This window comes from Rhododendron vialii, chromosome 11a (genome assembly GCF_030253575.1).
Source record: "Rhododendron vialii isolate Sample 1 chromosome 11a, ASM3025357v1".
In the NCBI taxonomy this organism is placed as follows: domain Eukaryota; kingdom Viridiplantae; phylum Streptophyta; class Magnoliopsida; order Ericales; family Ericaceae; genus Rhododendron; species Rhododendron vialii.
Window position 1 is genome coordinate 31,057,213 of NC_080567.1, and position 71,103 is coordinate 31,128,315.

The window sequence follows — 71,103 nt, forward strand, 5'->3', positions numbered from 1 at the left end:
TGCACCTTCCATAAGACAGGAGTGGCTAAAGGTGTAACACTGGTGAATGGAATGTTGCTGCCCGAAAAATTTCTCATTTTAAAAACGTATCCAATTAGCAACAAAGAACCCAATCATGTATCCAAAAAGGCCATAATTAGCCAAGTAGCCTGCCAAAAGTTTCAAAATATCAATACTGCATGAAACTTGCATCATTTAATCATATAGATTTCAACATATATGAAAAGGAAGATTTGAAAATAAATCAAAAGGAACAAAGTAAATTACCCGGTTAATTCCACTCTATTTGTTATCAAACGTTGTTTAGAAGAACATGGACAGTGGATAAAACTTTTAAGACTCTAACCCAATTGAAAATAAGCAGTCATCCGATGGTGGAACCCCAACAAACTTCTCACCATTGGCCCCTAGACCCGCTTAACATGACGAACCTTCCAGATATGCAACAGCTAATTCAAGTAACCATTATGAACCCAGCAGCAACAACGACATTTGTAATTGCAAATTCAAGAAAGCAGATGTCCAGCAGCAATATGAGCATTTTAAAGTGTAAAACCAGATTCGAACATGTCAAGCAAGCATAAGATCCCAGAAGATCCAGGTATTGAACATTTAACGGACACAGAATAGTAGGGTATTGGTGCCAAGATCCACACTTTCAAAAGATTGATCAACTACATAGTTCTTCAAGCCAAACATCAAGTGGACAAATCCTGCAAGGATGAAGTTCAACAGTAGCATCCAGCAGTCTTGGGTCCTTCAGTTCTTCCGCTCCGCCAGTTCTTCAGCTGCAAGACAACAAAATAGTTGATCCATGAGTACCACAACCACCTCAAGAATGTGCAATTTGAAAAAAAAAACAGCGAATGTAGCATACCATAATTTTGAGGAGTCATTTCATCTGCGGCGGTCATATGGGCCAGACCGGTCACGACTATATCGATCCCCTCCCCCACCACCAGAATCCCTGCTACGTCCCCCTGAACGGTCACCATTTCTATCAGGACCATAACGTCCTCCTCCTCCACCACCACCACCGCCGCCATACCTATCTTCCCTGCCACCATATCTGTCACCTCTGCCACCCTCACCAGGACATTCCCTAGCAAAATGACCAGGCTTGCCACACTTAAAGCACTCTCCACCACCAGATCCGCGACCACCACCACCTCCATAGTCACGGTCGCGACCGTGATCACGGCCACGGTCACGGTCACGCGGACGATCGCCATCACGATCTCTGCCAGATCCTTGGTTAGGCTGAGCTTTCTCAACGGTGATAGTGCGCCCATCTAGTTCCATCCCATTCATTTCTTCAATGGCATCTTCCATTGCATTTTTCTCATCAAAGGTGACAAACCCAAATCCACGAGAACGTCCAGAGAACTTGTCAACAGCAACCTATGACAGAAAACATAAGGCACAACAATTTCAACGGCACTTTGAAACGATTCACAATATAACAACCTGAAAATTACTCAAAGAATGAGGCACATCCTCTTTTAACTATTTCATGTTCTATGAAGGATAGGCGAAAAAGATGGGACCAGAGAAAATACATGTGATACTGACATTTTCTAGAAAAATAAAGGTTAAGCGTGGAAGGGAGGATTCTTCTAAGTTCTACCAACCAAAATTAGTTCATTCCAGCATACTGGCTTTTTGAACAGAAAACCTTAGTCCCTTACCCAAGTATTCAAGAAAGTATCATGCATTTCACAAAGTTAAATGTATCCTATAAATACAGATACTACAAAATATGCAGAGTAACACTTACTATAAGTAATCATCTGTGTTTTTCCTACTAAAAATTTGAATATAAGCGTCAAGTGTTCCTGTTTTAAAAATTTTCTTTCAGGATTAAGCTATAACTGCAAGCAGCATCTCAATGTCACAAACAAATGAATGAGCACGCCATATATTAAAGGAGTACCAGACATACACTGGCATAAAAAAAAAAATCCAAGGACGAGTAGGTGATTAGAGAGTGAGAACTATATCTCATATTTTGACGGTCACACACTACACACTATTCAAGTAGTTAGGACATCTCCAAGTGACTGATAAATAAGGATTAGCTTTGTTGGGTTCGGTTTAGATTTGGACACCTGGACAGTGGACACATTCATATAGTTGTAATCTGCTATGAGTATTGAGTACACCTATATTCCTACATCTCATCTCATATCTGATATGCGTGATCAATATAGGACAGAGTCAAGTGTAGCACACCAGCAACAGGTTTACTTGTTGATTGATGAAACAGATTAATGAGATACTTCTTGCTCTCCACTGAGTATTTCGCTTTTCAAGCTATACAAGGCAACTTATGGACTAAGATGGGGTTGGTTATAAGAGTGGCAAGAATGGGGTGGGATGGAAACATCATTGCTACATATAACTTTTTAAAGTTAATACTGACCCTTGGTTGGGGGAGAAGTGTGTTATGAACGGTGCAGGATGGAAACACTGTTGCTAGACATAACCCTTTACTTTAGTATTGCCTCAACTCAAGATTGCTTTCCTTACTACTATCATTGGAGACACTTAAACCCAAGATCTTTTAACAAGAAAATGACAGGAGAAGAAAAGAAAAAGATATTAGCAAACAATATCACCTCCTAAAAGGAAGCACAGTGTTGATGAACATGAACAGGTATTACCTTAGCCTCTACGAGATGGCCAAACTTATCAAATGCAGCTTTCAGACCTCTATCAGATGTTGACCACGAGAGGCCGCCAATGAAGCAGCGGTACTCCAGTTCTTCTGACATATTTTCAACTTGTTCCAAGAAGGAAAAAAAATCAAGCAAGAAGTAGTATGTAATAAACTTCTACCTATGCCTCCTAATTGATGCAGAAGTGGAAGGCAAATGTAAACACATGATACATGCCAAATCACTTCTAGAAAGGCAAAACATAAAGTTAACACATTACCATGGTAAATAGTTTTCTATCTCCACATGGGACAACTAGAAAAATAAGAAACTAAAATACACAGGGAAATACACCAACTTGCCAAGTCCACCGTCTTTCTACAGCATCTGAAACCAGCCAATCTTTAAGTTTTGAACTCTAACAACGAAAGGATCAATGTATTCCTTAAGATTTGCTCATAGATTATGACATATGCCACCACTTGTAAAACAAAGAACTCGGGGACTAAGTAGTGCAGATTTCAATAGCATTTACATACATGCCCCACAATAATTTCCATCAAACGCTTCAAAGAAATGCAACTTTCAATTCTAACGGCCCCTCTAAAGATTCATGCAATCAGGTTAAGCACTAGAGGATCAAAAAAAAGAGAGGTTAGCACTAAGCACTAGCAGTGACAGCAGTTGACAATACGTTATGTGGAATGAGGAACTGTAGGAACATATACCAGAGTCCTACGCAAGGCTGTAACCATTTTCTTAGCCTACAAATATCTGCATCAGTGCGCACGCTCGCACACATCTCATTATCATCATCAAGATTCAAATAAAATTAGCACCATCCCATCACCCTATTTTACACGCGCGCGCACGGTGCTCAGAAAATTCATAAAAAACAGTCTTCCATAAAAATTTGCTACTTACCCCAAAATCTTGGAAATACCTACCCAAAAACCCAAAAAAAAAAAACAGAAGAAAGAATAATCAAGGTCAACGAGCGATCCACGAACTTTCAGATCCGATGCTTGCAATCAACAGCGAAAACCGATACATGTAACATAAATTCAGCTGAAAAACACATCAAACACCTATAACAAGCATGGATCTAATCACACCAAAGCACGAGAAAGAACGAGTAATTGCGTAAGACAGACAACAAATTCCACATGTTTTATACAGAAGGAAAACTAATTAACGCTAAACATCCGTGGAAAGAGAGCATGAATCGACAGGTACCTGCCGAGAATTCGCAATCAGGTCTCTGACGGGAGAGGGGAAAGGCTCTTGGGTACTTTGCGTCGCTACGAAGAAACGAACCCTAATCTATATATATAGTGGTACGGGGACGCGTATGAGATTATAGGATACTTGTGGAGGAAAAGTTCAAAGTGTTAAAAGTTGTACTACTCGTACTAAAATTTGCAGACGGCTCAGTTTGGTCCTTATGAAAATATTAACGGTCTTGCTATTGTCAGCCCATTGGACTGACGATATACACATTAAAAGACAAAAAAAATACATATTTCTGTGTACTTTTTATACTCTTTAATATACATTCACACACTCATTATCGTCAGCCTAGACTGATTTTAGAATTTTTCAAATATTAATGTGGTCCCTGAATTATTGAAATTTTCCAAGTGTGGTTCAATTGGTAATTGCCTTTATTGTTTTTCCCCAGTACTGCTGAGTGAAAGAGTGTTGAATCAAATAGTGAGGAGGGGGTTTAGGGTAAGGTGGAGATATTTTCATGCAATTTTGTTGAAATTCATCTTAATAAATTACTCCTACTTTGACCTATGCTAACTTGTTTCATTAAGACCGCCTTTTATGTGAGCTCTATATTAAAACATAATTTTTCAAGATGTTTAATTTGCACATATGAGAAAAAGATAATGTATAATGCATTTAATTTCATACATTCCAACCAAAATCACATTAGATTAGTATTTATTTGTTATTTCGATAGTTAAACCATTTTTTTGTCTATTTCCGTAAGCATCTTTTACTAGAAAATAATAAAGTGATGTAGTAAAATATCTCAACCAAAAAACGAGCCAATATGTACAGCCTGAAGGTCATATAGTTTGGAACCCGCAGCATCTTTACATATTAGATGTGGAGTGTTGTTGAAAAAATTAAGATCAACATAGTATGAGTCAATGGATGATGAATTAACATGATACTCGAATGAAAGAAGAATTTGATATGAAACTATCCCAAATTGATTGAATAATACTTTCAAGATTGATGTACGAGCTTGGACTCGAAATATAATACCCTTTTTTTCCCTCTAAAAAATACCCATGCTAACGAATTTAGGTGGTGTTCCGATTTACCCCCTTAAAAAATAAGTACTTATTTGTAATTTTCAAGCTTATTGTAATAAAAAAAAATGCTATATGGATCTTATTTGAGAGATCTCATTGAGATTTATCAAACCCTGTAAAAAATTATTTTTATATACTCATTATTTTTAAACTTAAAAATAGATTCTTATTTTTAAGTACTTATTTTGAAATATAGAACGGAGTGGTAGACCTTGCAAATTTGAATTTGACCATCCTCCTCTCACTATCCCAGACCCACATGATGCACTGCCCGACTGCCGTCACTTTTTTAACGCCTGTTAAGAGAAGGGTCACATTGAAATCATATTCAAAGTCCAAGGATGAATTCATCGAACTTCGAAAAATGACCAAACTTGGTACCGGGGTGAAAGTGGAACTGTGGAAGGGTAAAAAGCATAATTTCCACGCCGTATATATAATCTCCAACGAGCTATTTAAGGAGAGGGAAAAAAAAATCTATGACCAGTGAAACCCTCCTCCATTAACGGGTTAAAGGGTTCTGGGTTTTGGCCTTTGGTAGCATTCCTTGCCTCGCCGTCGGCTACCGGCGCCGCCGCCCTCCGGTGGCCCCCATATTCCTCCGCCAGTCGTAATCTCGGATAAAATACAGCAGTGCTATTGTATTCGTTCACCCTTTGGGAAGAAGGCAAGAAAAAGAAATCACAAAACAGAGAAAGGAATTATGTGGTATCTGTGTGTGTTCTACCACAGATTATTGGATTACCGAAAACCCGAGGTCGAATCGCTGGCCGAGCTCTTCGGCGTATTCAATAGCAGGGAGAGTGAGAGTGGCAGAGAAAATGGGAACCCAGAAAAGAAGTGCCTGCAGTGGAGGCTACCTCAGTACCACCACCCAGACTCTCCATTCCACTTCGTTGATCTTCCGTCGGACGACATCGCCCGTAAAATCGCCAACCGAAGTGAGTCCTACCCATCTTTTGTTTTTTCCTTATTGGATGATGTATGGTGGATTATCATTTTGTTGGTTATTATAAAATGGTGTGGAGATTATGTATCTTTCTTTTGGTTGGTGAGGGGAGCATTGGAAATTAGAAGGGTAAGTAAAAGAAATGAGCTTGGAGCCTTGGGGGGTTTGATTGGGCTTTCTTTTGGCAATGCATGGTTTGTGATGAATTAGAAGCTATGGCAATTGAGGAAGATAAATCTGAAATAGTGGCTGTTAGCTTCAATTTGTTGCATTGTATTAGAGTATTAGTTGGTCACTATTTATAACTTGGTAACTGAATTCTTTTAGTTCTTTGGAGTCATACTGCCCATCCCAAGCCTGCTTCTGCGCCTCTTCCTAATGGTTGTGGCAGTTTGTTAGCGAAGTATGTTAGTTTTATTTGAATATATGCAGAAACAGTTGCGAGTCGAAACTGGTCCTGTTTGGAGTGTAACACTGTTATTTGTATATATGCAGAACAGTTGTGAGTCTAAACTGGTCCTGTTTGGAGTGTAACACTTCTTCTTCTAGGAGATAGCAATGAAAATAAGTTTTTTGAGACCAAATACTTCAGCTTTCTATTTAAATTTTTGCTCCCTGACTCGTTTGTTTGCTGTGGGCCTGTGGCCTTTATAACTTTACAACATTACTGATTTGATAGCCTACTGTTTGACACTAAATCTTTTAACCTATGGAGCAATAGTAAGTTTAAGTATACACGTATATTTAGTGTATTTATAATCTACTACAAAGTTGTGTGACATGTATGTCGTATATAGCATATATGACATTGATCTAATTTTGTATATACGATGGATGCAAAGGTTTGCATAGAAGTGTTCTCTGGATAACAAAATTTGTTGAAGCTCCACTAGCACCCAATCCTGGGGTTTTCAGGTTGACCTAGGAGATCTTTATACTATTGAACTTATAAAGAAACAAAGAAACAATTTCACAAGATTGTTTCTTTCTGGTATTTGGCAAATACCCATTGGATCCTTTCTGACTTTAGATATTTCAGGTATACTTGTGAAGGGAGTTTATGAACTTTGGGGAGAAGGAAGCACGTATGAGGAGCTGGAAGAGGCTATAAAAGCATATCCAGATGAGCAGAAGTTGCCATACTTGACTTCTGAAAGCACATTCAAGATTACCATTGATAGCTTTGGGAAGGTTATGAGCTCCGAGGAGCAAAATAATCGCATTCGGAGTTTCTCATACATTCCTTTCAAGGTTTGGTTCCTTGTTTATTTGTTCCTTTGGTTTGAAGTTTGAACATTGGAGGAGGCTCGAGTAGCTGCGAAACGAACTATATGAAATTCACTCTAGGACCTGCATTCTAGCTGAAAATGCAGGAGTGTTCATGCTTTTGGCGCCTCCTCTGATGTTGGTTGGAAAAAGAGGTGGAAAACACATTACAGTTGGTGCATGTGCAGCCTCTTGCCTCCTCTGCTATCTGCATTCACTTGAACTTTTGCTTACTGTCGAGGTAGTAGGAATCAGGAAAGTTATTAAAACAAGAAATCTCTTACATTGTGTCACTGAAAGGAAACAAACCAAATTTTATGTATTGTTCATTGAAACATCACCATTCACCACAGATGAATATGTTGGTAATGATGCTGAATAACTTGAAGAGATCTTGACATTTTAATAGCTTATTACGAAATAGCATGTTGGTAATGCGAAAGGATTGACTAAACAAGAAGTATTATGGGGGTGTAATGATGTTATAGATATGTTGATATCTTTTTTGATGTATAGGTGAATATTTTGACTTCTGAACATTTTGATGGTACAGTGCTTGGGATTTGTGCCAGTCTTAAGTTTATTAGTTTCCACACAACCAAAAGAAGAGGACCAAATTTTGTTGCCATGTGCAATGATTGTATTGAAACTTCTTTCATTGTTGCTTACCTTTTTAATATTTATCCTACATATTTCTTCATCCTTTCTTAGTTTTTGGTTTATTTGACATTGTTTGGTTGGATTACGCATTTTCGCACGATCACTCGCTTTTCAAGGAATTTCAGCAGTCGTATTTGCAACCTCATGGTTAACCTGCCTTTTGTGCCAAGGATCACTTTCGTCAGTTTTAAGATGAAGTTTCAAAGCACACCTTCGTAATTTAAATAATTTTCCCTTTAACTTTACGACTTGCATCAGTCAACCTTCAAAAGCTGTTAATTTTCATGCATTCTTGTTGGTTGAAACTTAGTCAAATTGTTTCAGGGTCGAGTTAATTTAAGAAGTCCAGATCACAAGTTCTGGGTACTGGAAACTGATGACTCTGGTAGTAATAATGGGCTTCCGCCTGTCGACCAGAAGAGAATATTTTTCGGTCGAGAAGTGGGAACAGCGGATAGGAAGCTCTTGCCCACCTATCAGTTAAAAAGTCGTACGTATCTTGGCCCCACAGCCATGGACGCAGAAATGGCTTTTCTGATGGCTAACCAAGCATTGACCGCACCAGGGAAACTTGTATATGATCCGTTTGTCGGCACTGGGAGCATTCTTGTTGCTGCAGCTCATTTCGGAGCAATGACCATGGTTTGCTTTTTTTTGCTCTGTTGAAACTCTTAGTTTGTATGTGTATTCTACACCTGGCACTCATGCTTTTGGAAAACTTCTATGATGATTAAATGCGGATTAATTTCTATCATATCAACTTTTGTAAATGTTTCAGGGTGCAGACATTGACATTAGGGTGGTACGTGATGGCCGTGGACCTGACTGTAATGTTTGGAGCAATTTTAAACAGGTGAATTCGCTTATTCCAATTGGATCTTTTCTTATGGTGATTCGTAATAGTTGTGGATGTTGTCTCATGCGGCAATATAACTACTGTATTTCAGAAGTTTCCATGCATATCTCTCTCTTGTGCAATCTTCACTGATCTATCCTTTCTGCCATGCTATTATGCAGTATGGATTGCCAATGCCGCTTGGTCTGTTAAGGGCAGACAATAACCTTCCTCCTTGGCGTCCTGGGTTAAAAGAGGTAACTACTTGTTCACTGTAATTGATTTTTGGAACTTATTCTTCACATGGCATACCTGCAGCATTTTTTCCTAGTTTCCCATGCTGTTAAATTTTCTTCTTATGTTTGAAAATCTCCACTAGCTGCATTTGAATTAGGCACTTTTAGAATCCTGTTTATTCCTGTACCTAAATTACTGAGTCCAGATTTTGGGACTTGGACATCGATTTTACGGGTGTAGGAATTGACCCTGAATTAAAGCTAGTGCCTTGAAATGAGTTCGTCATTATCATGTGACCTAATCTTATAGCTTCATAGATATAGTGTTCATAATCGAGATAGTGATCACAATTTACAATCATTTGAAAAGAGAGAAAACATCCTTTTCATCCTTTGTGATGGTATCTGTCTCGTACCATCTCACTGCTTTGTTAGTTATTTTTTGTTTCCAATTATTGATAGTTATTTTGCTCTGGCTTGTGATTTGGTTTTGAATACTTTTACCATTTTTTGTCAGGTGTTTGATGCCATAATATGTGATCCGCCTTATGGGGTTCGTGCCGGGGGCCGCAAATCTGGTGGTCGGAAACTGCTGAAAGGGGTTGTGGGTCCCTACACCGTTCCCGATGACAAGAGAACAGACCACATACCATCAACTGCCGGTTACTGCTTAGCCGAATGTGTGCACGATTTGCTTGACCTAGCTGCTCAAATGCTTGTGATGGGTGGGCGCCTAGTGTACTTCTACCCTGTACTGCGAGAAGATGATACAATCGACACCAACTTCCCAGAACACCCTTGTTTCAAATTGGTTGCCGCTTGTGAACAGATCCTGAGCTTGCGTTACAGCCGCGTATTACTCACCATGGTGAAGATTGGGCCCTACACCGAGGAAATTGCTGAGTCAGCACGAATCCAACATTTGGAATTTAAGGAGAATCATCTGAAATGGTTAGAAGAAGGAAATCTTCGTTCTGCTGTTTTCAGCCCTGTTGATTCTCACCCCGGTGGTGAAGGTTACGCTAAATTAGGTAAGGACTCGAAGCCTAAATATAGAGGGAAATACGTTTAGCTCGAATGCTCAAAAGCATTGCATTCTGTTGTTTAGATTCGACATGAGATATCATTCTTGTGTTTTTAGTATCGTTATTAAGTATGATGGCACACTAGCTATTTAGGTTTTAGATTAACTGGCATCCGCGTATTTTACCATTGTTGGCGGTCTGTAACTTTTTCTTGTGAGAGAGAGAGAGAGAGAGAGAGAGAGAGGGTGGGCTGTGGTTTCTTGATTCCTAGCTAAGAACAAATGCTGATCCCTAGTTTTGAAGTTTTACAGTTACTTCTTTACGTTCTGTTTATCTGATATGCTTTCCATGTAAAGTATGGAAGAAACAATTATCAAATGATAAGAAAACTAAACTAGTTGGTGTATTCCTTTTTATATGTCTTCATAATTGTTTGACAAGCTTGTGTCCCAAACACAACGTTACCGACGTCTAAAGAACTTGAAATCTCTTATTGACTGTATGCTTGTTCGCAACCCATTTTATTGGTCTTTTTTTCTTCTGACTAGGGAATAAGTAAGTTTTGTAAGATTATTTTGAGGATTGATTCTGTTTTTCCTGGTTCAAGTCTTCTTCTGGTGTTTTACTCTCGCATAGTGTGTTTTACGTGTCGTTGAGATTGTGATAATCATGTACCCAAAAACTTTATCTAAGATTAATAGATTATAGTGAAAATGAAGTATATATGGTAGTTCAACTTTAGTGCGGTGTGAATCATAGCGTCCCTCTACTAAGGTGAGAGAGAGAGAGAGAGAGGATACAACTCATAGCGGTGAGACTCGAATTCGAACAACTGGGACAAACAAATGGGGTTGAATATTGGAGCAAATGTTGAAAGCAGAACCATGGCAATGCCGTTGTTGGGTTGGGACTTGTGATTGTTAGTTTGTGCTTCGTAAACAAAACGAGAGAACGTTTTGGCCATTTTGTACCTGAATAAAATTGCTATTCTTGAAAGCGACAAGCAGTGTCTTGGAATCATCAGGCCAATTTTGGAGCCGGATATACTGTGCAGAGAGAGAGAGAGAGAGAGAGGAACCCAACAAAATCAAGTGTTAATTGAATATTGCAGCCTGATCTGCCACTGTTTTTGTTCTCTGACTGATCAGCTTGCCAGTGGTTTTTTTCTGGGGGTTTTGTTTGGTTTTATCTGCCTTCACAGATTGTGATCCCAGGATTTTACCTGTGATTTGTTTTATTTTAGTTCAAGCCTAATCGATCTTTGGATAGTCTTTTTCTCTCTTTTTTATTGGCACTATATCCCAACTCGTTTTCTTTGTCAGCAGCCTTGTTCGTTTTGAAGTCTCAAAATCCGTAGGCACGGTCTTCAATAAATTTTTTTTCTCTCTCTCTCTCCACTCATTACTCTCAAAAACTTCCCTCAAAATACAAATCGAATAGGTCCACATGAGGCTTGCTCGTATCTAGGCGGTAAAAAAGTAATTTTATATTCTTGTTTTGTATTGTTTAATCTGGTGTTATCACATTGGGATGCTTAGGCATTTGTTATTGTATTTTGTTGGGGGGGGGGGGGGGGGGGGGGGGGGGGTGGGTGTGTGTGGGCGGGTGGGACTCATGCCTTTAGGCCTGGTCATGAATCCTACAAGCATGATGTACCAGAAACGGTTTGCATGCATTTATCTTTTACAAAAGTTGCTCAAGGCTAGGGCTCACTCTCTGTCAAAGCTAAACTTAATTATCAAGACATTTAAACACCGAGAAAAACTTCTTTGCCGTCGTTTCCGTGAAAAACGGTTTTACGGAGCCCAGATCGCACGCATATAAAGTGAATCGGACGATTCGGATTTTAATGAAACTTTTTCAGATTCATTAAAATCCGGACCGTTAATTGCCGAAACAGACGGCTGTGACTTACTGCCTCTGCAAATGACTTGTTCATGGCGCAGCCGTCTATCTCATAAACCCCATGAAGATATTTTAAACTAGGAAACGAAGTAATCAAAACCTGATAAATAAATAATAATAAAAAAAGAGAGCTTCAGTCAGGGGTCCATAGTATAGGGGTTTATATCATAATAAGGACATCAAATTTCTTTATACAGGCCCCGGGACATTTGGCTTCCACCTTCCAAAAATACCCTCGTAAAAAACGGGAGGATAACCAGTTGGTCAAAAGAGTGCATTTTCCTTTACCAAAAAAAAAAACAGTACATCTTGTCCCAAGGACGGAGTCATTCAGAACCGCTCATGATCGACGACGACGCAGAACGCGAAGAAGGCGAAGGCAAACTTGTTCTTATCGGGGTGGAGGAGGAGTGCTAACCACCGGAACTAATGAGATCGAGGTCGTCGGAGCGCCAATCAAGCAGTCTCGCCGGTGGCTGCTTCTTCTCCGACGATACGTCGGTCTTCTCCAACCTCTCTCTCTCTCTCTCTCTCTCTCTCTCTCTCTCTCTCTCTCTCTCTCTCTCTCTCGGATTTGAAGCTGGGCCGGCGCCGGTGACAATTCAAGCTCTCTCAAAGCTTAGGTCTCGCATTGCCTCCTCGAAGCTTCGACGCCGACGATCTGAGATCGGCTATCTCCTGACTTGTTGTGTTGTTCAATGGGGCAACTCCTCTATTGGGGTCTCGTCCCAATTCTCTCAGTTGCAAAACAAGAATCCTAGCACTAGAATATGTTTATCCGATCAATGTTGATGTTCAGTTCATTTTGTTAATTGATTCATTTTTGATGTTCTTTAGCTGATTTTTTTGTGCTTATGGAATAAATACATTTAAGTCTACCAATTGGAAATTTTTAAAAAAAAAGATTGGACAAATAACCTTATTTATTTTAAAATGTTCCAACATGTAAGTTTATCGGTTCTCAAAAAAATTCTGCGATTGGAAATAACCTTATCTGTGCTAATTTATTTTCTGTATCTACAATAATAATAAAACAAATAACCTTATCTGTGTTAATTTATTTTCTGTATCTTCAAAACAAAGAAACAAATAACATTATTTGTGCTAATTTATTTTTGGGTTTCCTGAAAAAAAAAAAAAGCAACAAACAAAGTTAATATCTCTAACAGATACTTGGAGTTATCATTATCTGTCAACATCTATTCTCATTAAAACCAAAAATACCAACAGATAAGGTTATTTTTGCGAAATTCGTTCTCTGTGTAACTGCAACAAAACTAATGGATGTGGTTATTTGTCCAAATCTATATTGTTTATGATACCAAAAATATCAACAGATAAGGTTATATTTGCAAAATCTCTACTCTGAATAATTGCAATAAATCAGATATGGTTATTTGTCGAAGTATTCCAAAACTACCTACAGATAAAGTTATCTTCCAAAATATTTGCACTTTGTATAATTGCAAAATTAAAACCAACAGATATGATTATCTTTAAAATTGGTGCATCACTTGCATTTAAACAAATAAGATTATCTATGCAATATTTCAACTTTTCAAAATTGCAACAAAACCAACAAACATGGTTATCTTTATTGAACAATTTTTTTGTCACTCCAAATAAAGCAACAAATAATATTTTATGTGCTAATTTATTATCTATATCTTTGAAAATAAAAAAACAAATACTTTCCCCGTCCCATAAAGTTTATCCGATTCGCAAAACGACAACTAAAAATAATGCATTTCCTTCAACAACAAAAAAAAGTCAAACTTATAGAATACCGATTTAAAACTTATAGATTTGGACAAATACCCATATCTGAGATAATGAGTATAGATATGATTATTTGTCCAAATTTATATTCTATATTATTTCAAAACGACCAACATATAAGGTTATCTGCAAAATATGTTCTCCGTATAATTGCAATAAAACTAACAGATATGGTTATCTGCACAATCTATATTTTGTAAGTTATCTGTCTAAATTTTATACCATGTATCACAAATAACATAATTTGTATTATCATAATAAAACAAACAGATATAGTTATCGATCAAAATCTATACTCTATATCGTTTCAAAAAGATTAACAGATAAAGTTATCTCTTCGAATTCTGTACTTTTTATAATGGCAATAATCAATTGATATATGGTTGTCTACCATTCCCAACATCGTACTATCATTTCCTCTTTTTCCATGTACATCCTCTCAAATTTAAAATAGCAGATTTACCCAAAAAAATAAAATATAATAGCAGACAAAGACAAAAAAAAAAAAAAAAAAGTGCAAAGTGAAAATGAAGAAGTTTTGTACCACTTGCCAGCAAAACAAATGAAAAAGAGAAAAACAAAAATAGGAGTCCAAACCAACTCAGACCCCTTATTATATCATCAATTTCCATCTCTGCCAACACTACGACGACTGCGCCTCTCTCTCTCTCTCTCTCTCTCTCTCTCTCTCTCTCTCTCTCTCTCTCTCCAATGGGCCCATCACGCCATATCGATAATTTCCGAGTCTGCGGAGGTTGAGACCACCTACCACTGTTATCCTCCCAGAGTGGGCGGTGCCGGTGGCGGAGGGATTGGGAAACGAACCAGTCCTAACCGGAGCATGCATTTTTTGTTATAATGTCTGCTGGAGCTGAGGTTTTTGCGATTGTTGGCGGTCGTTTGCCGGAGCTAAGTTTTGGGCAGATATTTTGTGACCTCAGTTGAAGTCAGCACAGGAGTTAGGAACCACCGATAAAGTTAGGAGAGAGAGAGAGAGAGTTCTCCTGGAGGGAAGGGAAGCACCAGAGTATTTTTGTTCATACAAGGACTTTAAACAATAAAACGTCTGAGTCAATGGACCCGAAACCTTATAAAAACATAGCCTGGGCTAATGGCCCAGTGGACCCCTATTTTTGGACTTTACACCAATTTTCTGATACAAGGAACGGGTAAGCCATAAATGAGAGAAATAAACGTGTGGAACACTTAGTTCCATTTGGAGGAAAAAAGAATGAAATTAACAGATTTGTGTATCTGTTAAATTTACTCCCAAATTCTCACTAAGGATCTTTTCATGCGACAGGGAGTCATTTTTTGGACACTCGATGGGAAAATTTCTTATATATACAAAAAAAAATGGTCTGATCGACATAAATTAAGAGCAATCGAGGGTTAGACTTCAATCATCCATTACTCTTAAACAACAAGTCTACGCACAGGAAACGAACCCATGCCCCAACCCATGATAGCTGATGTGGACTGGGCCCATGCCAGCTTTAAGTAAAAAAAAAAATTAAAGTACTGAAAATTTTGAATCGGCGCCCTAGCAAACAGACAAATCAGAAGAGAGAGAGAGAGAGAGAGAGAGAGAGAGAGGAGGAGGACCAAACCACGACCACCACCGAGACCACCACCACCGGCGACCTTCCCTCCACCGACCGCCACCACCACCTGTGACGATTTTCGCCTTCGCGACTTCCGATGCGACCACGCCTTGCCAAGGTCTCTCTCTCTCTCTCTCTCTCTGTTGATTTCTATAGTGGTTTCCTGGAATTGCGCCCAGGGGGAGCGTGGTTTCAATTGAAGTTAGGCCTTGTTCCAGAATGAGTTTTAAGTCCTTATTTTTTAAGAAGACAATTTCAAGCTTAAAAATTATAGGCTTATTGAAATCTAAAAATATGCAATATGGATCTTGTTTGATAGATCTTTAATACGATGCAAAAAAAATTGAAAAATTATTTTTCATTTACATTATTTTTGAGTTTGAAAATGTGAAATAAATACTTATTTTTTAAGAAGGTGTTCTGGAACGGGGCCTTAGGGTTTTGGTCTCTTTGCTTTTACTTATTTCGTTTCTGCTTGGAATTGAAAGATGAGGTTTTTGATATGTTCAACTTTTTGTGTTGAATCTGCCGACTATATGGTAAATTTGATAGTTTTGCAGGTAATTAATATTAGTTCTCTGCTAGATGAATTGGGGATTTTGATGAATGCTTATTGTTTTAACAGATGTGGCCAAAGTGTTGGTTGAATGCTTACATAGCCTATCTACTGCGACACTGAAAAGGGTTGGGGGCATGGGTTCATTTCCTGGGCCGTAGACTTATTGTTTACCAAATGAAAAGGGTCAATGACGATGGAGAATATTATTGCGTGACAGGTAAATATTAAAGAGTCTACTGGTACCGGGCAAGAGGAGGACCTTTCCCATGTGAGAATTATCATCTTGCCGTCTATATTAAAAAAAAAAAAGACACACAGAAAAGTCAATCGTCACAGATAATCTTGATTGCAGTAGGACTTTTCAACATCAAATACTGTATCGTTTTGTTTTTCAAGAAGAAAAAAAAAAGAAAGAAAGAAAAGAAAAAATGGCAAATGGTAAAACCCCACGTGCAACTTCGACACATTGACATTAACCAAATTTGCTGGCACTCTGAGATCATTGAAGAGCTGCAGCACAAACTCTCTCTCTCTCTCTCTCTCTCTCTCTACAAACAAACACACATGTACAGAGCACAAATACAGAACTTTCCCAGTCTCTCTGTAAACAAATAGAGTTACTAAAATGGTAATACAAGTACCAGTTCGTTTTGTTCTGATTTTCAGTCATTATATGATACTTGGAATTTCACAAGCCCAACTACAAGTTGGTTTCTACGGGAACGCATGCCCTGACGCAGAGTCCATTATAACTTCCGTAGTTCGTGACGCTTCTCTCTCTAACTCCAACACCGCCGCAGTCTTGCTTCGGCTCCACTTCCATGACTGCTTTGTTCAGGTCTCTCTCTCTCTCTCTCTCTCTCTCTCTCTCTCTCTCTCTCTCTCTCTCTCTCATAGATGCGCATGCACATGTATACTATGCATAGGGAAATGGCTTATCTGCTGTCTGAGTTTGGACGGTAAAGAGCAGTCCGTCCGTGTTAATGATCCAAATTTGTTAAAAGACTCTATCCTTCCCTCCTAAAGTCGCTAACAAATATGGACCATTAATGCCCAAAACGGGAGGTCGATATGCGATCGTTTTCTATAGTTGTTTTCGGGTTTGGATTGCAGAGAAGCCGGATCCGTATGTATTTCATTTTTGGGGGAATTGACTGATTAGAGGGTGTGTGTTTTTTCCCTGTTAAATATGATGAAGAACAGGGGTGTGACGGGTCGATACTGATAGATCAGAGTGGCGCAGAAAGACATGCATTTGGGCACCAAGGGGTTGGGGGATTTGAAGTGATAGAGAAAGCTAAAGCACGGTTGGAAGGAGTGTGCCCTGGTGTGGTTTCTTGTGCTGACATTGTTGCCTTGGCTGCTAGAGATGCCATTGTCTTGGTACTAGTACTATAATAGCATATCAAATTACGCACTACCCACTCAATGCTCGATTGTTGGTCTTTTTGGATACTTGTGCGAATGTTTGAATCAAAAAATTATGCCGGTCTAGAAAATATACAAGAATATGCTATTTTTTTCATTCAAATGTGTAATAGAGTAAAAGAACCAACAATTGGGGACAGAGGAGGTATTTTTTATGTAGAAAGAAGTCGAAATCCTATTTTTTGATTTTTTCGCTCGAGGCAGTTCGATGTAATTTTACGGACATATATAAAAACCGATCATAGAAAGTACTGTAGATGGCTAAGATTTTTAAGAAGTGACTTCCACAATCAATTCTTAAATTCTGGCGATTCATGCACTTTCTTAGACAATTCTTGGCTGGTGTTCGTATCAGTGGAAGAATTGATTAAATATGTCATAGATATCATTTTCCCGGTATTTTTTACGAATTCCTTAACATTTTTTTTCTTTTTCAATGAATGATTTACTCGTATAGCATTAGTTAATTATGCTGAAAATTCATGGTTTTTTGTTGTTTGGTGTGGTCATTGCACAGGCTAATGGACCGGGTTACCAAGTTCCGACCGGGCGTAGAGATGGGCTAGTTTCAAATGTGTCAATGGCAGACAATATGCCGGATGTGAAGGATTCAATTCAGCAACTCAAAGCCAAGTTTTTTGACAAGGGGCTCTCGGAGAAAGACCTTGTGGTTCTTAACGGTAATACGAAGCCTCTCTCTCTCTCATGCATATTCCATGGTGTGATAGTAGGTAGGGATGGCAAAAACTCAACTCCCAAAACTTGTTAGGTTTTTGAAAGTCGGACCTGATTCGAAAGTAGGATAGACGTGAAAGTCGGACCTGATTCGAAAGTACGATAGACGTGAAGCTGATAATTATTTGATATATGCGAGACGAGATGATTCAATTGATACGAGATTTATTTGTGCAAAATCATGAATACCTTGTCAACAAAATAAAGAATAGGAAGTTTAGGTTTATGAGATTAAACTCAAAATGCTACGAGGTTTGGGACACAGACGGGTTGGATTGGGGTCATCATCATCCCAACATCTTAAAAAGCACTATAGTATCTTCTTTTTTTCCCATCATTTAAAGTCCAAGAAAGAATAACAATGACTTTATATAAATACCTCGGTATACAAGCCTTGAGATTAATCGAAAATAAGACTCGAAAATGTTTTTAAAACAGTCCTAGGTTTGATATTTCAAAGCCGAGTGATGCTATGCGAAGAAAATTTTGATTTGTACGAAAACGTTTCAGGTAAAGAAGACAGTATATTTACATTCACGATTCGTCCAAAGAATGTGATCTATTTCGATAACGAAACCCAAAAAATAATTTTTAAAAAATTCACTCATCAAAAATAGATAACCAATGAATGTGGTTCGATCGAGATTGTTAAATTTTGACTGCTACATTTGCTTTTTGTGTAACAATCTGAATCAAAAGCAGATAAGAATAGGGAAGCTCAACTCTTCCTAAGAGAGTATAATTATGGTTAAAAATTTTGCCTACTAGTTTGTTGAACTTCAATTATAAATTTTGGTTAAGAGAAAAACTTTTTTTTTTTTTGTTAATGGCTAATCGCGGCTGTCCAAAAGTGTTCTGAACGGTCCGGATGCTAATAAAACTTTTCCGGGAAAAAGTAGTTTTGGACGGTTGCGATTGGTTGTTGCTGTAAAGAACCTATTCACGGCGGCGCCTTGAATCAATAAGTCTAGGTACACTACACCATCCACTACATGTTTTGTAGGGCTCACCCCGGGTTCCAAAAAAATATAGAAAAATATTCATAAATTTTAAAATAATATATTATGGGGCCCTGTAAAAAAATCATCTCCAACAAATATCGGTAAGTATTATTTCTTGATTCATAGGGGCAAAACTGTGCAGTTAAACAGTTTCGTCCCTACAAATCAATAAATAATACTTACCGATATTCGTTGGAGTTGATTTTTTTACAGGACCCCATAAAATATTATTATAAAATTTATGGACATTTTTCTGTATTTTTTTGGGACCCGGGGTGAGTTCCATAAAAAATGTAGTAGATGGTGTAGTGGATGGATGGTAGTGTATGTAGCATCTCTCCTGAGTTTATCTCTTTTGCTTAATCAGTGGGACACCAAAATTTATGTAAAATTTATATAGGATCGATCTAAAACTCAAGGACCAGTGGGTACTTAAACCATCTTTATCAAGAATTAAATTGAAAGTGATCTGGGTAGGACAACATATTTAATGTGCCTAACAAACCTTACAGTAGGATCATTGATAAAGCAAAACAAGACCACGTTTTGGTGAAATTTTTGGTGAATTGTCACATTGCTGGATTTTCCCATCACATGCATTTAAAGCTGCTCTGTTTTCTTATCTGGATATGATCCTGAGCTCTCATTTTCTTTGGAAAACACACCCCCTCATTTTTGCAGAAAACTCGTTTAGTCGTCTTCGGGATTGTTACATTACGTAGTGCTCAACATTCTTCTCCGCTACATTTTTTCGTGAGGCTCGGTACTCTATTTTGGCCGCTAGTTTTTACATAAATTCTTTTTCTATAGCATTATCTTGTATGAACCTCTACTTCATCATATAATTTACATGTAACAACTGTTGATACAATGATACTCCATTTTGGCCGCTAATTTTTCTCTGAGAGAACACATTTTGAGGGTCAAAATATAAAGACGGGAAAAACACCATTTTTTTTCTCAATTTCGTAGCTTTAACAGTACTTGTTTACAAAATTTCCAGCTGCACATACTATTGGCACCACAGCATGCTTCTTCATGACCCAAAGGCTGTACAATTTCTTTCCTGGAGGGGGTTCGGATCCGGCCATAAACCCCAATTTTCTCCCGGAGTTAAAATCTCAGTGCCCTCAAAACGGAGACATTAATGTCCGGATACCGATTGACCGCGGCAGTGGCCAGAAGTTCGACAACCAAATTTTGCAAAACATTCGCAACGGCTTTGCGGTGTTGGCATCCGACGCAAGGCTCTACGAAGACGAGGGAACCAAGTCTGTTGTGGACTCGTATTTCGGTGTCTTAGCACCGATATTTGGACCAGTTTTCGAGACAGATTTTGTCAATTCGATGGTGAGAATGGGCCAAATTGGTGTGATAACAGGATTTGAAGGGGAGATTAGACGTGTATGTACAGCTTTCAATTGAACATCTTGTTTGTACAGCTTTCAATTGTTGTGATAACATGATGTCTTCTTTTTCTTCATAGTCAGTTTACTTTGATGTAATGTATTAGTCTGTGGTGAGCGCAAGCTGACCCAGAACATCGTGTATTATCAGAAAAATAAATAAATGTATGAGCCATTGGGTGAAGGCAGTGGATTTAGATTTCTAGTCAATTGTGTTCGACTAGCCAAGCCTTAGGATTTATGGGTCGATTTGAAATAAATGAATTCCTGGTTGTTTTTTTGTTGTGTCTTTTACGTCAACTTTTGCAGTAAGTGCATGTAATTCGTAAAATTAGATCTGACTTGCCAAGCTTCCATCGAAAAGGGATTATATTGGCGAGGACTATTGCATCTCTCTCCTTCCGTCACTATCAATGAACAAACTCCTTTTCGGTAATTTGCTTTCTAAAGATTTATAATTCCCCAAAATTTAGTATTGTATGTGCATATACTTATGGTTAGTGTTTCATTGTCACCAAAGATTTCGAAATCCCCACCCACAGCTAGGCTTTCTCATTTCTTGCGGGCCTCAACGAGAAAGCTACAAAACCAATGCAATCTTGTTTCTTTGAGAAGACTCAAAACCCTTTCGCACGGTTTCTGATAAATTTTTATTTATCTCTTTTTACTCATTACTCTTAAAAATTTTTCCCAAAATTCAAACCGGACAGGATGACATGTCTAAATAGTGAGTGCCCACCCCTTTTTCTATTTTTGAAAAAAATCGTATGTCAGCCTCTTTTGTAATTTATTTTAAAATTTGTGCTGAATGGTGGTGGGAATTAGGTAAGCAGGAGGGAAGAGGAATATCTTTGAAGAAAAGGATCCATGAAAATTTCAGCAGTTGGGATTTTCCGGGAAATGACTTCCCTCATGAATGAAGCCAATATTTTTGAATTGAGAGATTCGATAAGCAAAGCTATGAAAAGGGGGAAGAAAGGTGGGGGGAGACATCACCCAGATTTTCTTTCATAGAGCATCGCCGACCCATTTCCCAAAACTCGAAAATAAAGAACGGATGTGACACATTATCTCATATTTTGTAATTTATCCCATATTTTTTTCACTTTTTTGTAATTTTAGAAGAATTTTGGAAGGACCCATCGTCTTTTGGGTCTCTAAATATGGAGACCACACTTTCACATCTCTCCTACGTGTTTAAGTGTGTTTGGCCCATCACGAATTTCCAACATACAAATTTGTAAGGACTCTAATTTTGGACGTAATTTTTTCAAATTAAATTTCTCTTAAAATTATTAATTGAGTAGAATGATTTGTGTGGTTAAGTGTAATTGACCTTATTAACTAGGACCCAAACCAATTACATAACCTAAAACAACACCATAACTAGTTCCCTAACTACTACCACTTCCGCACTCTTTAATTTCCGTCACCTCACCACCAACAACGCGCCTTGCACATGCACCCACCCACATGCATGGCCTCCCATATATACCTCTCACATGGCCAGACCTTCCCAGTTCCCACACGCTTCACCTCCCACCAATTACAATTACAAACCCCATTCGAGAGAGAGAGAGAGAGAGAGAGATACTGGGAGGAGGAGAAAAGGAAAAGAAAGAAGAAGAAAACCACCACTGCCGCGCCACCCTCCTCCATCTTCGGAGCCACCATTTTTAACTTGAACTTCAAGCATCAAGGTAGATTTCTCATTAACTAAATAAGGTAGATTTCTCATTACCCCTCAATCCTAAGTATATATATCAATTTTGTGGGCTTAGCTTGAGCCCACAAAACCAAAACCAAAACTAGAAAAATCCGTCAACCGGTTCCATCCAGCAACGGGAGAACGTGTACACATAAGTTATGAAAACGATAAGCTCAAAATTACTTGCACATAAGTTAGGCTAAATTGATGATAAACCATTAGAATAATTATGAAAGCTATATAAGCACATGTACACATCTATATTATAAAGCAGAGCGGTTTTTATGTACACATACAAATAAGAGTACCTTTCCAACCGTCAGATCAAATTTTCAATAGGTTATAGTCATCCAATCAACTTCTTTAATAAATTTATCCTCTCCCTCCCTCCCTCTTTCCTTACTTCTTTGGCAATGTTGTCATGTTGTCATTTCTAGGGACAAACATATATTTTTTTTCTTTATTTAACAATGAGCCTTTTATTATCAAAACGTTTTCTTTTCCCTATTGTCAATCTTTAACTCTATTATTGGGATGTTGTGCATTGTCCACTCATCTGTTAGAAAACTCTATTTAATTTCTTTCTTCCATCAACTGAGGTAACAATAGAAAAATATTATAAAAACTTTACTCATACAAAAGAATAAACTTAAATTTTTTGTTTTTTGGTAACAAGTTGTTTCACCTATTTCTTGGACGCATGATTGAAAGTAGTAGTGCTTAATAATTTGTCTCAGTTATAGGCTTGTAGCATTCCTTTGATTTGAAGGGGGAAAAAACTCAAGTTGTGGCATTCCGTTGCAAGAATTATTTTCAATGTAAAAAAAAAACAGCATTCATTAACTTACAGGAAGTAGAGTTTTAAAACTATTCATTTTTTTTTTTTGAATTAGTTGTTGGTTAAACTATATTAGATACGGGTGTGATATAAGTATTGGTTGATCGTGATAGCTGTTAACAAATGATTGTGCATAAGTTAATTACAAATTTCATTTGGGTATGTGCTCCTACTTTTTCAATGAGTGTGATATTATTTGTTGTGAAACTATTCTTAAAAGAAATTAGTTCAATTTATACCATTTGTCTATTTGAAGAGAATTTTAAAAAATAAATTATAAAATTTTTCATTTGGATTTTTTAAGATTACTAGAAGGGAAGGATAATTTTTTTTAAGTCGTAATAAAAAAGTGTTGTGTAGTGTTTTTTTTTTTTAATCGGCGTATTGTGCCGTGGCTTTAGCGTATCGACTGCCCTGGCAGATGGGAAAAGTGTAAAATCCCTTTGTTAATTTTGGTTCTAGCTTGAGAGAGAGAAATGAAGAAACCACAAATGATGAAACTTAATTCCAACCTCCCCTTTTTTTTTTTTTTTTTTTTATCTTCATACAATAGCGGAAAGTACCATAAAAATAAAGCACCAGCCATCAAGGAGCAGAAAGTGAGAACAATCTTGGGTAAGAAGATAAAGTAAGAACAATCTAAGATTGTGTCATGTGAACTGAAACTTAGCAACACAAAAAAATTGACATTGATATTTTTTTGAAATATTCTGGAAGCCCAAGTCGAGCCCAAGAAATAAGCTCAAATATAAATGATATTTTTGGAGGAGTCTTAATATCGAGCTTCTAGATACTAAAAGTTCTTTGTCAAAATATCTAAATTTGTTAGAGCACATGTATAAATCTAGAATTTTCTGTGTAGAAATATTTTGTAAGAAATATCTTCAGACTAGAATCATCCATATAGTAGTATAAATATTAAATAGAGGTGAGTTTAGTCATTTTTGTACCAAGTCAAAAACATTTGAATTCTATTGTAATACAAGTATCCCTTTCTCCATCATTGTCTTAAACATTTCTTCATCTTCCAAATACTAAAAACCTCCTCTTCTTCCAACACAACAAAAGTACCCCTCCCTCCATCAGTCTTAAACATTTCTTCATCTTCCAAATAGTAAAAACTAGCGTTTAACCCGTTCTATGCACTGGCAAAACTAACCCGTTCTAGCGTTGTGCCCGTTCGATACACGGGACAATTAATAAAAGTAGGTTTGAACGGGCACAATGCTATAACGTGTTAGTTTTACCCATGTATAGAACGGGTTAAACGCTAACTTTTACTATTTGGAAGATGAAGAAATGTTTAAGACCGATGGAGGGAGGGATACTTTTGTTGTGTTGGAAGAAGAGGAGGTTTTAGTATCTGGAAGATGAAGAAATGTTTAAGACAATGATGGAGAGAGGGATATTTGTATTACAATAGAATTCAAAATAGAGCGGCTTTTTGTCTACTCATATAAACATGAGCATCCTTCTAACCATTGGATCTCAATTTCAATAGGTTATGGCCGTTGGATTGAATCATTGATTCCAACTTATTTCCCACACCTGTCCCAGCAGTTTTCCTCTTCTCCATCGTGTCTCCTTCTCTTCTCCATCGTGTTTCCTCTCTTCTCTTCTCTCTTCCTCCATAGTTACTCTCTCCCTCCCTCCGCAGAATCCACTCCTCGGTGCTTCAGAAAAAAAAAAAAAACAGCGCCCACAAAGCTTTTCCACCAATCAGCCATCCACAAAATTGATTTAGTTCTCCCTTTCCGGTACGATTCCCATCATCCTTAGGTCTTCTTGCAGAAAAAATAATGTGGCCTAAATTGCTATTAGGATGAGGATTTTTTTGATGGAAGTCTTACGGGGAAAAAAATTGTTGTTTAGGATGAGAATTTTTTTGCTGTTTAGGATAGAAATTTTTTTATCTATATATTTTGTTATTTGTCTTTCAAAGATACTCACTTTGTATTTGTTAAAATGCATGTTTGACAGAGTGAAAATAGTAGAGAGTGAATTAATTCTTTATGCCCACTTTGTGTAGCTCTCTTAATTTTTGGATAGACTTTGTGGTCCGATATTGCGAGGACAGGCGACATGACAGTAACAACATGTGGAGGCATGTTTGGGGAAATACTGGGGACACGGCAAAGTGAATTTAACACTTTTTAAAAATAATTCCAATTGAGAGTTTATTTGTTGTGGATTTTGTTCCTCTTTCGTTTTAATGGTATTGTTTGATCAAATCAAATCATGTTAGGACCAGCACATCCTTTTCCTTGAGTAACAATGTGATCAAATCATTGCAGGACCAACACATTCCTTTCCCTCGCTCTCTCCCCTATCACCAAGCGTATGACCGAAACATATTGTGCTGTGCCTTCAGGCACGGGCATGCACTAGTCCCAGTACAAAATATGATTGCTCTGCACATTGCTTTACAGTCGAAATTGTTGGGATTATGCCCGGTAATCCCACCCGCAATGGAAGCGCAACAAACAAAAACAAATCACACAGCGAGAGAACACACACAACCAAAATACGTGGTTTTCCAAATTCGGATACGTCCACAGGAGAGATATTTCACTATGTGGAAAAATAGACGATTACAACGTGAGATGAAAAACCTCTCTCGAGCTCCTAACACCATGACTCACACAATGTTTTTCACTCACCCCCAACATCCCTATTTTCCCTCTCTCTCTCTCACAATCTCACGGTGGGGGAGACCCTTGGGGCTCCCGGACTTCCTCTCCTCTCTCTGCTCAGTCTCTCTCCCCCACTCTCCTCTTCACAGCACAAGGCCCATTTTAAATACACAAGAGAGTGGCTAACACAAAAACTCTTCAACTGACCAAAGAGGAGTCTAGAACCCAATTGCCACATTTGCTCCTTTTAATGCACAACTAGCCACCAACTCAATTCAAAAACACATTCATTCAGCCAACTAATTCTATTAAAATCACTTTTTCTTTTTCAAACTGCATTTAATGTGGGAAAAACCCAACAGAAATTACATCAGTGTCGATGCACCGTCCTCTTACACTTGTAGCCGAAGCTACTCCCACATCTACAATCCCAAAGAAAAAATGATCAATGAAGAATCACATTAGTGTTTCTTCCTCCACATCTCAAACCTTTTTACCGTTTTACGTCCTTTCAGGCTTTCAACTGTTTGGCCACAAAAGAAAACAAACAACAAACAAAAGAAGACAACGAAGACGAAGATGAAGATTTGCCACTACACATTTTTTCCATTTTGTTGTTAGTGAAATGATTCAAATCCCAAGTTTCTTATGTTTAACAAATTAAAGAAGACAACGACGAAGATGAAGATTTGCCACTACACATTTTTTCCATTTTGTTGTTAGTGAAATGATTCAAATCCCAGGTTTCTTATGTTTTCAGAGAGTGATGTACTGAAGTATCATTTGGCAACATTCGGGTAGGTTTTTTTTGAGAAACTTGTTCCAATTCACGAAAGGACTTTGTAAAACTTTTATTCAAATTTATACTAGAGTGTACTTATTGAATAATTGGTTCTTTTTACTCAAATTCTTACTACTTTAGACATTGAGAGCATCCTAATTCTGCCAATCCAAAGAAATAAGACCTCCATGAGATCTATGTATATCATTATGTATTTTGATTTGGTAAGTTAATCTTTTCCTTGTTAAAATTAATTTATTTAGAAAAGAAATTTCATTTGTTAGAAAAGTTTTTAATATACTAGTGTAGATATAATAACCTTAGGATATTGTAGTTAAGATTAACGAGTGACAAAAAAAAGAGATAGATATAGTAATCTTAGGATAGTGTAGATTAAGATTAACGAACAACAATATATATAAAAACCCGAATCATTAAGGATTCTTAAGAGTATTGAGTATACCCAATTTCATTCTTTCTTACTCTTTGGATGCTAATTGGATAGAATTAGAACAAAACCAAAATCGAATCGGTTTTGCAATTTGGTTCTGATTAGATTCCACGCATACATTGGCTGCGTTTAAATTCTTTTAGGATTGTGGGAAAATTCCATGATTTCTGCCACTCATTGTGGGCCCCATTGTGTGTTTATTATAGTAATTTGAATTGTTCATTTTGTAAGGCCCACAAAGTAGTATACCCACGCAAAAAATCAACTTTATCGGATATCAATAGCTATATCAAAAATTAAAATTTTGACTTATAAAATAGACGATCGTGAAAAGTTTAACTTAAGAAGTTAGTGAGAGAATCAAGCTGTTCATGTTGTAAATCAATACTATTTAATTTCTTCTTATTAGTATAGCTATTGATGTCTGATGAAGTTGATTTTTTGCGTGAATATATTATTTTGCAGGTACTACAAAATAAACGGTACGGTTCAGAGTGCGTACTCCAGTAAACATTTGGTAGAGCCCACAATAGACGGTGTCGAAAACCCCATAATTTCCGGCTTGTGAATGTTGGCCAAAATGGCAGTACCTGTACAATCTCATTTGATTCTCATCATTTTGCTTTACTGCTGTATGGTACTTGGAATTTCACAAGCCCAACTACAAGTCGGTTTCTATGGAAACACATGCCCTGATGCAGAGTCCATTGTAACTTCTGTTGTTCGGGCCGCTTCTCTCTTTAACCCCAACACTGCTGCGGTCTTGCTTCGGCTCCACTATCATGATTGCTTTATCCAGGTCTCTCTCTCTCTCTCTCTCTCTCTCTCTCTCTCTCTCTCTCTCTCTCTCTCTGTCTCTCTCTCTCTCTCTCTCTCTCTCTCTCTCTCTCATATATGTATGCATTATGCACATGATCAGCACATGAATACGTACATTATAGGGTAAATTTTAGAAATGGTCCCTTTAGTATGCAATCTCAGTTTCATCTCTCTAGTATCAATTGCAACGTTTTTAACCTCGCAGTTTGGTCAACGTACCTATTGGGTCCAACAGATAACGTTTGCTTCCCCAAATTGACGGAAAAGCAACTAATAATGAAGGGCAGTTTCGACATGTCGGGCCTTTTCTCACGTCTTTCAATTTTAACTCCTTAGCCATGTCTCTCAATTCAACTCCTTAATTTAGTCATTTTTCTGTCAACTTGGGGAAGCAAACGTTATCTATTGGACCTAAAAGGTACATTGACCAAATTGCGAGGTTAAAAACATTACAATTGATATTAGGGGGACGAAATTGAGACTGGGTTGAAACTTGAAGGATCATTTCTAATATTTATCCTATATTGTAAATAGGGAAATGGCGTATCTGCTATCTAAGTTTGGACGGTAAAGAGTGGTCCATCTAAATTTGGCCGTGTAAAAGTGTTTTTAATGATTCAAATTTGTTAAAGATTATTCTTCCCTCCTAAAGTCGCTAACAAATATGGACCATTAATGGCCAAAACGGGAGGTCGAGACTCGAGATGCGACCGTTTTCTATTGTTGACTGAGGGTGTTTTTTTTTTTTTTCTTCTTCCTGTTAACTATGATGAAGAACAGGGGTGTGATGGGTCAATACTGATAGATCAGAGTGGTGCAGAAAGACATGCATTTGAGAGCGAAGGGGTTGGGGGATTTGAAGTGATAGAGAGAGCTAAAGCACAGTTGGAAGAAGTGTGCCCTGGTGTGGTTTCTTGTGCTGACATTGTTGCCTTGGCAGCTAGAGATGCCATTGTCTTGGTACTACTATATATAATTTTGTAACAATACACTATCACTCATTGTATAACAGTACTCTCCCGTCCTTGATTGTTGGTCTTTTTGGATAGTCGTGCAACTCGTGTTTGTTAGAATACGTCAATTTATATTTCTAACGTTGCCAATGTTTGAATCAAGAAATTATGTCCAGTCTAAAATTATTTATTATATATATACAATTATTTAAGAGAATATGCTCTCTGTTTTTATTCAAATGTGCACCAGATTAACCAAATAAACCAACAATTGGGGATATTTTGTAGCATGTGGAAAGAAGACAAAATTTTATTTCACTCAATGCATTTTGATGTCATTTTACGGATATAGAAACCGATCATAGAAAGTATTATAGATGGCGAAGATTTTTAAGGAAGTGACTTCCACAATCAAAACAATATTCTTAAATTCTGGGCATTAATTCAAGCACTTTCTTGGCCACTATATTCTTGGCTGGTTTTTGTGTCCGTATAGTTTTTTTTTTTTTTTTTTTCCGCAAAAACGCCCAAAGGGCGTGTCCATATAGTTTAAACCATTCATTTTTCTATTAATGAATGGTTTATTTGTGTAGTACTATTAGTTAATTATTTGAAAATTCATGTGTTTTTTTGTGTGTGTGTGTGTGTTTTGGTGTACGTGGTCATTGAACAGGCTAATGGACCAGGTTACCAAGTCCCGACTGGGCGGAGGGATGGGTTAGTTTCATCTGTGTCTATGGCGGACAGTTTGCCGGATGTGCATGATTCAATTCAGCAACTCAAAACCAAGTTTTTTTTCAAGGGGCTCTCGGAGAAAGACCTTGTGGTTCTTACTGGTAACATGAATGCTCTCTCTCTCTCTCTCTCTCTCTCTCTCTCTCTCTCTCTCTCTCTCTCTCTCTCTCTCTCATGCATATTCCATGGTGTGATAGTACGTAGGTAGGAATCGATGGCGCAAATTCACAAGTCCTAAAAAACTTCATGGGTCCCATTTGATAAATACGAGGTATTTAGGACCTTGTTAATTAATAAAGTAAGATAGACATGGAGCTAATAATATTTGATGTATGTGAGATGAGAGGATTCAATTGATGTGAGATTTAGTTGTGCATGGCTCTCATTTTCATTGGAAAACACACCATCATTTCTCATGTGCAGATGAACAAAATGATACTTAGGTGTGGCCTTAGCTAGCTCTTGACTATTTGAGTGTGTATGCAATGCAAGTGTCTAGAATTTGTACATATTGCAGGAAAAAGACCAAATACCCTGTTGCCAAACAGGCCTTTACTTTTAGGTTGAAGTTGAATAATCACATACTCCATTTTTTAAAGAAAAAAAAAATTATCCCTAATTAAGTGAATCTACAATAGATGGCATTATCTTGTATGAACCTCTACTAAAAAGTTTGCCATCTTATTTTGTTCGAAAAAGAAAAAATAGGAGGTTTCCAAGTCCATGATCAAGTACCTATCACTTCTAGGGTTGTAATTACTATATTTTATTAGGTTCTGTCACGATAGGTGTTCGGAATCCACAAACCATTCCGACTGGCCAGGGTCACTCTTCTTTTAGCTCTAAATCCACAAGTACCGGTATAGGACCAAGAAACCACTCTCTACTTTGTTCTATTTACATGTAGCAACTGTTGATAATCCCATTCTGCCCACAAATTTTTCTCTGAAAGAAAACATTTTGAGGGTCAAAATCTAAAGTGCGAAATGAAGCGATTTTGTTCACAATAGTCATCGTCCCCCATCGAAAGAAAGGGAGTTTCTCAATTTCGTAGCCTTTAACAGTACTTGATTACGAAATTTTCAGCTGCACATACTATTGGCACCGCAGCATGCTTCTTCATGATCCATAGGCTGTACAATTTCTTTCCCGGCGGGGGTTCGGATCCGGCCATAAACCCCGATTTTCTCCCGGAGTTGAAATCTCAGTGCCCTCAAAACGTAGACGTTAATGTCCGGTTACCCATAGACCCCGGCAGTGACCAAACTTTCGACAACAACATTTTGCAAAACATTCGGAACGGCTTCGCGGTGTTAGCGTCCGACGCAAGGCTCTATGAAGACGAGGGAACCAGATCTGTTGTGGACTCGTATTTCGGGGTTTCAGCGCAGATATTTGGACCGGTTTTTGAAAGAGATTTTGTCAATTCGATGGTGAGAATGGGCCAAATTGGAGTGTTAACAGGTTTTGAGGGGGAGATTAGGCGTGTTTGTGCAGCTTTCAATTGAACTATACAATGTATATTTGCTTATAGTTTGTTCTTTCTTTCTTTTATCTCTATTGTCAATTATAGTTGGTTATATTGGCGAGGACTTTTGCATCTCTCTCCTCGAATCCATCACCATCAATAGACAAACTCCTTTCGGTATATTTGTTTTCTACATATTTAATTCCCCAAAATTTATTATACGTGCATATATATACCTATGGTTACTGTTTCATTGTCACCAAGGCTAGCATTGTTCTTCACGTATGTGAGAGTGAGAGTTATGTGGTCGGGTGTGGCCGAGTGATGTGTCTGTATCATTGTTCCAAATGAAATCCATTTTTTAACCGTTGAAACCATTTTGAACTTTGTGTTTTTTAATTAGTTTTTGGATCCCTGTCGCTCAATATATAGAGTGTGTGATCCTAGGTTTGATCAGCACAATTAACAACAATTAAAAACTACAATATATGGTGTAATTCTTTCCCTTGAGAGTTTAAATCAATCGTTTCTTTGTGCTTTTAATCCGAATTGCACACGCATTACGTGAGCACAACTGCTAGCAAAAAAGTAGGGAGGGTTTGTCATACCTTGTGTGCTTTTCACACTTCCTGTACTTTTGCCCTTTTCTGGTTAAAGAAATTCATTTCTTGCGTTATAAACCCATTCCGCGCTTTCTATCAGAGCAATGCAAGAAGTCATCTCCTTCCTACAATGTACCGTCCCTCGCCATCGTCCCTTCGAATCTGGAGGTCGCATTTTTGAGCTATCACATAGCACGCTTTTGTTCGTCAAATTTATGTATTTTTTTGGTCAAACGGAATAGTGCATTTTGTTCGTCAATTTACCCTCCAAACACCCACGTATGCACTCCTTCACATATACTTTCTCTCGGTTCTACACACCGGACAACCGCCGCCGCCACAACTTGACCGACGCAGGTATGAATTGCCCGACTGTGTCTTCCCCTTTAGAAAACTCAATTCCTCTGTCAAAGATATGTGAATTGTCCGACTGCGTTTTCCATTCATGATTTTGTGAGGAAAAATAAAATGAGAGAAAAATAGAAGGGAAATATTACTAATCACGAAACTTAAATTCTTTATTTTCTCACATCTTTCTCTCCCATCCAAACGTGGAGGGCAAATTTTTTTAACTTTCCTTTATTTTCTCCCACTCTTGCATACAAATTAAAATTGGGAAAAAAAAAAAGGCATGCTTCTTAGTTCTTACCTGTATTTTGGGTTTCCTCTCTCCATTTAATTTGTTTCAACTCCAACTTTAAAAAACAGTACTTCGGCTGTTGGTTTAAGTCCCAAATTGACGAAATATGCATAATGTGTGTACAACATGCGTGCAAGTCGAATTATTGAAAACTATACACAATATATAATTTCTCACTTATTGCATGGTTGATCAAATTTTATAAAGGCATGTAAAACTTCAACTTGCACAAGAATCGATCCCGTATACCCGGCCTCTAGTCAATAATTAACCGAGTTACCTGCACACGTAGTCCGTGTCAGCATGCTCAAACCCAAAAGAACATTATAAATTTTCTGGAATAAATCAATCAATTGTAGAGTACTAAAGCAAAACCCAACACTTAGTTGGAATTTTGTGAAAAATAGAAGAAACAGACTTCCGTGGTGGAACTAGTAGCTATATCCCATAATCACATAGAATGGGTTCTGCACAAATTAAGCAGAATTTTCGCATGCTCCTAACGCGTGAGAATGAATCAAGTGTGCATGGTTGGTTTCAAGTTGGTTTCTTGCATGCTCTTTCGTTTCCAACTTGGCACTTTTTCCTTCTCTCTCTTCCCCTATAAATAGGTGTAAAGTTCAATAGATCTTTTTCATTTCGGTCTTGACATTCGAATCCAAAGAAACAGTCCAGAAATTAATCCTGATATTGAGAGAGAGAAAGAAATGGGGAGGGTATTGAACACCGGGTTGAAGTCGGCAATGATGGTGGTGGTCTATCAGGCGGCATTTGCTGGAGTGAGAATCTTCTACAAGGTGGCGGGCAACATCGAAATGAGCTTGAGGGTCTTAATCGCCTACCGTTTCCTATTTGCTATGTTTTTGCAACAGCAAATGGGAGACGGTAAGTGATTAAGACTCTCAATCAATCTCATTTTGATATTGTCTGCCACCTTGTAGAAGGTGCTCACTCCAGCAAAAGCCGCCTGATGGACCACCATCATCATTGCCGGCTTTAACCCCTGCATGGTGTTCATCAAATAGCAAGCGGAAGGCAGCAGCAAATAGGAAAACGGTAGGAGATGAAGACTCTCAAGCTCATTCCAACGTTGCCCGCCAACTTATTGAAGATGCTCACTCCAGCACTGGGTGAAGAGATGGGTTAGTTTCTTTTTATTTTTTTTTCCGGTCAAATTGACATTCGATGGGTTAGCTTCAAATGTGTCTTTGGCAAACAATATGCCGGATGTGAAAGATTCAATTCAGCAACTCAAAGCCAAGTTTTTTGACATATAATTCCATGGTGTGATAGTCTAGGTAGGGACGGCGCGCGCAAACTCACAAGTCCTAAAACTTCTGGGTCTAGGATCCCATCCAATTCTAATACGAGATATATATGACCTTGTTAATAAAGTAAGATAGACGTGAAGCTAATAATTATTTGACATACGTGAGACCAGAGGATTCAATTGATAAGAGATTAAAGTACTCAAGATGCTATAAGGTTTGGGCCACGATCGACGGGTTAGATTGGGGTTGTCGTCATGACCCGACCATTTGAAAGTACTCTCTAGTATCTTCCATTTTTAATTGCCGATCGAGATTTGTTGCAAAATTGATCTGGAAACAATCCTGGTAAAGAATACACAAATAGAAGAAAATTCACACTTTAACGTATCGATCATTAGTTTAGACAAATGAACCTCGAGTTTGCTCCTTCCTAATTAAGTTCTGAATCGGAACTTTTCAAGTGTCAATCAACTCCAATGTTATGGCTGATGTACTCTTTTTTGTATGTGCACATAACAGCGTGTTGAAAGCTGTCGTGATAGTTCATGTAAATAATTACATGATGCTACGTAGGACCCAAAAATATATCCCATATATTCATGTAAACAAGATTTTGCATGTGTACGTCAACTAGGGGTCTTAATTATCACTTGGAAACAATAGCGCATCAAGATGACTTTTATAGTCCTTGAATCGTGAAAGTGAATAATTGGAGCAATAAATATATATCTACTGAACCGTGAGAGTGATATTTATGTATTTAATATTAACTGGAGTAATGGGAATTATTCACTTTTGTCCATTTGTCTTTTGTTTAAAAACAAAAGCACCGATTACATGGGGTACGTATGTTCATTAATCTTGTTTAGAAACAAAATTAAGGAAGCCCTCTGATCTGGTGTACGTAATGGAGAAGCTGCGATTTGGTACTTGGGCAGGCAAGGCCAAGCTGGTTGGGACCTTCTTACGCGTAGGCAAGGCGATGTTACTGACATTCTACAACGTGGCAGAGATCAACGTGTGATCAACAAATGTGAACTTATTGAAGAAGGTGATGGACACGCGGCTGTATCCCACCAAAAAGCTGGTAATCCATTATGGGTTGCTTTGTTGATTGTGTGCTCCTGCGCCGCGGTTGCATTGCAATTTACTATTCATGTAATTTTTGCAACAACAATCAATAAAGCAAAAAAAAAAAAAGTTTTAATTTCTTCGCATTTTTGTCCGCTTACTCTATTTCTTTGTCTAACTTATTGCTTCAGGCTGAGATGATGCGGAACTACGTACCCTTGTCCCTGCTCTAGTAGCGATATTATGCTTACATTTTGAGCAATACTGGCCACCAGCTTCTCGCTATGCGTGGAGAAAAGACTGGAGTCAATGGAGGTTGGGCTGGAATTTCAAGCTCCTCACGGTTTCCTACACGGTATACAATTAAATAAAATTATTGTACTTTGATGTCTATATATCCCCCTCTCTTTTTTTATCTGATATATATCCCATAATTAACCAATTGGGCCATTGCTTTGTAGGGGATTTTTGCCTTAAGAGTCATGTTCACCTTCAAGGCTTGGTGTGTACAAATGAGGGGTCCACTATTTGTATCTGTTTTAAACTCTTTGAAAATTGTGCTTGTGGCCATTGCTGGGTGCTTGGTATTGGACGAGAAGCTACACTTTGGAACGTAAGTATTTTTGTTGTGATCGTTCAACATAAACCAAGCTAATATTATCAATTTCTAGCTAGTTCAAAACAATTTGAATTTTATAATTTTAATAGTCATGTTAAAACTCGAATCTCTATCTCGTTCTTATCTCATCATCTACGATATGTCTTTCCTTTTTAAGGAAGGAATTCTAGATTACAAAATCAAATGTACGGAGGGGCAGATGTTCAGACATTTCTTTTAATAGTCCAATAGTTAGGAGTATATATCATGTCATTTCTAACCTCAAAATACATAAATGTAGTATAACATTTTTCGTATGATATTGTAACTAATTCTTTAGGGAAATAGCAATGAATTATGCTCATGTTCGTCCCCTCAACATATTAACTAGATCAGCTTATTTATGTATGCATGTATATCAAATGTATATACCTTGCTAAAAGGTTGCTTTTATTTTGCTTTTCTTGTCGTGTGTACATTATAACGTGTTAGGAGCTGTGGTGATAGTGTGCGAATTGTACACAGTTTTATGGGGAAAGGGTAAAGAGTTGAAGAGAATCACTTTTAGCGTGTTGAGAGCTCTGGGGAATTCGTACGCTTCGAAATCATCATAAGTTGTTCGGCAGAAAATAGCTACATTAATAATAGTGTAATAAAATTAAAATTAGTAACAGAGAACCAACTAAAAGAACCGTAAAAAATTTAAATTACAATATTTTTTAAAAATTTAAATTACAATATCGATTGGGTTCGATTTTTAGATTTTTAGAAACCAAGAGACCAGTTCGGTTTTGATCTTGGCACAATGAGAACCGGTAAAACCAAAAACCGAACCGATTTTAGATCATATGTCTCTATTTTAAGTTTAAACCCGAACCGTACATCTAGGTGCCCACCGACCCTAACACTAACCCACTTCTCACTCAAACCTCTCTATTCTACCTCTACTCCATGCGATACGAGCAAAAGAACTACTTTTATCAAATTCCACAACAAGTTGGTAACCTATTTTGAACCCATATCATGCCTTCATAAATTATACTGTAAATTTTAACATCCAATAATCAACACCACAGTCAAATTCTAGACTGCCACAATAGGGTTTTCCCCCTTCGTTAAGTTTATTGCACTATTATTCTACAGTAAGTGCTCGCTCCTGCGTTTAGACTTCCGCCGTGGTCTTCGAATTATCTCCTTTTCCTTTGTCGTCGTCGTAGTTGCCATCTTTTTGTTCTTCCTCTTTTTCATCATTTTCTTCCTTAGCCTCATTCGTTTCCTACACGTCATCTAAAGCATCGTCTAAAGTGTAGGCCATTGAAACGTCATTTGGAATCGCCACCAATATGTTGCTTCTACTGATACTATTAATGTTCCTATTTTCTGCCGAAGAACTTATGATGATTTCGATGCGTTCAAATTACCCAAAGCTCCTAACACTCAGTGATTCTCTTCAACTCTTTGCTCTTTCCCCATAAAACTGTGTACAATCCGCACACTATCACCACAGCTCCCAACACAATGTAATCTACACACAACAAGAAAAGCAAAATAACAACAACCTTTTAGCCAGTTACATACATTTGATATACATGCATATACAAATAAACTGATCTAGTAATTAATATGTTGATGGGACAAACATGAGCATAATTCATTGCTATTTCCCTAAAGAATTAGTTAGAATGCCATACGAAAATGTTACACTACATTTATGTATTTTGAAGTCTAGAAATGACATGACATATATGACTATTGGACTATTAAAAGAAGTATCTAATCATCTGCCCCTCCGTGCATTTGATTTTGTAATCTAGAATTCCTTCCTTGGAAAGGAGAGACATACCGTAGATGATGAGATAAGAATGAGACAAAAATTTTGAGTTTTAATATAACTATTAAAATCATAAAATTCAAATTGCATGTTTTGAACGAGCTAGAAATTGATAATATTAGCTCGGTTTATGTTGAACGATCACAAAAAAAATACTTACGTTTCCAAGGGTAGCTTCTCATCCAACACCAAGGACCCAGCAATGGCCACAAGCACAAGCAAGGGTTGAAAATAGATACAAATAGTGGACCCTTCATTTGTACACACCAAGCTGTAAAGGTGAACATGGCTCCTGAGGCAAAAATTCCCTACAAAGCAATGACACAATTGGTTAATTAACGGAATATATATCAGATTCAAAAAAAAGATATATAGACATCAAAACACAATATATAATATTTAATTATTTACAAACCAGGTACGTATGAAGACAATCCCCCTCCCACCTCCCCACGTTGTCTCTCCTCTCCTAGATTCTTTCCCTCTCCCTCTCTTTCTCTCTCCCCATTTTAACAAATTAAAAGAAAATGAAAAATCTAGAAAATCAGGAATGGGTAGTTGGAGGCTTGTGAGATTTCAATACATTTGCATAGAGTACGTATAGATTGATTTATGGACTCCTAGATGCATGAAATAATAATAGCGATTTATAGACTCCTAGCGCCTGATTACTCTTGTTTGTTCATATGAGTGGCCACGATATCCCATGCAACTTACCCAAGTAAACCAGAGAGGAAATTAACCTTGGCCGATTACTACCCATGTTAGCCTTGGCCTGCTTTTCCTGTAATGGAAAGTCGTATATATGTCTAGTACGTCAGAAAAGATTTACAATTATATATTTTGAGGATTCTCTTCTTTTATAGTGTCTACGAATTAATTAATATATCTAAAATAAAACATGTGAACAATATATAAGTTGTACATGATGCCCTACTTGATACCTTATCTTTACCCTTACTCATTTCATATCTTCTTTCCATATGAGTGAGTAGTGTAGTAAGGTTAGATTGTGGGATGGTTATCATCCTGTTAACCGGGTGTTGCTTGTTCTTCTCATGTACTTTTCATTTTCCTAGCTTAAGTATGTGCTAGGGTCAATTTTATGTATCAAAACTTTGAGGTGTTAATCTCTGTGATCCAATATAGGCAAGGGTTAAGCTTCTTGCCACATTTGATACTTGGAGCTAAGTCCCTCCGTGTGTTTGTCTAAACGTACCAAAAGAACCCTAGACATGTTTAACACTTTTGGTTAAAAAGAGAAGAATCAAGCTTAACCTTGTGTTATGGGTGTTAATTATTCTTAAACCTAGTCTTTAGTTTAATCTCCAGTTAAAAAGTCGTAGTTAGGTTAAGTAGCCAGTTAACTAAATCCTTCAGTTGGCCGTCTCAAAGCCGAAATTTGGTTGGCGGTCCTAACGCTAAAATCTCTACGCAAGCTAATCTCTGAAACAAAGTATGGATGCAAGCTAGAGGTTCAGTTCGGTCACACGATCATAACGTGGCACCCAAAAAGTCGTGCATGCATGACGTCATTCCAAGAATCACTCTACATAAAGTATAGTTCCATACTCTAAAAGAGATACGCCATCATTGTTCATCTAAAGCCTCTGTTGATCAAAGACTTACTTAACCGGTAGAGTGCCGCCTCCCGGTCATCACAGCCCGGTCAGGCACTAACGTTGATTCTCCCACCACAGATCTAGGTCAGGAGGAGGCGGAGCCCAGCTCTAAATCAGAGCTGTGGAGATCCGATCGAAGAGAACCAGATCTAACATCACCCCCACAAACACTTACCAAAGAAAATGTCATCTGTCACCACATGTCTTTCACTTTCTTTCTTCACTTCCTAAACACATCTCTTCTCTTTTTTTTTTCTTTTTTTTTTGGGTCTAACGGAATGTTAAAGCATACAACTCCAAATTAATTGGCAAAGAGTGGAAAGGCCGCCCAAGCTCATATACTAGTTTTGGAGGAGATATTTAACCGATGTGGGACAAATCCCAATTCTCCCCTGCACATGCAACCCCTGACTCGCACTTGGAGAGGACACACGGATCACAATGAAATAAAGTGCAATTATGGCACAAACCACTACAACACGGAAGGCCTATTGCGAGGAAATATGGCGAGGAAAAGAGATTTCGTCGCTAAAAGTACACAATCTGCGAGGAAATTCAATTTCGTCGCTAAAAAATTACATTCAGCGAGGAAATTTAATTTCCTCGCAAAAAAGTTACATTTAGCGAGGAAATAATAATTTCCTCGCCAAATGTAACCCTTTTGCGAGGAAATCTGTTTTCCTTGCTAAATGTAACCTTTTGGCAAAAAATATTTTGTCACCTTTTTTAGGACTCATTAAATTTTTTATATGTAAGTCATTATTAATTATGTTCATGTATCTTTAATATCACGATGGTAAGGGATAATCAACTACATAGTTCAATATCATTAGCAAATTTATTAAAATAAAAAAGTGATAAATGGAAAAAAATAGTTTCCTCGCCAATCGCATTGAATTGATGAAATAAAAAATATGTTTCACACGAATTATATAAATTCATTTTTTCCCAACTGAAATTAATTGTTAACAATGTCAGTATGTTCAAATTCGATCTACTAAAATTTATTGTTTGAATACAAAGATTTTTAAGTCGCTTGGGGTGATTTAACCGTCCAATATATTAGCACCAGGGATCAAATTGTCGATATTTTTACACAAAAGGACTTGTGTCTTCCCGCATCGGACACTGCGTTTCAATCTGAAGGTCATGCCTCGACCATCAGCTTGCGGGGGGATGTCAACCAATCAGTGCAAATCAATTGATCAAGAAAAGAAGTCCTAATAATGTTAGCCATTTCAGTGGTTATATTTTATCATTTGCAATATCTTTTGTAAAGCTTATCACTTGTAACCGTATTTGTATATAAATACCCGAGGAATAGAACACTCTAGGTAACATAGTGCATTCATCAATTCTATCGTATTGTTCTTTGGACTGTTATAAACCCAAAAAAAGGATTGGACATAGGGATTATAAGTTTGTGGATGAATGATTTGCTTTTCAGAAAAAAAATGCATGGGATATATGGATTGCTTTTCGTAGAGATAACTGATTATTAATTCATACAAAAAAAATTAATGAAAAGCTAAACAAAAGATAAAGTACTTAATAATTGTGAAATGTATTTTCAAAATATCACTAATCTATTTTCAAAATATGTAAGGTTAACCACATTTAAAAAGAAACATAACCAATTATTACTATTGTAATATTGTAGTTGAGTTAAAATTGTTATGGACGCATATACACAGTAAAAACAGATTAACCCACCAAAAAAAATATCGTATTTGCAGAAATTTAAACGGCTCAAACTAATTTAGGCACTACAAAAGGTTACTAAACTTAGAGAGAATTAAAACGAAGTATAAAATAAACAAATTTAGAAAGGTATAAAGATTTATTAAAGATATATAACAAAACATTAAATTATAAAAAAATTCAATAAAAGCGAATAATGTTAATGATTTTAAAAAAAAACAAGTTTAAAGAAACACTACGAAGGGACTAAAATTAGAGAGAAATATTTAAAGAAACAAATTTAGAGAGGTGAAACGATGTACAAAAGGTTTATATATAAAAAAGGCAAAGGTTTGAACCGGAAAGGAAGTTGGTGTGATGGATAGAGTGAATGCCTCCATACAGGAGGCCACGGTTCAAATTTGCGCGGAAGCAAATGAGCTGGAGAACTATATATTTTTAGTTTCAAGAGTTTTAACAAGGAAAAATTTCCTCGCCTAAACTATAATTGGCGAGGAAAAAATTAGTCTAGCGAGGAAAAATTTCCTCGCTTATTCTGTAAACATTGTATTAATCTAGTGAGGAAAAACAATAGCGAGGAAAAAATTCCTCGCTAATTGGGTTAGAATATTTTTTCTCGCAAATTCTTTTTGCGAGGAAAACGGGCGAGGATCACAAATACATTTTGCGAGGAAATCAGCTTTTTAGCGAGGAAACTAAATCCTCGCTACAAGCCTCTCGTGCTGTAGTGAACAAAGAGGAAAAGCTTCCGAAACTCTAGCTCTGATACCATGTTAGATTTCTTGGAGCATTCCAATCTAAAATCAATTGGCAAAGAGTGGAGAGGCCGCCCAAGCTCATTTACTAGTTTTTGAGGATATATTTAACCGATGTGGGACAAATCTCAATACTCCCCCGCACGTGCGACCCTGACTCACACGTGGAGAGGTCAACAAAGGATCCAGAACACACGGATCACAATGAAATAAAGTGCAACTATGGCACAAACAAAGGGGAAAAACCTCTGAAACTCTAGCTCTGATATCATCCACATCGGTTAAATATCTCCTCCAAAACTAGTATAGGAGCTTGAACGGTCTCTCCACTCTTTGTCAATTGGTTTGGAGTTGGATGCTTTAACATGATATCAGAACTAGAGTTTCGGAGGGTTTTCCCTTTTGTTTGTGTCATAGTTGCACTTTATTTTATTATGATCCTCCGGATCCTTGGTTGACCTCTCCACATGCGAGTCAGGAGTCGCACGTGCGGGGGAGTATTGGGATTTGTTTCACATCAGTTAAATATCTCCTCCAAAACTAGTACATGAACTTAGGCGGCCTCTCCACTCTTTGCCAGTTGATTAGGAGTTGGATGCTTCATCCTAAACACATCTCTGCCATTATGTATCCTACTCGAAAAATTTAGGAACCATCATGTCACACAGGAAGACAGATGCATGAGAGGTGAAAAAATACACAGTATTTTGCTCTGTAGTGAAGTCCCACGTAGTCTCGAAACTTCTTGACCATTGATTGCTAAAAAAAATGACATGACCACCATTAATATGTGAAGCATGCATGCCATTTGGCTCAATGACTTCCATTCAACGCCAAAATGTTTAAACCTGAAATTGCGGGTTAACTTGTGGTGTTTGGGAGGAGCCTACAATTAATGTCCAGTCAAAGAGAAAACAGAAATAGACCAAAAGGAGATCTATAGGGAAAGAGTTCATAGACACAGACACAGACATCTTTTTTCTTCTGCTCTCTTTTTCCTTTTCAATATTCTACCAGCTGGGAAACAACAGCTCATGATATATACGGGCACTCTTGAGGAGTTCCTTTTGCAGGTTGAAGAGAAAAGTATTGATTACATCTACCTTAGAACAGAACCAAATTAAACCAGAAAACATAGGGCCATCGATCCTTCCAAGATTCTCTCTCTGTGCCTAAGGTACTTTCAAACACCTAGCTTGTTTGTTTATATATTGTTTTGCAGTATTTTTCTCATCATAAAAACTCACATTTAGGAACCCTCAGATTCTACTTGAAAGCAATTTTTCGCATCCGATGTTACGAAGCTTTGATCTCTACTGTAACCAATAACCATATATCGGCTTAAGAAATGAACGGCGTAGTTTCTCTATCTGGATTCCATGTTCAAGGAATTGGAATGACAACGAAGCAATGGAATTCAATCGTGAAGTTTTGGGGGGGAAAAAATTCCATTGATTTTCAAAACGAGAACCGAAAACGCTTGTTGTATGAGTGTGTTTCTGTTTTACGTTGGAAGTCGACTACATGTGCTACGGTAGGAAATGCCTGCGCCGTTCATCCAAATACATGAACAAATGCACGTCTGTATATATGCACACAATTAGCATGGATGCATGGAAGTTACCAGCATAAGGTTCTTAACATGAGTCGTCATAAAAAATAAAAAGTCCTTAATTGACATGTTTTTGCTCAAATCATTTTACGAAAATTGACAATACCACCCCATTGAGCATATTCCAGTTCCAATCCCCTCTACTTGGGAAACAAAGCACAAACAAGAAGCCAAGCAATCCATAAAAGGCCTAAATCCATGGCTCCAAGCAAGTTAAGAAAAGCCATTGGAGCAGTTAAGGACACAACAAGCATAGGCCTGGCCAAAGTCGGCAGCAACTCTGACCTTGCCGACCTCGATGTTGCCATCGTGAAGGCCACCCGCCATGAAGAGTACCCTGCAGATGAGCGGCACATCCGGGAGATACTCGGCGTCGCATCCTGCTCACGGGCTCACATCGGTGGGTGCGTCGCCGCCATCTCCCACCGCCTTAACAAGACCAAGAACTGGGTAGTGGCGCTCAAGACCCTCATCCTGGTCCAACGGCTGCTCAACGAAGGGGACCCAACGTTCGAGCAGGAGGCCTTCTTCACCACGAGGCGCGGGACCCGCCTCCTCAACATGTCGGACTTCCGCGACACGCGGAGGAAGGACTCGTGGGACTACTCAGCCTTTGTGCGCACGTATGCGCTGTACCTCGACGAGCAACTGGAGTACAGGATGCAGAACAGGAGAGGGAGGCGTATCGTGTACGGTGAAAACGAAGACGAGGGGGTTCCAGCACCGGTGAGATCCACGCCGGTGTGCGACATGAGGAACGAGCGTCTTTTCTCTAGAGTCCATCATCTGATGCAGCTCTTGGAGCGGTTTTTAGCATGCCGCCCAACAGGTTTGTACCGGTGCTATCTAATGCAGGGACATATGGAATGAATGAGTGTTGCTAGAATAGTATCCTGGGAACTTTTAGTGAAAAACTCTAGGCCTCTATTTTTCCTACCTCTTTCTGCTGCTATGTTATGCCTGGAATGCTACGTACTCGTAGTTCATAAAAGGCCCAAAACAGTAGTTATGAAAGTTGAACAAAAAGGTACCCAGATAAGTCCACAGAAAAGTACCAAAGTTGAATAAGTACCATGCACTTTCTTAACAATGGCTCCAATTCAGAAGGGATCCTTGTCCTGCATATCTGTCTACCATGAGATTAAAACCTAATCGTGTATCAAACGTTGCATACGCATATGGGAGTATTCAAACTGAGCTTAGTCTCACGCCAGTTCTATAGCTAAACTTTTGTTTCTGTCTTCAAACAGGTTCAGCAAAGCATAACAGGGTTGTGCTCATGGCACTATATCCTATAGTGAAAGAAAGCTTTCAAATATACTATGACATAGCAGAAATACTGAGTATCCTAGTCGACCGGTTCGTGGCACTAGAAATTGCTGATTGCGAGAAGGCATATGAGATCTTCAGCCGTGTATCAAAGCAGTTTGAAGAGCTCGATGAGTTCTATGTCTTGTGCAAGAGCGTTGCGATTGCGCGCTCTTCTGAATACCCGGAAGTTGAAAAAATAGCACAACAAAGACTGGTTGTTATGGATGATTACATAAGACAAAAGTCCACGCCTGCACCTAACAAGAAGGTAGTTTACCTGGAACAAAGGCATGAAACAGAGGAAGAGGACAAGTCAAGGATTGTTGTAGTTGAAGAGGACATGAACGCGATTAAGGCGTTACCACCGCCTGAAGGATTTGCAGAGGAGCTGGAGAAAGAGGAGAAGGAAGAGGCGAAGGAGGAGTTAGAAAAGAAGGATAGCACTGCTGAAAAAGAAGCCGATTTGTTGAACTTGGCAGAAGATATGGTGACAAGCAAAGAACATGGAGATAAATTGGCTTTAGCCTTGTTTGACGATGGTGCACGGACAACTGTTCCTCAGACGACAACCACAACAACTGCATGGGAAGCCTTCAAAGATACAAGCAACTGGGAGACAGCACTTGTTGAATCCACAACCCATTTGTCGGACCAGAAACCATCTCTTCCCGGTGGTTTTGATACAGTGCTACTTGATGGGATGTACCAACAAGGAGCAATAAACCAGGCAATGGCTTCGCCAGTTTACGCAGCCACAGGAAGTGCTAGCAGCATTGCATTTGGGTCTGCCGGAAGGCCGGCGATGCTGGCGCTACCGGCACCTGTGACTGCAAGCGGAGGCAGCGCAGCTGCTATAGGGTGTGCCGACCCTTTTTCCGCCTCCCTCCCAGTGCCGCCACCGTCGTACGTACAGATGTCAGAGATGGAGAAAAAACAGAGGTTGTTAATGGAGGAGCAGCTAATGTGGCAGCAATATGCAAGGGATGGGATGCCAGGGCAGGTTGGGTTGACAAAGGTGCAACCAAAACCCTATCCTTACAACATAGGAGGCTACACGAGCTCATATTGAAACTTTGTAAAATAGGAACAACAGTTACAGGTCATATGCTGAATACTTTCAGTTTGAACATAACATGAAATAATCACCAGATAGTCATGTGAGATTGATCCATAATATCACAAACCTTTACAGAATAGGAGTTCATTGGCAGGTATTTATTGTACAGTGAAGGTGGAGATTAGCAATATTTTTTACTGTTGACAACTACATATTGTTAATAAGCATCAGTAATAATAGTGTTTTAACATTGTGAAGAACAGAAAACCTCTACAAATGATGGAGATCGGTACCTTCTGCACTTTGGCCCCACTTAGCATTGCTACTGCATCTGTCAGAAAAAGAACCATCATACATGTATCTCCCTATCCATTGTCGTGGTTTTGTATTAGCGTAGGATTTACACAAAGTTTGGGCTGAAGATGAGTCCGAATTTGTTGTTATTCACGAGAGTAATTCTGTCCAAGGCTCTAAGCCTGTAAAACACATTTGTCCAAGTTTGGCAGCCCAACTTCCGGATGCTTCTTTTTTGATACACCCAATGTCATGCCAACAGCAACCAAGGTCTCGAGTGATCTTGCACTATTCACCAAGAGGTCTTCATCTATCTTTATTGAATCCTGCAGAATTTCCAAAAATTGGGCCAGTAATCCAGTAGTCAATAGATAAATAACGAAATCTCTGCAGAGATATGTATAACATCGGTTTCATAAGGGCAATATTGGTTTTGAAAGAGTTTTCTTCCCGGCTATTTCTTTTATCATAGCCAGATAGCCATCAACCTGACGAGACAAAATCACAAACTCTTAATCTGCGCACATGTTAATGATGCAAAGAAGCAAAACAAGAATCCATCTAAGAGCTTCTCCAGCAGCACTTAAATGCCCTGCTAATGCCAAAAGTTGGCATGAACCTCAAGAATGAGTTGTCCGATAGCTAGCTATAAAAATTGCAAATTTTGGCAATTGGTAAAGCTTGTGCAAGCTTGTGCAATTTTTTCCCAAGATTTACCAATTGCCAAAATTTGGCAATCCTCTTTGTCTCTGACTCTCTCTGTCTCTCACCATGGATTCAGGGAACCCACGCCTAGCATTTGCATTTGGTATTTTGCGACAAAACTGAAAGCTATGCTGCATGGATACTTCGCTGGAGGTCATGTATCAGTATCGGACACTTGGCAGACACTGACACTCTCTGGACAAATGTTTGACACCCAAATAAGAAGTGTCCTATATTTTTCTCAAATTTTTTTGGACACCCTGAGACACTCTGGAGCAGGCTAGGACACTCTATTGACACTCTCAGAACACACGGTCTTCTTTTTGTGTGATACTGATGGTTGATTGATTATAAAAACACGTCTGAGTGATAAAACATCTTTTCTTGAAATACTGTAGTGATTAACGTTTTGATACATGTGGAGAACTGGATATATGGTATTTAAAATTGTAGTAAGAGGCTTGTATTATTTTTGTTTGTAATCATATATTTCACATATATGTTCCTAAGCGTGTCCTCCACATGTCGTGTCCTCCAATTTTCAGAGATTTACATGTCTGAGTGCCGGTGGCGTGTCCATGTCAATGCCTACATGGAGCAAAAGAAATCAAGATCTCATTTTTCGGTCAAGAGAAAAAAAGAATGTCGTGTTTTATCTTCCAAGACAGCAAGAATGAGGAACAATCTAGATTTTAAGCACCACCATTTTCAACCATGCAGATGACAAGACCTATATGCATTACCCTTTTCCCCACATCTAGGGTTGTCTCTGTACAAGAATATTAATATCATGCATATCAAGTGCCCAATGTTATTTCTTCCCAGACATGACATGAAGTACAAAGAAGATTTGATTATATTCAGATTATGCCCCAATTCAAGATAATTAATTAGGTACTGACCTTTTCAAACACACAGATGACAGTACTTCCTCCAAATGAGAAATATCCGAACTGTAATTCAGTAAATGAAGGTGAAATGAATCCCTTTGAGAAATTAAACTGCAGGAATGAACAGAAAAGAAAGAAAAGTGCAAGGCCTTGTATTTATAAAAGTGTGAACCTCGTCTCCTTTCCGGACATAGTCCCCCTTCTTCTTCGTAAAGGTGATACTGCCAACCATTGTAGCTCCAATCGCAACAAATGCTACCTGAACCCAAGTTTAAACTTCATCATTTGTTATCGAAAACAGATTTTTGATTCCATCCAAAAAACAGCAGACTTGTTTTTTAAATTTAGAGTTGAAGGCTTGAAGCAAAGTCACTGGTGAGATGCAGTCATTCATGATGCATGGCTGAATTTCTCAAGTGATTCAGTTCAAAGGCGCAGTTGGATGCCGCCCTAAGTGGTATATTGGGCCATCAATCTTGATGATGATTCAAGTATACTGGAATCACTTCATGTGAGTGAAAAAATGAAAGTTAGACCTGACGGAGCCCAATTTGATGGAACACTACTCAGTAATGGCTTAAAGGAAGATGATGTTTCTGTATTCCCCCATTATGGCATTATGCAAGACTAACTACTCAAAATTGAAATACTTGAGGAAACAATAAGATTTTCTTGCTTGTACACCAGGAAATATCCTAGATCTTCACAATCGGAGAAGAGTATATATACTATATAGGACAAAGGCCGATGTACTATATTAGAACATGATGTTATCAGGGAAGGACATAGTATCATAATTCTTTTCCCCTCCCTATAGACAGCGATAAGTTGCCAAAAAGAGAGAGATTCTGCCGGGTTCATAGGGAGAGATTACTATATTACTGTTGGAGACGTGTGTGCCAAGAGTCCAAAGACAGTGACAGAGTTCACCACCCATGTAAATATTGTCGAAACTAAGATGTTGTCAAATGTCTGAAATCACAAACCTTTCCAAATTCTCTCGTTGAAATAATAGATACCACCCGCTTATTCTCAGTGAATACATTGCAGTACTTGCTATTCACAGCAATAGGGTTAACCTTGAAGGTAAGAAATACAACACTAATCAGGAGGGAGTAAAAGATGAACAAGAAAGACGTGGATGAGCAACCAACTTCAACAAGTTCATTAAATCTGCCATACCGTATACAAGCATCCAGGTATATCAACAAATTTCTCAATAGTTCCAGATACTGGAAAATGGAAACGATGATAATCCTGCAACAAATTGCAACCATTAAACCTGGAAGATAAAATCAGAAAAAAGACAATCGGGAAAGAACCTTTATTGCACTGTAAATAACGGAGAACTTTTGCAAAGTACCTGTGGAGCCAATCGGAATATCACCAAGGATCCATTCGTGAAAGCATTGGAGGATGATTCTTTTCCCAGAAGACCTTGAACAGAAAACTTTTGACCCTAAGAGCAAGAAAAAAAGATCCCTTATTAAGAAAATAAAGAAGATTTGAGACCTAATCCTGCTGTTGAGGACTCTGGTTTTTGGCTGCCACATCCCAGTGGTTTGTGCACTGCCAAATCCGCTTGGAATGCCATTAGGAAGAGGTATCCACTTCAGCCTTGGCACAAGATCATATGGAATGGTAATACAGTGCCCAGATGGTCCTTAATCTTATGGGTAGCTGTCCTTTAAAGACTCGGCACCAAAAGATAGGTTGAAAAGTTGGGGTTTGCGAATTGAGGGGGCCTGCTGCCTCCATAATTCTGAAGATGAAACGCATAAAAACCTATTCTTTGATTGCCTGCATTCTTCTGTTGTGTGGCAGCACTTTGTAAGAAAGAATATGATTCGGGGTATGCCTACTAATTTGGTGGATGTGATTGACTGGTACTGCACTCATGTGATGGGCAAAGGCTTGAGATGTCTCTGCCTTGTATCCAGTTTGGCAGCTACTGTGTATGGGCTATGGAGAGAAAGAAATTGCAGGATCTTTCAGGGGGCAGCCAAGGGACATGATCAGGTAATTAAGGGGATTGAAGCAGTTGTTAGAGACTTTCTTTGCTCACAAAGAAGTATGAAGCAGTCTACCAAAAACAGGTCTCTTTGTGTGCAATATTACTCGCTGTATAGCTTTCAGTTTTGATTGTAGTTTTTGCAGTTGTATTTGTTTTGTTGTAAGGGATTACACCCTAGATGTTCATTCTTTTGGTTGAGCTTAATAAAATCTTGCACAGTTGCACTTAACCAAAAAAAAAAAGAAGACTGCGGCTTTTTCCAAATTTAAATAATGGGTTCCTGATTCTGTTTAATTTAGTGAGCTTTATTTTCAGCCTTCTTTCCAACAACTGAGATTGAAGCCACGTCTACCTGTCCTAGAATTAGTTTACATAAACAAACCTCCAAACCAGAGTCATTTGTCTTATACATGCATTTTGACATTTTGGAAAATAATCAAGGTTGCAAGTTTTTTCAGTTCTTACTGTTATTAGCTCCTACTACTAAATGAATAAGAGTAGAGCAGAATTGCTAAAAGTGGTTTACGAAATGCAAAGAAGCCTATTGAATTAGAATCAGTAAAGATGATAAAATTCACTCTAACTGTTGCTTCTCCCAACATCTGCGGTCGTATGTAGTTTCTCAAAATTAAGCGAATTCATACAAAAGTAGTGAAACATCGTCTGAAAAACTACAACGGAGTAGTATATGTACCTTGATCCAAAATCGTAGACTATCTTCAACATTTTGGAATGCCATTAGACGGCTATCAGCACCACATACAGCAACATCATCACGTTCCATGCAAGCAATTGGTCTTGCACCCGGTTTCAACTCTCTTATAAAAAATTCATTAAATGTCTGCACACATTGAAATCACATGTTCGATTTCATCAAAGATGATCATAGTAACTGAAGATTGCAACAACAAACTCAATACCAACAGCAGGCTAATGATGGAGCACCATCGCCAATAATATATAGTGGTAGCACCGTAATCAAGTAAGAGGTAAACTTTATGTAACTTATAAGCCTGGCGTATAGAGGCTAACTCCCTGATTCTCGGTCAATGGAAGCTAAGGCTGCATTCTGCAACTAGAGAAACCAGAGTTTTGACTTCTAATCTGGTTTATACTTCTAGAACCCTCGTTGATATTACTGCATTGTATGATAGAGCTGCAGCACAAGAACACCTTTGGAACCACTAACTCTATACCCAGTAACGATAAGTTGAGCTAACTTGTGTCTACAGACGGCCTAAGAAAACCGACCCGTCTCAAAAATAAGTTTCCAGCATTCCCAAATTGATATAGAAGAGAGAAGGATGTAAGAGACTTTAGAGCAATATATGGGTGGAGATGGCCATGATGAAGTAGTTGAATAAGGGGATATGATTAACGTTTATCTGTAGCTATTTCGATTGCCCAATAGTATGCCATAACTCTAATCCACACCACTCAACATGTTGATCAAGCATCTCTTTGCAACCTCAAGCAATGCAAAGGTGTCAAAGAAGTATTGTTTAAAGAGATGCCTGGAAGGAAAGCTCATTTTTTATGGATTAACTCAAAAATCTTGAAAGTTTTGTCAAATTCTTAACCTACCTTAAAATGCTCCAATGGGTACTTGACTTCAGCCATTTTAATTTGATCCTGTAAAACAGTGGGGTTGAAAATTTAGACAAATGCATGTAACTTAAGCATAAGAAAACTGCATGAATGTGGCTGCATATGAAGCCAGAATGCACAACCATAGTGATTAACCAAATTCAAATATAATCTTACCACAGAGAGCAAAAGTAGATACATAACATGGGTAAGATCCATGAAAACAAAAGGAGACCGCACTACGTTTTTATCCTATTTTTATTCAATCGGTTCCATTATGCTCCAAAACTATTTGTAAAGTCTTTTAGAAAAATGAAATAACATTCTGGGAATTTAAACTGCAAAAAATGATATCTTCCTAGTGTGGTTAACATGTCAGCTTGCTATGTTGTGTTTGTAACCTTAATTTGCTAACACCCCTTTGGTTCATGTACTTTGTCAAGAACTCAAGGCAGATGTAATTAGGTACATTCACCAAATTAAGCATGTATAACTGAATACTCTAATTGTCCTTTTAGGGCCTACTAACTAAATCTTGCATTTTCCTATCAATCTTCTACTTCTTAATGTAGTTGACCAGTAGTAATCACTCAACGACTCTGCATCCAAAAGCAACTGAAGGTAACATGATTCTAGTCATTCGATGCAACTTCAGAAAAGGACAGGCATATGAATTCATATCAAAGCAGAGTCAGCTGTCAGCCTGTCACTAAAAAACATGAGCACATGGCTTGCAAGCATCAAATTTCAATTGCATTATCCTCAATACCAAGGAGAAGAAACATTCTATAAACCAAAAACACGATAACAACATCACAAGTTGACATTTACTGAAGAAGATTATCATGCCTTAAAAAAATCAAGGAACTTCGGTATATCTTTAGCAGATTCAACTGAACCCATTTTCTTCCCTTGCTTTTCTGAGATGCTCTGCAAGAGTTCTTTTGCCCCTGCACCCAGTTGTAGCACCAAACTACTCGAAAAGATCAGAACTTACACAGAGCTATAAATAAATAAAATTGAGCGCAGCAAACATGCTACGAGGTGGAGGTGAAGCAAGAGAGAATTTGAGCTCTTAAAACAAAAAACGGTGATCTCTTGCTGGAACCCATGGACTACATTGAGCAATGCTGATATGTTCTATATTTTCAAGCATACAGTTAACTAGTTAGTAACCAATTTGACCTAGCCCTCAACTTTTTCATCGCCCTTAAAGCCTTTCCATCCCATTGGAAAAAGTTTCGGTCTTGTGGAAAAATCAATGAGCTTCGAATATTAAACACGGATGTGCCAAGGAAATAGCTATGAATAGACATCCCCTTCCGAGTAAGGATACAACAAAGCAACAAAATCTTTTCTGTTTCATCCTACAGAAGAGAAATATGGGAAGCAATAATGAGAAGTCTTGCACTCGCTAAATTCAGTTCTAAATAGCAAACTTAAATGTTTTTCACACCTTGCTACAAAGGTACAGATAATCTTGGAACCTTGATTTAACTTTTCACTTCATTTAAGGATCCACGGTTCAAATGACTGTAGAAGCATCATGATCACTCATACCAAAACCCTTCTCTGTGTGTGTGCTTGTGTGTGTGTGTGTGTGTGTGTGTGTGTGTGTGAGAGAGAGAGAGAGAGAGAGTGGTGATCACAGATAACTATTGTATGTTTACAGGTTTCCCAATGTAACAATGCTAATGCTTAACTAAGATACGCTGTACCTTTGTCCATAAGCTGAAGCCCTACTCTAGATTGATAAAGGGCTCTCATGGAAAGGACAATCTTCCCATCAATTAATTCCTCCACTAGCCTCTTTGAACTTCGATCAAAAACCTAAAGAATTAAAACCCATGATCAAAATTGCTTTGGAATTAATCACATCTGATTGAACGTCAACAAGCATTCAAGGACTCTACAAACAAAGGAATCACAGCACACGAGTTGGGTTCCCTAATCTTCTAACCAGTCCCGAACTATAGTTTACTAAACAAGGACAACACTCAACATACATGCAGAAGTACTACTCATCCAGACAGATTAGCTTTCATGTGGATTATGTAGGTAGAACTTGGAAGCACGTGAAATATGACAAACAGAAGCAATTGAATAGGAAGGAAAAATTCAGACGAAACTCGCAGGATAATTTCTATCTTCAAATTGGAAAAAAGAGTTATCTAATTCTAAGGCCACAGCGTGTGCAGCAATATCTAAATGTCTTTGCAGTAGTAAAATCAAGTATTGAGAATCTAATCCAAGTCACCCTGATCAAAAGATCAAGTACGGCATCATACTTACACCAGAAAGCTATAAAAGGCCTTGTTGTCGCACTTCTGACTTTGTGCCAACAATTACACAATCATCTATGACAACAATTGGTAACTTGTTAAACTATGAATAGTCCTCCAGGTTAACCACATAGGGTGCTCTTTGCCATAGTTCATATAATACTAAAAGACTACAGAGGAGGTAGCAACCAATTTCTATTAGGTAAAATCCTGGCTGTTATGTGAGTACAGAAATTCGAAGTAACCATGCTTAAGTGGAACTTCTTGGAAATGTAGTTTGATGAAGCATGAGCCAACATAGAGGGAGAGTATACCAGAATATGTGAAGCACTTGATCCAGATCTCAGACCAATGTCATAGGATGAAACATGGGCCCATTCACTTAATTTAAACATCCATCTAAAGAAAATAATTCATCTTAGAATTTGAATCATAGAAACTCATGCATAAATGTGGAAGAAAGAGTTGGATTATGATAATAATAAAAAGTTTCACATTCAAAATTTACCCACCCATATGAAGCCTGTTTATCAGTCAAGAATCCCCCAGTCATAACCTGGTGCCCAGTCCCTTCATCAAAACAAAGGGTCAAATGGATCATATTGTTCAGACTATCGGAAGGTTCAAGGAATTCACCACAGACAGGGCAGCAATTGATAAGAGGTTCCCTACAATGAAGAAATACGAGTAAAAATAAGATTTCTGAAACCCCTATGCATCAACCAAAAGTTGTAAGGTCAAAGCAAATGTGTTTCATTGCTTCCCCAGGGATGAAATGCTTCAATTTCTTGATATAGTAAATGCGTATATGTGGGGAAAAAAAGAAGAAAGGAATTACAGGATGATTTAGAAGAGACAAACACAAAAGCTAAATACTTGCCTTGTTCGTTTCCCATCTTGAAAAAAAAAATTAACTCAAAAAATACTCATTACCCCTACTTCCAATCATTACTCTCCACTCATTACCTCTATCTCCAATCATTATTCTCATTTCTCTCATTATCCCTCTCCACTCATCACCCCTACTTTCAATCATTACTCTCATAAAAAAATTCCCAAAAACTCATCCAAACACAGCAACTAAGTTTGGTTCTCTCTCCATTTCAAAGACCAAGGGAAAAAAGAGTGGAAGTGACCAATGCGTCAATACCCTAAACTGCAACCGGCATAAGAACACAAGTGACAAGCACATTAAACAAAACCAAAAGACATGCTGCCTAAATGTCAAAGACCAAAACTTGGACAATCTTCTCAACCAGAAACATACGTCTAGATAAATATCATAGTTTACTACTAAACTGAGGACCACCAGTGACAGATGAATGCAGACAACAAAATCATGGGAAGAAACCAACCTAATATCACCCTCACAAACCTCACGCATAGGGATCTCAAGTCGGTGATTATATCAAAAAATAAGAAACAAAGGAACAATGGCGCATCATTCAGACCAAAGCCAAGCTTCTTTACTTTAAATAGCCTTACTTTTCTTGGTGAATAGCAAGAAGGCTAGCCAATTCATCCATGCTAACAACACCATCGCCATTCAGATCAGCTGCTTTGAAAAGCTCTTCTTTCTAACAACCAAATAAAATGACTTGCTTAGACGATAAAATTTACAGAGGGAAAAAACTATACAGCATGGTTACGGAATGAACACTTGGATGGCTAGATTTTGATTTGAATCCACAATTGCAAAATCAAAAGATAAGAAACCATCAAAAAGGAAACCAAGGGAAGGAAAATCCAGGAAAAAGTATTAAAGCCCAACTATGGCACTAGAGATACATCGGAAGGCTATTCTCAATATTCATGTCACCTCCAATGCAGAAATATGCCTCTCAGACAAAGAACGAGTGGCCTAATACAGATAAAGTTCTAAAAGAGGTACTAGGAACAATACACACAAAAACAACATCAAACCTTATCAGCTGCCAGTTTATTGCCAAATGCATTGATTAATTCACTGAACTCAGAGAATGTGAGCTTTCCATCTTCATTATAGTCCTGAAGAAACCATAGGTGTTCAATTCATTGAAATCAGCTGGGGCATAGTTACCAACATATTGTATATTTCAGCAATCTTCAGTGTGAAAGATATATTTCCACGCTGACATAAGTGAGGAGTGATGACATATTTGGGGAAACCGGAAAAAAAAAAATGACAATCAGAAATTACACAAGCAAGTAGTTTCCAACTTTATAAAGTACTGACTATATTTGTTCATCCAACCCCACAATATATGAGTATATATGAATAGTCAAGTGTGCCAATTGGAATTCTAATTAATAAAGTACAGAAAGAACTCAATGTTCTACAAATGGGTAAGATTTTCATCATAAAGGAATAGGACACAATCAACCCATATCTATTAACTTTAATATGTGACTGGTCTTTTTCTAGCCAAGAAATGCTTAAGTTTTCCAGAAGTTGAATTCAATGGCCTTCATCGACTTGAAACGAAGTTATAAACAGAAGTATTGTAATAAGCATTGTATAATGCACAAGAGACGGCGCTAGATACAGATTCCAGGCACCACTGTAATCATGGGGATATATCATCATACTACCTCCGTCCCATAATGTTTGGGCTTTTCTGAGAATCCAACTCTTCAAGGAACATCATCATTACAAACTAAAAATAATAAAATTTTGCAAAAATATCCTTTATTTGACATCTTATACGATGCCAAAAAATTGCTCCACTACTGATTGTGACTTGAAGAGAAAGGGAAAAATAAGAGATGTACCCAATTATGGCCATCAAATAGTCATAATGGACATATTTTGGGACAACAAAAAATGGTATCATGGGCCAAGAAAATGGGATGGAGGGAGTAACATTAACCACTATGGTGTGTTAGAGATATACTAGAAACAGTAAATTTGGTTAGATAATTACTTCCAATGCTAAGTAAAGTTAATTCAAAAGGAAAAAAGAATCAAAGGAGATGTCATCACAAAATTGAGATAGACTAAATAAAACTGCAAAACAGGACACAAATCACCTCAAGTAACCCAATTACTCTGGAACTTAAGAAAGGCTCCACCGTCCCTCAAAAAAATTGTGGTTATGCTGCTGCCAAATAGGGATGGCATTCGGGGCGGATATTGGCATATCTGTACCCGAGATCCCTGAAACCCAAACGGGTAGGGGAGTGGTGAACCATAACCGGGTTTGGGGATTCCCCGAACCTATTGGGTAACCGAACAAAACACAGAGAGGGAGAGAGAACCATTGAGAACAGTCATCGAGAAAGCAACACCGTCGACGACGAAGATTTTGTGAGTTGTGTTGTTGATCCAGACTCTCTCTATCAAAATATCACGTTATATATATTACATGCATATACTGAGACAAAGAGATCTGGTGGACTGCAAAACTCAAATTGATTCCCGCACCATTTATTTGCTTCCCTTGAACATACCGACCCATTCCCTTGGGACATACAGCTATCACACTGATGCTCTTGGGGAAATCAAGTCCCATTGACTGCAAACTTCTCACGGCAACGCTCGCACGCGGAATCGGACATCCTTGGTATTGAGCTTGTGGCCATTGCCGTTGCCGTCAAACTCGCAGATCATGGCGGAGATCTCGGTGGGGCTTGGTCGAAGACTGTTGGTGGTGTGTGGAGTGGAGACTAGAGAGAGAGGGAGAGTTCTAGAGGCGGCGAGAGAAAAGAGTAAGATTGTGTGTAACCATACACTACACCTCTCTCTCTCTCTCTATATATATAGGGCATTTATGTAATTTTATTATTTTGGTTCAGTTCGGGTAACTATTGGTTCGGGTATCGGTTCGGGTAACAGCTAAACCATAGCCGAACCGATACCATTCGCTTATACAAGGCCTTAACCATACCCATACCCACGGGGAAAATTTCGGTTATGGTTCGGAGAAAAAATTCGGTTACGGTTCGGGTACCCATCGGTTCGGTTCAAATTGCCATCCCTACCGCCAAATAATCCACATAATAGCTAGAGGCCAAGCTCGCCTGCTTCCTCTTTTTCCCAATCTATCTGCAGTTCTGCACTCCAACTATTTATAGTTTGCAACTTTGCTAGAACTTACATGATGCAAGAGATAGAAACTTTGAAACCTTTACTGCTTCTTACCAAAATTAAAAGTGCTTCGGACCTGTTACATATGCCTTGTGGTTATTGACTTATGGTCCCGACCAAGGGTAATGGGCTAAGGAGTAAGGGCCCATATTCTTTAAGATCTAAAGTTTTTGTTCGCCTGCCCTCTCTAAGAGCAGCCACTTTGTGCATATATTGCTAATGGTTAGGTCTATCTACAGTCCTCCCCCACCTATACCCCATTGATTGGGGTTTCATTGGTACTGTTCTTGTTGTCCACGCATTCCATCTAGGGATAAAATCAACCACACTCCGCAGAGAGACCTAGGACACTCAGCAATAGCTAAACCCAAGTAGAACTCTCTAGCTACCAAGCAACCTCACATCCCTAGGAGGGCCTTAGGTGTATAGAAATTATGGTCCCAGACTCCCAATAGATTACTAAGAAATTAAGAATCGACATTTTGAACACCATCACTAACTAGCCAAGGGACCACTCTGAAGCTATCTACCCTGTTAAAAGGCACAAAACTACTTGTAACAACCCAAATCATACTTTTGACAAACAATATAGAACGGCTAAAGTGACTATTAAACATCCACTTTGAGCCATGTACTGTTGGAATCATAGTCACTAACTAATAGAAGATAGCATAAAATTAGGTTCCAACATGCATTTTGATCCATTTACTGCTCTTGCTAAATTGGAGTTTTCCTACGCCAAGTACCAGAGGACTAAGCAATCAAAGAAATCCCAAGCATACTAAAAGAGCTCAACACAACAATCTGAAAGGAACAAAGTAACCAGTCAATGATCCACATCTCTGGTCTCATTCTGCACATCAATCAATTGGGATGTTGGAACAAACCAACCCCAAAGATCCACGAAAAGGTGCACATGCCTTATAGACTATAGTATTGTCCAAAAGCAGCCATCTTACATTAGAATCTCGCCTAAGATCAATCCATCATGTTTGCAGAAAATAAATAGCTAGTTCTAGACGTACAAAAGGGTTGAAATTCATAAAACAAGTCAAATACAGACGTAACTGTAGATGGGGAAGGCAGATCATGATTTACAAAACTGAGTGCATAAGATACAAGAAGAAAAAGTTCCATACCACGATAGACAGGATACGCCTTGCAAAACTTTTTTGTGTTTCACTTGGATCCTGTCATTGTTAAAACTTATCGTCATACAATCTACAACAATATCGTGGTAACAGTCTCAACCAACAAATCAGAAAATGGTAGTTGCCTGGTAGTCCATACCTCAACAGAACATGAAAGAGAAATGTTGCCGACAACTATTTCAGGTGAAGATGGATCCAACAAGTTAAGTACCTCAACATCAGAATCCGTATCCTGCAAATTAATGTCCACTAAGCCCGAGAGAAACAACAACAAAAAAACCAACATATGAGACTGTGCCAGCAGGAACAATAGAAAACATGTGAAACCTGACATATAGGCTCAATCATTAAGTTTGACTGAATCCACATTGAAATGCTGAAAATCCTCAATAAGGAAATGACTGGTGCCAAAATTTAATGAAGCTAGAAAATCAAAATTTATACCAGCTCAAGGGGTTACAAGAGAAATGCAAAGTACATTTATGCAAGTATTGAAACGAGCATCGTTAGTCAGTGCCAGAGTGCTACTAAATGAGTCACCAACACACGAGGCTCTAATGCCTTCTCTAAACAAAATAACACAAATAATCCCACTTTTGTAGTTTCTGATGTGATAATATTTTCTATGTATAGCTATGCCAGACTAAAGAGTACTTAAGCAAGTAGCTTGTACAGTTGGGATCCGGAGGTCTGTCATTCCTTCAACCAATTTATTGAGTAGATTGATCTTTCTGGTACAGATCAGGGCTTTTTGTGATCAGCCTCTTTTTGTGTAAGATGGCATCCCCTTGCTTTATCATACTGGGAAGAATTGCAGGAAATCGTTCAATAACACTTATTCCTATTTATTTATCAATGAAATCCGACAATCAAGACAGAAGCTTGAACCGCTGTCTTTTGCTATCTATCTTTAGTCACTCCACTGAGTAAGAGTAAGAGTAAGAAGTCAGATAATTTCGGAAAGAGACTGATTCTTTTCCTATTTGCCTTATTTTAATTGACTTTCTGTACTTTAGCGCAGAAAGGAAGATCTTGGAAACATGAAAAATTTTGCTGATAAAAAAGGAAACCACAATCGAAAATGTTCATAATACCATGTTTACACAGCCTTCAGTGTAAAAGGACCCAGTAAACAAAATAGCAAAAGCATATTATCAGTTGTAAATTGCAAATGAAGTTGTCATGAACACCAGTCAATGAGGTTGTAATTTGATAATTGGGAGACTTGGGTGTGAACATGATAGACTTAGAGTCCTTAAGGCTTAGTGTTACACAGAAAACCTGGATGAACATTCCTAAATGTGCTATTTCTGGCACAGCCCAATTGAGAATGAATTTTAATCCATCTACAGTGAAATTTGCTATATGAAACTGGGCATAAAGATCTCATGGAAAGTGACTTGTTGAAGTAAACGATAGGATGCTTATATTCCATATTGGCATCCCATAACTACAACACTAATTAAGTACAGTTAAGCAGAATTAAAGATTGCAAGAAATATTGGACATTCTCATAGTTCACTCCCGAAGATAAATACTTCATTTGTCCATGCATTTTCTCTGCCCCACAAGTAATACAAGTGTCTCTTAAGGACCTTCAATCATAAGAGAAGTTAATAAATACTTCACTTGTCTATGCGACCATATCACTCTTTACAGAACACTTTACAAGCTTCCAAAAAAATATAGGACCGATCCAAGCCAAGGGAACACTGAAGTCCAAGCACTCCAATACATTAAGTGTTTTTATCTTGGAACATTATGCCTCCAAATTTGATAGAATTTTCAGGACAAAAGGAGTAATTGAATAACCATGGACCCTCCCACAGTAATCTGCTCGCTTATAATCAAACGAAAGTGGGAACTACTCTCGGGACAAAACTGTTGTAGAAATAGCCTCCAAAATTGAGTAGTAATATGCTGACTTGTACAAATTAAATCCATCATACCACATTCACTTTGACAATTTTGGTTTATTATTCCATGCTTCAAGCCTTTTGACTTTTTCAAATACTTCTTGGAACTATCTAGAAGAAAAAACTGAGAGTGTAAATTCAATTCCAATGTCCACAACAACAACTATATCTCGAGCTGATAAACGAACTGAATGAGATGAACAGTTGATTGTTCAAGCTTGGTTTGAATAACTAACGAGCTGTAAAAATATGTTCGAGCTTGGCTTGTTTATGAGACGAACCAATATCAAACAAGCTTTAATTGAGCCAATCACAAACTAATCTCAAGTAGCTTAAATTTTTTATACATCATAAGTTGAACGAGCCGCGCAGCAGTTTGTTCGAGCTTGTTCGAAAGCAAAACAAGCTTCAAAAATATGTTCAAGCTCGGTTTCATAAACAAACCGATCTCAAATGAGCTTTTAATGAGCGAATACGAACTCAAACTCAAGCTGTTTGGTTCATTTATTACCCCTAACTATATCTTCTGAAAAATGAAAACAATAGTGCATGCCTTTTGCTAACGATTCTGATCATTTCCGCAAATTCAAAACTTTGTACTGAAATGAAACTAAATGGTTGTTCACGTGCTTTCTGCTATCGATTCTGATCATATTACAAAAAAAGTTTACAGTTCTCTACATCGTTTCCAAAAGGAATAGCATGCAATACAAATACAAGCTTAAAACAAAAAGAAGAACAAAACTTTTGATGCATGGATGTTTCGATTCCATTGACTGATAGGAGAAAACTCGGAAAACATCCATGCAGGCAAGTAAAAAAACATGCAGCACACTATTGTCACAGCAAAACGGCATGAATTCTAGGTTTTTCATGATGAAATTCAAACTGCACACAAAAGAAATAAATTCTCTCCTTTCTTTATATTATCCTCTTAACTCAAGTCCACCCAACATCCAGAAAGCAAGATACAAAAGGTACACGTGAAACTGAAATGTGGATAACAAATGGAAACTAAAAATTGTTCCAGGAAAAAGAAAACTAACCTGAGTGAGGAATTCAAATATATCAACTTCACAATACCCAATGAGGTTGTTCTTGGACAATCTATTGGTCTGCATGACATGGAAAGTCAATTAACTCAACAGAAATAAATGGAAGCTTAGATTTACTATGTGCATTGCCAATGTGGGCCAACATGAGTGAATTGATTAACATCGATGCATCTATCTCTGGGATTCTCTAATGCATGCCCATGCCAATGTCTAGCTCATATGTCCATTAATTCGAGTCTTAGTGGCAAAAAGACAGTCAATTATTGTAAAACTATGGCATTGTGTTTGCATAACTTGTTCTTTCAGGGTTAAAATTATTGAACAAAGTTAACAAACCACTAGAATTTTAAACAGATTCAAGATGGTCATGAGTCGTGAAGCTATACTGAGGTACTCTTTACAATACACACCTCAAATACAGTTATCCTTGCAACACGAGGCCCATTTCTTTCCAAAAGAAGTTTCTTCTCCTGTAGAGAGAATATATACTCTTAGGTTTTATCGAATCAGTAAGAATAAACAACCTTATGGGTCTACTACTATACTACACTTTATTTAGGAAAGTAAAGCAGCAAACACTCACAGAGTTCCAGGTGGGTTTGTCTGTGCTGCACCATCAAGAAGACACAGTCAACAACCGTTAATTTCAAAACAAGTTCAAAGTTCTTCTAAACTCCAAAAAGGCTGTCAAGCCTGTCATTACTACCAGAATTAATATCTTGAGCATATTAACTCCCAATAATTCAAATACAGAGATGCCACTTACCACTCAATTCACTATATTAGATATACACTCACAAATCTTCTAACGCAAAAAATTAAATATATATATATATTGAAAACACTTGCCAAAACGACAAAAGGCTTGTGCAAAGAAAACAGTATATCAAAGGAAACTACAACCTGATTTTCCTCCCTCAAATCTCCCCCCACCCCAAGCTTTCTGACCTTTTCTTATCTCTCATGCCTTCTTCAAGAACGAATGCCATACCTCTTAAGAGTATCTCTAGTCCTTACTCTCTCTTTTTTTAATTTTATTTTCACTCAGAGCCAAAATCCAAGTAAAACCTCCTAATATCCACTAGTTCACACCACTCCAAAAATCCAATTCCATTCTTTGACTCAAACCCATATCAAATTATGTTTTACTCCCATTTTTTCTCAAATTAAGGGAGACTCAAATACTACTCACATTTTACAAAACCATTTCCTTCATCTCAAATTTACAATTGTGCCATTATCGAACCATTGTACTTAATGTTGGATTTGCCCATCAGAGTGTTTCATTTCAAATGAAGTTTTTACTCAAAAGTTTACTCAGAATATACACTTTCATTCACCTTACGTCCATTTTTTCCCTCCGCCAATGCTAAATGATTTCCTTGATGCACTCATTTCGCAAAAAAAAATACTAAAAATTATGAAAGGTTATCTTTGTAAAAAAACACATTACACTTTCTTCCCTGTTTTCGTGTTGTCCAGCCGGACAAATTGATAAGAAAAACTTCATTCTCTCTATTATTTTGCCTATACAAATGAGATGGTGACAAAAGAAAATCCTTTCTTTTCTCACCAATGTCTTTCGTTTCTCACCTAGTTAGCCAAAGGAGCTGTTAGTCTGTTACTGGAGATGCTATCGTACAACAGAAGCAGAGAGTCAGAGACTACAATGGCGGGAAATGCATAGAACAAGCAAAGAAATGAGAGATCAATAAGCCAAGGAGGTGCTTAACTGTTGATCACATATTACTGTACGGCAAGTCTGTTCTCCGAAAGAAATACAAGCCATCCACTTGTCCTTGAACTTCATCTCCGCCTTCAAAAACAAGAAGCAAATATATTCACTTACAGCCCTATCATATAACTTCTACTGCAATTACGCCCTTAAAAACATGGAGGGACGGAGCCAACGCAGTAGGTGGGGTGGCCCTGTCCCCCATACAAATACTACCTCTATCCCAAAAAATTGTCCGGTCCGCAAAATGAAATTTTTATAAATAATTCATTTTTTGTGGAAAAAAATTCTAACTTTTTGCCGTTAGTCACTAAATATTACTGTGTTCTTTTAATCCATCAAAAAAAGATTGAACTTTTATTGATAAAATGCAGTTTTTATAAGTTCTCGTCTATGCAGACTGGACAATATTTTTGGGACGGAGGAAGTATGTATCTTTTTCCAAGGTTTTCTCAAACAAAACATAGTTGCACATTCATCTGTCATTTTTAATTCTACATCTTGAGACACTGGGGAATTAGTCGTGTTTTTTATCTGCAAATTTTTACTTTTACATTCTACTAATATGTTCTTTGGCAGGATTAGATTTTAGCCAATGAGCATGGAAACTTTAAAAATATCATATGGTATCGCTACGCAAAATTTCCTCTCGAATCGCTGCCTCCGTAACAAAATCTTGGCTCCGTCCTGAATTTAAACATCCATGTGTGTGTATGTATGTATGTATGTGTATATATATATATATATATATATATAGAGAGAGAGAGAGAGAGAGAGAGAGAGAGAGAGAGAAGGCAGGTGATTTGGATCGTACCCTGACGAGCTTTACGAGGGCGATGCCGGCGAAATCCTCAGCGGAGTGCAGCTTGAGTTGTCCGGACGTCGAATCACCGTCACGGTGGCTGTGGCTGCGGTGGCGATGGACGTGAAGTCGCCGCTTCAAGCTCGACAGTCGCGACGAAGAGCCCTTGGAGCCGTCCGTGGAGTCGTCGGTGGGCTCCGTATCGCCTGGCTTCGAGCTTCCGTGACCCATTCTCTCTCTCTCTCTCCGAACTCTCTCCGAACTCTGAATTCACTGTGGAGTGTAGCTGTGGGGGTGCGATCTGAAAATGATTCTGACGGGGATGTGCAAAACCAGACAGGCATATGCGGAGGATTCTTAAAGGATTGGATTTTTGTGGGGGTCGTTGACTGTTTCGTGCTGGCATGGCATGGGTGGGTTAGTAGACCCCACGTCTCAATCCGTTACTTGAATCTGTACACAAGTGTCTAGGAAATGTGTTACACTCCTATTTTTCTTGAATATAGGGAGTTCTTTCCGCACTTTTCAAATTGTTAATCGCGCTCTTAAGAATGAGGCAAAAATTAATATAGGTTTGATTTTCGCACTCTTCAAATTGTTAACATTTGGGAAGTGCAGAACTCAATAGGAATTGATTTTTGCCCTCTCTTTAAAGTGCGATTAATAATTTGGGGGTGGAAACTGATATTCGCGCTTCACTTTCAACGTGAAATTACTAGTAACTTCACGTACAAAGTGGAGTATCATCAATAAAAAGTGAAACGCGAATATCAAATTCCTTTAGGGGTGCGAAGATCACTCCTCGTATCATGTGTACAAATAAGTATACGTGTACCTACGGATATGGCTTTTATACCAAATTTTTAATTGTTTTATTTTTTTTTAGAGGTTTTTGGGACATTCTTTTTTTCATTTTTGTTTCATTGGGTTTGACTATTTTGCGTGGCAGTGTTTATTCGAGTAGGAGTAAACATCACTCCCCCGAGCGTGTGCCTCTAAACACTTTTCATCTTTCCAGATTGAAAAAGATCAGAAAAACAAAAAGTACATTCTACGAATCTATCTTTTGCTTTTCTGCCATTAATGGGATAAAATAGGGTGTAAAGGACTTTTAGTTTTCCTTTTACACAACACGGAAGTAGGAGTACTAGTGACCTTCTCTCACCGACGCGTGGAACGGTACGTTAGAACGATACGCATTTTTTTTTTTACAAACAAAATCATCCCAAATATATTATTGGAAGCAAATAAATAATATAATCAGTCCATTACAAGTCATACGGACAGCCCCAAACAGCAACTAAACACAACATAACAAATCAAAACAAATATCCAACGAAATAAAACAAACAAACAGATTTGAATCGTACATATATAGAGAGAGAGAAGGTAGGTGATTTGGATCGTACACTGACGAGCTTCATGAGGGCGATGCCTGCGAAATCCTCAGCGGAGTGCAGCTTGAGATGTCTGGACGTGGAATCACCTTCATGGTGGCCGTGGTTGAGGTAGCGATGGACATGAAGTCGTTGCTTTAAGCTCGACAGTCGTGACAAAGAGCCCTTGGAGCCATCCATGGAGTCATCGGTGGGCTCAGTAACCCCTAGCTTCGAGCTTCCATGACCTCCCCTCTCTGATCCAGGCTAAAACCCGCGAAGGATGAGATAGTCCCAGGAAGCCACTCACCGGGGGCAACGGAATCACTCGACGTTGCTAATCGCGGAAGACACTCACGCGACTCACGCGACCAAGTCACACACTTGATTGTCGGAGGAATCACTCACGCTCAAGCAAGAAATACTTGCATAATATTTTTATAAACTCAAACTCCCCTTCTCATTTCATTAGATTACCCATTTATATAGGGAGTTCCCTTCTCCTAAGGACCACTTTAACTTAATAAAATAATGACCTCCATTTTTCGATAGAATTTCGATGATCCAAGCCGCTCAATGTGTTCAGAACGTGATTTTAAGAGTACCCTCGAGAAATCAACAAAAAAAATTGATCGGAAAGGCTTCATCCAAGCAGTTTTTGTTTGTTTTTTATCGAACGATTCAAATAAAAACTATTCGGATGAAGCCATTCCCGGTCATTTTTTTGTTGATTTCATGCAAGTACTCTTAAAATCACGTTCTAAACACATTGAGCAGCTCAGATCATCGTAATTCGAACGGAAAATAGGAGAAATGAAAATGTCCTTATTTTAACTAAAATAATGACTTCCTTATTTGAAAATTATAAATACGACTCTTCAAGACTCCTAATAAAACCTACACAATTCTCCACTAGACCTTTCAAATACCTAAACCACTATTAAAACAAAAACACAACTTACTAAATAGTCAAAACACACATTCTTAGACCATAAATTAAAAGACACTTTAAACTATTTAAGATAATTCTTCGTTTTCTAGATTAGAATTACTATTACTATGCTCCTGCATCACACACTCTCTCTCTCTCTCAATTCACTGTGGAGTGTAACTGTGGGGGTGCGATCTGAAAATGATTCTGACGGGGATGTGCAAGACCAGACAGGCATATGCGGATGCTGAGGATTCTAAAAGATTGGATTTTGTGGGGGGAGTTGACTGTTTCGTGCTGGGAGGGCATGGGTGGGTCAGTTGACCCTACATCTCAATTCATTACTTGAATCTGTACAATTGTCTAGGAAAGGACGCTTGTCCGCAGTCTCCGCACAGTGCAGTTGGCCGGATATCGGCTTGTACCTTTGCACTGTGCAATTGGCCGAATATCGGCTTGTACCAAGTTTATTTTTATGATCGAAATTGATCATGTCATAGAGCTTGTTGAGCACTTTAAACATGTCAAAAATCATATTAATTACACACTATTTAATTCCTGATCGATCACATTTATGTTTCTAAAAATAGATACGGCCATACTGGATCAAACACATCAACACTAGTAGTAGTTTAATAAAGCACAAAGTCACTCCCATTAGGTATTAATAGATATCGGATTAAGGGGATTGCCAACAAGCCAGATCGCTAGAAAATGTGTATCAATCCTATTTTTCTTGAATATAGTATTGAAGAGTGATTTCTGCACTCTAAATTGTTAATCACACTCTCTAGAAGAATATGAAAATCAATATAGGTTTGATTTCCCCACACCTCGAATGGTTAACTTTTGTAGTGCAAAAATCAGTATGAGTCGATTTTCACACTCCCCTTAGAGTGCGGTTTATAGTTTGGGGGCACGAAGATCACTCTCGATATTATGTGTACAAATAAGTATACGTGTACCTATGGATATGGCATTTATATCAATTTAAATTTTTTTTTTTAGTATGTTTTTGGGACATTCTTTTTTCATTTTCTTTGAGAAAATTGATATTCGCACTCCCTTTTTTTTATGCAGGCGTTCCAATTTGTTCATAAATAAAGTGGAGCTTCTGCATCAAAAAATGGAGCGCAAATATCATTGTTCGCTCAGGTTAAACAGGTGGACTATTTTGCGTGCAATTTACTGCATTGTCTATTCGAGTAAGAGTAACATCACTCCCCTGAACGTGTGCCAATAAACACTTTTCATCTTTCGTTTGCTTTTCTGCGTTTAATGGGATAAAGTAGGGTATAAAAGGATGTTTTCCTTTTACGCATGGAAGTAGGAGTACTTCCCTCACCGACACAAGGGACGGTATGTTAGAACTATCGCTTTTTTTTTTAAAAGAACAAAATCATCCCAAATGTATATTATAGAAAACAAATATACAGGACAATCAGTTGATTACAAACCAGACAGATAGCTCCGAACAGCGAAACCTGCAAAACAAGGATAAGGAAAAAGAGAGAAAGATAAGTCAATGTAAAGTTCGGCATTGTGGGATACGGTAAGTGTGAGGGTCGTCACAACTGTTTTCAATAACCCTTTTTCGTTTACGTTTCCTCCCAATGGGGTATTGCTTTGCTTTGTCACCATGGCCACCGACTTTTACGATGTCTGGCTTGTCACTATCGCAATTAGCGATAGTAGTTGGCTTTGGTCTTCCACTTTCGATTGCTGGGTCGCAAAGCAGACAAAAGGCCATAGTCCTCTGATTGGTTCCTCCAGATGGTCATGAACCTTTTAGCCCTCAAATTCTCGAGACATACAGCTCAGGCTGATCACAGTTGTTGACAACTAAACAAGGATATGCTTAACTTTAACCACCACAGACGTACGAAAGGCTATGCTTATGAAAAAATTGAAACTTTCTGCCCATTTCTTAGCCTTGAAAGCAACTACGATTAACGAGAAGAAAGCTCCATAATCACCTTTTTTCTGTCGCTGCCTATACTCAATAGGATTAGAGCGCTTCATGCTAACAGGATGTCCCATACCCTTGCCAACTTCGTCAAGCTTCTCATGTTCAACAACTGCCCCAAAATCATCAGGTAGAGGATGCAGTGATTCCTTAAACTCTAAAGTAGCACAAGTAGGATTGTAAAACGAACCGAGCAGCTCATGAGCTTGGCTCGTTTAGTGCTCGAGCTTCAATTTTCGATTCGTTCGACAAAAGCTCGGCTTGTTAAGGGTGGCTCGACTCAATTAAAGAGACTCGTTTAGTAAATGACTCATTTCGGCTCAATAAGAGCTCGGCTCGTAAAGGCTCGAGCTCAAATTTTTGGCTTATTTAGTAAATGAGCCGAGCTCGAGCTTGACAAAGCTTAGCTCAGCTCGACTCGTTTACGGCCCTAAGCACAACTAGATGAAATAACCTCGCCATATTCCATAGACACTGCACCAGACCGCGACGATTCCCCAACATGAAAGCTTTGATAATCAGTGTCAATCTAAGATGAAATTATACTAAGCACTAAAAGAGTCCTAGAGGGGGGTGAATAGGACGATCAATTAAAAATTCATGCAACCTCCTATTTTAATCCATTAACCAAGTACCATGCTATTCTATCAATTCAACAACTAAAGACAATAGCAATAAAACTAAAGAACTCGAATGCAAGGATATACGTGGAAACTACTTAGGGTAAACTCACCCTAAGCATAAAACCACGGCCTAATCTACCAAAATACTATAAATCAAAAGGTTTACAAAGAGAATACAAATTAGGAATTACCCACAAGCCTCTTGTGACACCTAACTCCGCTCTTTGATATAGCTCTCTGAGCCCCTTCTTGATTCCATAGCCACCACGAGTTCACCACCTCGATCTCCGGGTCAAGCCGGCTCCGGAATCATCCGGCCATGTAGAGTCATAGGCAACAATGTATGGATTTAAAAAGAAATGAAGTTTTTTGTGAAAAACAAATCAACCTAGAGAAAATACATTGGATATTAGAGTATTTCTCTAGGATGACAAAGGATGATCAAATACTCAATTTAGATCATCTCAAATGCATAAGCACACAAGGGATATGAGTGAAAATGTTTTTCTCTCTCTAAAGTGGTTGATGCAAGAGGGGGTTGCCCTAAAAGAGTGAAAATTCGGAATATATATGTGCTGAACCGAAACCTAGAGCTAACCAATAAGGGATGGACACGGCGGGTGCTAGCACGCTGCCAAGGTGCTCCGCGAGCGCCCTTCAAAATCTGGCATTTAAAACTAAATCAAAAATCAAGAACACTTTGAATAGCGCCACCGGAAAGCTCTAGCACTCTTAGGGTGCTAACGAGTGCTACCGCGCTACAAGAGCGCTCCGCTAGCACACAGTTCTGTCCACTTTTTGCCTTAGAAAAATTTTCTTCGTTTAAACCAAGGCCAGGCACACCACTCTATGCATGCCTTAGAAAAATTTCCTCCAGCTCACAAAAGTAAACCAAGAGAACCAATGCCTTAGAATTAAAAACGAGATTACTCTATTTCAAGTTTAGGAATGACACAAGAAGTGATGCATGAAAAAAAAAACATTACGCTAAATGCATATGAATGCATATACCTCTTCCAAACATAATCTGAGCATCCTTCAAGGCAAGAGCTTCTTAATATTTCTTCATTCACCCGGCGGAGTATCTAGACAAGATAAATAAAAGAACCACCTCCCAAACCCAAATGAAATACAGACTCCAATGGTTTTGACATAATCCGGAAAACGTCAATAATACTAACATAAGACGTCCCCCCGAGAAGATTTAATAACTTCTGTATCAAGGTCATCCACATCATCTTACAATTCTTTCCATGATTCATGCGTCTTAACAAAGATTTCACCCATCATAGCTTTTGCTTTGAGCAGCCTACAAAGCCGATGCCCAATTACAACCAAACTCATCTGAAAGCAAGTCCAAAATCAAATCTCTTTCCTTAGGGTCCAACGAAGAAGACCTTAGAATATCCTCTGCAGGCATCTCTGAATCTTGTGTGATCTAGCAATACTCTTAGGGCCTGTTCTAGAACGTGAATAATAACTTTTTGTTCCAAAAAATAAGGAGAAGGTACTTATTTTTTCAGAATTTATATAGGTACTAATGGGCGCTGGGGAGGAAAATCGTACCGACGGCCGCGCCAGGCCGTCTCCGGCCACCAGACGGCGGATCCGAGCCGTCCAAAAATTATAAAAAAAAACCCGAGGGGGCTTGCGGGGGAATCAACGGCATCCGAGGTGTGTAGGATGCTTGATCCGAGCATCCCCTTTTCATGTATATGATTTCACACGAAAAATGGGTGTTCGGATCAAGCACCCTACACACCTCGGATGCCGTTGATTCTCGCGGTTGGCCCCCTTGGTTTTTTTTTTATAGAATTTTTGGACGGCTCGGATCGACCGTCTGGTGACCGGAAACGGCCCGGCACAGCTGTCGGTACAATTTTCCTTCTCGGCGCCCATTACTCATAGCACAACTCTTTATTTTTTAAGAAAGCAATTTCAAGCTAAAAAATCACGTGTTTATGCAAATAATTTTCTTATTAATATGGATCTTGTTTGATAGATCTCATTGAGATCTTTAATACGGTGCAAAAAAATTGAATTTTTATTTATTTATATTATTTTTGAGTTTAAAAATATGAAATAAATTTTTTATTTAGGTTTTGTGGAATGACCCTTCTTATTATTATTTTTTGAAAAGTTTTAAAATAAGTACTTATTTTTTAAGAAGATTTTTGGAACCGGACCTTATTCTTTTCCACGTTGGAGAGGCGATGCAAATTCGATTAGACCCCGTTGAGAACCCCTTCTTCAATCAAATCCCCTTCGACATGATGACTCATAAACTAATCTTATCTATGTGGCCAACAAACACACAATACGATGTGAATCACTATAAAGTAAGTATAAACTAACTTCGACGAACGTGATCTACGTTGTCCTCCTCTGGTCAGAGCTGAATTGTGAGTTTTGTCAAACAAAATGAGTTTCAAGAAAAAGCAAAGAATATTAGTTAAAGCCAATAAGTTAATCATAGAAGACGATGACACTTTTGTGCGATTATTCAATGGTAGTGGGACACTATCATGTGCATGTGATGTTCCGACATCCTTTAATCTTACAATTTTTTATGGGGTTCATACAGTTATGAGTATGGCTTACAAATTTTTGTGCTAAAGAGGGCGTTGAGACGTCACATAACGGTGTCTCAAAACCACCTAATAATTTTTCGGTAGTGCTATAGGGACCGAAGGTCTCATGCGAAATCGCACCGATGGTTGCGCCGGGTATCTCTAGCCACCAGGCGGTCGATCCGAGCCGTTCAAAAATTTTATAAAAAAAAAACGAGGGGGCTTTTTATCCAATGTGTGTATGATGCTTGATCCAAGCATCATATTTTTCGTGTATATATATGGTGCTTGGATCAAGCATCCTATAC

At 38.2% G+C, this 71,103-nt stretch overlaps 5 protein-coding genes across 11 annotated transcripts; 3 read left to right on the forward strand and 2 right to left on the reverse strand.

The window, feature by feature from the left end:
- Window positions 1-478: 478 nt before the first annotated feature.
- Window positions 479-4,023, reverse strand: LOC131308850 (glycine-rich RNA-binding protein RZ1A-like). The gene is made up of 4 exons (XM_058335883.1): window positions 3,894-4,023; window positions 2,664-2,782; window positions 878-1,401; window positions 479-788 (listed from the first exon to the last, which is right to left on the reverse strand). Exons 2-3 carry the CDS (start codon window positions 2,772-2,774, stop codon window positions 898-900), a joined length of 615 nt encoding a protein of 204 aa, XP_058191866.1. The 5' UTR covers window positions 2,775-2,782; window positions 3,894-4,023; the 3' UTR covers window positions 479-788; window positions 878-897.
- Window positions 4,024-5,449: 1,426 nt separating this feature from the next.
- On the forward strand, window positions 5,450-10,364 carry LOC131308852 (uncharacterized). The gene is made up of 6 exons (XM_058335884.1): window positions 5,450-5,928; window positions 6,976-7,187; window positions 8,187-8,504; window positions 8,641-8,715; window positions 8,880-8,954; window positions 9,451-10,364. The coding sequence occupies exons 1-6, from the start codon at window positions 5,691-5,693 to the stop codon at window positions 10,003-10,005; spliced, it is 1,473 nt and encodes a 490-aa protein (XP_058191867.1). The 5' UTR covers window positions 5,450-5,690; the 3' UTR covers window positions 10,006-10,364.
- Window positions 10,365-16,272: 5,908 nt separating this feature from the next.
- Window positions 16,273-30,872, forward strand: LOC131308853 (peroxidase 43). 5 transcript variants are annotated; one of them, XM_058335885.1, is made up of 5 exons: window positions 21,955-22,075; window positions 27,252-27,585; window positions 28,386-28,565; window positions 29,232-29,394; window positions 30,380-30,872. In XM_058335885.1, the coding sequence occupies exons 2-5, from the start codon at window positions 27,355-27,357 to the stop codon at window positions 30,799-30,801; spliced, it is 996 nt and encodes a 331-aa protein (XP_058191868.1). In that variant the 5' UTR covers window positions 21,955-22,075; window positions 27,252-27,354; the 3' UTR covers window positions 30,802-30,872. The 5 variants fall into 5 exon arrangements, with proteins under 5 accessions (XP_058191870.1, XP_058191869.1, XP_058191872.1 ...); XM_058335888.1 differs by having other exon boundaries at window positions 30,404-30,872; XM_058335887.1 differs by lacking the exons at window positions 21,955-22,075; window positions 27,252-27,585 and adding an exon at window positions 16,273-16,643.
- A 10,607-nt stretch (window positions 30,873-41,479) lies between these two features.
- LOC131308856 (putative clathrin assembly protein At4g02650) lies at window positions 41,480-46,845 on the forward strand. Its single transcript, XM_058335893.1, has 2 exons — window positions 41,480-43,293; window positions 43,715-46,845. The coding sequence occupies exons 1-2, from the start codon at window positions 42,663-42,665 to the stop codon at window positions 44,842-44,844; spliced, it is 1,761 nt and encodes a 586-aa protein (XP_058191876.1). The 5' UTR covers window positions 41,480-42,662; the 3' UTR covers window positions 44,845-46,845.
- Window positions 44,869-64,924, reverse strand: LOC131308854 (phosphatidylserine decarboxylase proenzyme 2-like). Of its 3 annotated transcripts, none has more exons than XM_058335892.1 (21): window positions 64,739-64,924; window positions 62,526-62,608; window positions 61,376-61,400; window positions 61,203-61,262; window positions 60,784-60,852; window positions 57,961-58,053; window positions 57,810-57,860; window positions 54,528-54,611; window positions 54,090-54,181; window positions 53,117-53,272; window positions 52,919-53,003; window positions 52,041-52,152; window positions 51,172-51,272; window positions 50,320-50,367; window positions 49,430-49,576; window positions 48,085-48,180; window positions 47,904-47,978; window positions 47,704-47,800; window positions 46,894-46,976; window positions 46,734-46,784; window positions 44,869-45,452 (listed from the first exon to the last, which is right to left on the reverse strand). In XM_058335892.1, exons 1-21 carry the CDS (start codon window positions 64,904-64,906, stop codon window positions 45,303-45,305), a joined length of 1,926 nt encoding a protein of 641 aa, XP_058191875.1. In that variant the 5' UTR covers window positions 64,907-64,924; the 3' UTR covers window positions 44,869-45,302. The 3 variants fall into 3 exon arrangements, with proteins under 3 accessions (XP_058191875.1, XP_058191873.1, XP_058191874.1); XM_058335890.1 differs by lacking the exon at window positions 64,739-64,924 and adding an exon at window positions 63,342-63,715 and having other exon boundaries at window positions 46,894-46,980; window positions 47,708-47,800; XM_058335891.1 differs by lacking the exon at window positions 64,739-64,924 and adding an exon at window positions 63,342-63,715.
- Between the last annotated feature and the right edge of the window lie 6,179 nt (window positions 64,925-71,103).

Excerpts from the sequence above, each read along its gene's own strand:
- LOC131308852 (XM_058335884.1), top strand. The coding sequence starts at position 5,691 with ATGTGGTATCTGTGTGTGTTCTACCACAGATTATTGGATTACCGAAAA. Across the intron at positions 8,716-8,879 it reads TTTGGAGCAATTTTAAACAG|TATGGATTGCCAATGCCGCT; the intron begins GTGAATTCGCTT and ends GCTATTATGCAG. Across the intron at positions 8,955-9,450 it reads GGCGTCCTGGGTTAAAAGAG|GTGTTTGATGCCATAATATG; the intron begins GTAACTACTTGT and ends ATTTTTTGTCAG.
- LOC131308850 (XM_058335883.1), bottom strand. The coding sequence starts at position 2,774 with ATGTCAGAAGAACTGGAGTACCGCTGCTTCATTGGCGGCCTCTCGTGG. Across the intron at positions 1,402-2,663 it reads GCCATCTCGTAGAGGCTAAG|GTTGCTGTTGACAAGTTCTC; the intron begins GTAATACCTGTT and ends TTTCTGTCATAG.
- LOC131308853 (XM_058335885.1), top strand. The coding sequence starts at position 27,355 with ATGTTGGCCAAAATGGCAGTACCTGTACAATCTCATTTGATTCTCATC. Across the intron at positions 28,566-29,231 it reads CTAGAGATGCCATTGTCTTG|GCTAATGGACCAGGTTACCA; the intron begins GTACTACTATAT and ends GTCATTGAACAG. Across the intron at positions 29,395-30,379 it reads AGACCTTGTGGTTCTTACTG|CTGCACATACTATTGGCACC; the intron begins GTAACATGAATG and ends CGAAATTTTCAG.
- LOC131308854 (XM_058335890.1), bottom strand. The coding sequence starts at position 63,560 with ATGGGTCACGGAAGCTCGAAGCCAGGCGATACGGAGCCCACCGACGAC. Across the intron at positions 47,979-48,084 it reads TATTCCGATTGGCTCCACAG|GATTATCATCGTTTCCATTT; the intron begins GTACTTTGCAAA and ends AATTTGTTGCAG. Across the intron at positions 46,785-46,893 it reads ATGTCCGGAAAGGAGACGAG|TTCGGATATTTCTCATTTGG; the intron begins GTTCACACTTTT and ends ACTGAATTACAG.
- LOC131308856 (XM_058335893.1), top strand. The coding sequence starts at position 42,663 with ATGGCTCCAAGCAAGTTAAGAAAAGCCATTGGAGCAGTTAAGGACACA. Across the intron at positions 43,294-43,714 it reads TTTAGCATGCCGCCCAACAG|GTTCAGCAAAGCATAACAGG; the intron begins GTTTGTACCGGT and ends GTCTTCAAACAG.